The sequence below is a fragment of the Bidens hawaiensis genome, unplaced genomic scaffold (genome assembly GCF_021521415.1).
Source record: "Bidens hawaiensis isolate Kalapana, Puna unplaced genomic scaffold, B.hawaiensis_p1.1 tig00000296_1, whole genome shotgun sequence".
Classification (NCBI taxonomy): Eukaryota; Viridiplantae; Streptophyta; class Magnoliopsida; order Asterales; family Asteraceae; genus Bidens; species Bidens hawaiensis.
This window is the reverse complement of record NW_027491024.1, coordinates 3,246,682-3,307,500: the sequence shown is the minus strand read 5'-3', so window position 1 is coordinate 3,307,500 and position 60,819 is coordinate 3,246,682. Positions and strand designations below refer to the sequence as shown.

At 35.9% G+C, this 60,819-nt stretch overlaps 1 protein-coding gene across 1 annotated transcript; it reads right to left on the bottom strand.

The window, feature by feature from the left end:
- Positions 1-12,999: 12,999 nt before the first annotated feature.
- Positions 13,000-23,696, bottom strand: LOC143620205 (uncharacterized). Its single transcript, XM_077091943.1, has 6 exons — positions 23,692-23,696; positions 23,330-23,427; positions 22,641-22,982; positions 13,447-13,663; positions 13,277-13,358; positions 13,000-13,197 (listed from the first exon to the last, which is right to left on the bottom strand). Exons 1-6 carry the CDS (start codon positions 23,694-23,696, stop codon positions 13,000-13,002), a joined length of 942 nt encoding a protein of 313 aa, XP_076948058.1.
- Between the last annotated feature and the right edge of the window lie 37,123 nt (positions 23,697-60,819).

Below are 60,819 nucleotides of genomic sequence, written 5' to 3'. Positions count from 1 at the left end.
ATCACTCGAGTTATGTCTTTTATCACTAATACTACTATTATTAAAATGTTATAAGTATTAGTTATTATTAATATGGCACATATAATTATAATAATAATAATTATTGTTGTTATTAAAAATTATAAATCTATTAATGATATATTCTACAACAAAAGTAATAATTATTATATTTGTTATTACTATTACTATTATTAGTTTTAACAACAATCCTCGAGTGGTAGTATATCTTTATATATCATCAACATTATCTTATATATATATATATATATATATATATATAACATACTTTAAAATCATTATTATCAATTCTATCTTTAACATTAATAATGTTATTATAAACTTTATTATCAATTCATTTTTATAAAACCGAACTCTTGATTTAAACTCGTCTCGTTTCTACTTAATATTGGTTTAGCCATTTAAAAGCACAATAAAATAATATTATTTTCATATTAATTATCATTTAAGTGTGAGTCCCTAATCGTTAACAAACTAACCGGTAACCCGAGTAACTACAGAACATTCTTATTTAATGCTTTAAATGTAGTTTCAACTAAAGTTCAATTTCATTAATATATTTTATTTATTTGTAATTAGCTTTCAAGTCGGATTCTTTCGTTTCGTTCACAAGCTTTTTATATGTCGATCATTTATTATTTCCCGATCCGTCAATCGAGGTGAGTAACTTCATACCCCGTTTTCTATCTTTTATTTTGGGGGTGACATTTCATCTTATCTAAACAAAATGTTTTATACTTGGGTCTTAAACCACAAACGTTGTTGTATAATTTACTTGAATAATTGCTCGATTTGGTGTTCTATGCTTATTTGTCTATGTGTTTATCGCTTTTGGATGGTGGAACTATAAATCCTAGACCATTTGGCAACCCCTCATGGCAAGGTGTCGTTAACGTAATACAATTAACGATAATTATAAAATCCTAGACTACTTGGCAACCCCTTGTAGCTTGGTGGTGCTAATGTGTTTAGCAATTGTCAATAAATCCTAGACTATTTGGCATCCCCTTATAGCTAGGTGTCGCTAACTTGTTTAGCGATAACTATTTTATTCAAGTTGTTGCTTTTATTTATTGTTTTGCATACAAGTTTTGTGGTTTTTTATTACTATATACTTATATGCTCAAACTTATGAATTGCTCACCAACCTTTGTGTTGACAAACTTTATTTTATGAAATGTTACATGTTTGACTTTTGTTGACTCGAGGACTTGACGAAAACGTTACTAAGACCATTAGGATATTAGTAAAACGAACAACATAATTGTTACTTGTTTTCAACTTGTTTGTGTGGACGAGACGTGTTGTTTATTTGATTTGTTGGAATAAAATGAGTTAAATAAATATTGTCACTTTAAATAGTGTCTTGTGTATTTGTCCAAACACGTTGCACCCCGGCATGTTCCGCCGTCTTTGGTCGGGGTGTGACAGATTGGTATCAGAGCCACAAGACTCTAGGATAGGTGGTTAGACGTAACGACCTAGTATAGTCTTTACTTTAGGGTCCTTATACGTGTTGCCTATACGTGTTTACCCTACTTGATTGTTCAATACACTTGCTTATTTATATAATTTTTTATTTTATCAAGTCATAAATATACACAAACACACACTTTCATTGCACTCCAAGGTATCCTTACCTTAAAACGCAAAAACATTGGTTTTTTTTATTGTGTTTTATGGGTCACGAGCTTAACTTGGATCCCGTTGTTTCAAATCTCCTTAAAGATTGTCTCATATGAGATGACCACTTTAAGTTGTCGAATGCGAGCATTCCAGTCGCCTTCCAAATGTTTGGTGTTGAAAACATAAAAGCCTCGGTGGTACGTGGACTAGTGTTTTGACATCCCGTTGTATCTCGATTTATTGCTTTTGTCATTATCGTTATTTGAGTCGAAAACATGAAAAAGACGCGGTGGTACGTGCACATGTTTAGACTCCATGGTATTTTACTAAAAAGGTTTTTAGTGTCGGAATGTCAAGTCATGGTGGTTCATGCACGACTTTTCCACCTTTAAATCTTAAAACATTATTATTACGTTTCAAGAATTTAAACCATTTTTCCTACATTTTGTTATAAATTCTTATCACGAGTCTTCATTTATAAACGTTATAATTTTTGTCTTATTGTTGATAATTCCTTTATATCTCGATTTTATATGGTAAAATTTTACACCACTTTTCTCATTTTGATTTCACAAAGTTTATTATTGCAATCTCGTTCATTAAAATCTCTTCATTATAAAAAGGAAAATAAATAAATAAATAAATAAATGTATATATTGAGTTTGATCTATTCATAATAATTTTTAATATGCCATTTATTTTCATTAAGACGATATACAAACGAAAATCTTATTACATAAATTTCATCATATTAAGAAGGTTTTATGATAAATTTCACCTTAACTTTTCAAGTAAATCTTCTATTATATAAACTTCAAATTTCTTTAAAGTCCTTGTACAAAAAAAAATTGTATAAAATTTCATTTTTATAACTATTCCGTTTATTTTAAACAATCTTTTCACAATATTAATTATTTAAACTTTTCACGACGTTTTAAATTATATTACATAATATCCATGGTAGAATTCTCATTACCTAAAATCTATTTTACAACAACTTTCATTATGCATTTTTGCTTCATTATAAATTTTCACCAATAAAACATGCATTTTATGATACAACTCGTTTTAAAATTCTTATGATAGTTTTGCCATGATCTTCCAAGAAAGTCACAAACTTATAGCTTGTAATCTTCTTGAAACTCTCATGCAAAACTTCATAGAAATTTCACTTAAAAGACAAAAAAAAAATCGTTTACTTGTGGTTTCTCGATTTACAATGCCGGTCATTTTAACTTACTATAATATTTTCGTCACAAGACATCAGGTAACGAACTTGGTAAAGAGATTTTCATTACGCAACTTTGCATTCCCAAAAACGACATTCATCATTTAATATTGAGACCTCATAACGAATTTTGACATTCAATTTACGTACTTTAAATTTTCCTCATAAGCAAAAAAAAAAAAAATTTATTGTAATCTTTATAAAAAATTTTTTTTGTGTGGTTCACACGCTCGGATCTCAAAAATTCTACTTATATAATATATATATATATATATATATATATATATATATATATATTCATATATATATATTAACTTATAATTTTAATTATCAAAATTTTCATAGACATTTCAAACATTATTTATAAATTATGATATTTTCAATTTAATACCTACTATTAGTCAAAATTTCCCTAAACGCAACCACAAGTTCCCAAACACCCGTATCCCATCTCAAACTACCGCCTCAAATCAAACCATCCTTACACTTCAAAAGTTCTCCCGCGCACTCATATCTTTCCTCAATATGAACGAAACCTAAACATCCAAAAGTATACCCTCACCTACCCAAACCCCATGCAAGTCCAAGATATACAAAAATCAACCCAACAAATGGACCTAACTACCGACACTTCTACGCTACAAAAACCTATCAAACTCACCATCCTAATACTTCAAAGACACCGACAAACACACCCACGAATGCCTTGAACATATACAAACCAAAGCTTACTCAACTATAACTTAAAAATCCTTCGACCCATACTATATCGAGTCACAAACCATATCACCACACCGTTCCCATCCAACCATGGAGTTTGATATCAAAATAGCAATCCAAACACTCCTTACCAAATACATGTATAAACCGAATCTCAACCCAAACTAGACAAGATCAAATTATCCAACTTATCAACTTAACCCGAGCTCAAATAAGCCAAACCTCACCTATTAGCCCAACCATTACTCACGCAAATCATCTAAGCCTAAACCACTCAAACGACCTAAACTCAACAAACCTCATAAATCCAACTCAAAAAAACCCAATTATGCAAGCCAACCGAAACACACTTCACTCCTCACCAAATTTCCAAACCATTCACCGGACGAAGCCTGAAACCCCTCCCTACGTATGCAAGCTTCGTTTTTCCAAAAAAAAAATTAAAAAAAAATTTATTTATATATATACAACTAGTGTACTTATAACAACCTCATGGGTTCAAATAATCAATTTTAAATTATAAACCCTAAATATATATATATATATATGGTATTGTCATGACAACAAAATTTTATTATGAGGATTTGTATTAAGAGATTATTAAACGATTATATGCGTGTTTTCAAGTTTTTAAATATTGTCACCTAAGGTGATAAACCTCTTGATAACTTTATAAATACGAAGTTTCATTTTGAATGCTGAATGTGAGATTTATTTAGTAATAAATTACAACTTTCACCATATTGCATAAATTCAATGACCGTGGCTTTGCAAATCTTTTGGGACACGTTTATAAATATTCTACATTGTTACACAAATTTTTGCTCAATAACGATCTACACAAACTATTACCTCTTATTATCGCAAGCATCATTACTTTATAAAAAATTATTTTCATCACAATAAATTTATGTATACAAACTCTTTTAACAATTTGGGTTACAAGATTTACATTAAATAATGATTTAAATATTTTCCCTAGCAATGCGTTACCGCGATGCTTTGTTATTATGTACATTTCTTAGAAACAATAAAACGGCCTTACTTAAGACCTCATCTTCAGTTTTAGTCTATTATAAGCTACGCGATTTACATATTTCAACATTTAAATTCGATTCTAACAATTATTGCGATTTTATTTTCATTTGATGAGATGTTTAGATGACAATATTATGCACATGAGATTTCGTTTTTGTGTTTTGATTTTCGGGACCGAATGCAAACTATTCAATAACAATTTGTGTAATACTTTTAAAACCTTAATTTCGCCAAAAATCTCGTTTATCTTTAAACGATATTTTCATGACTATGTTATTTATATTTGAGCATTTATGTAAACACGATTCTATACATTATTCTATATCATTTCATCTAATCTATTAACGGCATATGTGTGGCTGTCTGCAAGTTTTGACGCTATTAGAAACCATTATTATAATGACGATTATATAAATGGTTTCACAATAGTGGCCGTATTCACGTTTTATCACATTTCATTGATTGTTTTGGTTGTTAATCAATACTATTTTATTTATATTGATGCACGTATGTGTCACCCCAAAGAAACTCACCTCATTCTCATGATTTCACGCAATCGTAATCCTAATTACTTATAACACCAAGTTTGTACACGTATGACACTCATTGCACGACATTATTGAAATTGTAACGTAGTTTACCCTTACCTCATGTACTCACCTTTTGGGTTTCTCACTTTCAGTTTTTGGATTCTCGTTTCCTTTATTGGATTTCTCAGTTCCTCCTATTAGAATTCTCATTATTAAAATTCAACAGATTTATGCACGTTTCAGATGTTTAAAATTTCAAAAAAATATATAAATATGTCTTTTAAACCACACAATGGGACGAACCATGTGGACCATACGACGATCTAAATAATTATGGGTGCACACTTAATTATCGAAATCCCCGTATAAAAGCCATAGTACGTACACTTGTGTGCGTTAACTCGGACCAGAGAATGATAGCGGAAAGTCGATGGAAATGCGAATCATGATAAAGACATGGTGGATACGCCGCCGGTACATCCTATATATAAGTGCATTTATTATGTTTCTCTTTTGTAGCTTTTTTCGAGTCATGCAAAGATTTGACGTTATTCTTTTGCTAAATTTTTTTTTCATGCAATTGTTTTATCAAGAGCGACATTCGTTAGTAATTACCTTTTCTTTAAGTTTATTTTAATTTCGAGACGAAATTTCCAAAAAGTTGGGGATACTGTGACATTCGTCAAATTTGAGTCTCGAGTTGTATTAGTTTTGTAAACTTTTATTTTGTAAAACCGACTCGACACTTTTGTTTCTTTCTTTAAGTATTATTTTATAATATTAAGATGGACCTCGACCTTAAATAAATCGATGTTTGTCATAATATAGTGTTGTTAAGAAAACTTAGAGGGTTCAAACTGAGTTTTGTAAAGTTATTATAAGCTTCGGAAATCTTTAAACTCGTTTTAAACCATGACAGAAATTTGAGGGGCCTTTTGTTAAAATATGCATACACATATAAACACATAAAACCTAACACTAACATATTAACCCACCCACCCTCATCTTTTTCTCAAATCACAGCTGCCGCCACCGCCGCCTTCGGCGAGCACCATTGCCTCCGGCCACCACCTCCAACACACACACACACACAACACAGCCGTCACCACCCCTACCATCCGTTTTTCCGGCCACCTCCCTTTCCCCCGTGTTTTCCGGCAGTCCGTAGCCCCCTCCCCCTCGCTGCTCGTTTTTCCGGTGACCGGAAAACCGGCCACCGGTGTACCACTGTCTCCCGTCTCTCTCTCTCTCTCTCGCCGGACTCTCTATCTCTCTAACTCTCTCTCGGCTCTCTCCCTCTTTCTCACTCTCGGCTCTCCGTCTCTATCCCTCAACTCTCTCCGTCTCGAACTCTCTATCTCTCCTGTCTCTCTCTCTCTCTATCTCTCTCCCCGTCTCTCTCTCTCTCTCTGATGCGTTTTCCGGCGCGCCTCCGGCGGCCGGAATGGGCTTCGGCAACTCTCTGTGTCTTCATCTCCGGCAGCCTTCAATCTCCAACGACCTCGTAAACACCTAAAAGGTATTTAATATTGGGTTTAATTTACAAATTTTATCTTGGTTCGTTTGGCTTCTACGCTACTTATTAAGCTTGAGGTCATGGGTTTGATTCTCTCCGTGACCAACCTCGGTTTGTTTTCGTTAACGGGTTACTCAAGTTATTATCACTATTTTTATTAACATTACACGTATTATCTAGATTTTATTTATTGTTATTGTTATTATTAATAGTTATTATTATTGTTATCATTATTATGGTTTAACAAAACAATTATTATTATCTTAATTTTCATAACAATAGATTATTATTATCATTATTGTTATGATTATTAAGTAATATTATTAAATTATATTATTGTGAATATTATCCACTCGTTTTATTAAACCGAAACCCATGTCGGGCTTAGTTACCACTTAACGTTATCATCACTCGAGTTATGTCTTTTATCATAATACTACTATTATTAAAATGTTATAAGTATTAGTTATTATTAATATGGCACATATAATAATAATAATAATAATAATAATAATAATTATTATTATTATTATTATTATTATTATTATTATTAAAACTTATAAATCTATTAATGATATATTCAACAACAAAAGTAATAATTATTATATTTGTTATTACTATTACTATTATTAGTTTTAACAACAATCCTCTAGTGGTAGTATATATTTATATATCATCAACATTATCTTATATATATAACATACTTTAAAATCATTATTATCAATTCTATCTTTAACATTAATAATATTATTATAAACTTTATTATAAATTCATTTTTATAAAACCGAACTCTTGATTTAAACCCGTCTCGTTTCTATTTAATATTGGTTTAGTCATTTAAAAGCCCAATAGAATAATATTATTTTCATATTAATTATCATTTAAGTACGAGTCCCTAATCGTTAACAAACTAACCGGTAACCCGAGTAACAACCGAACATTCTTATTTAATGCTTCAAATGTAGTTTCAACTAAAGTTCAAGTTCATTAATATATTTTATTTATTTATTTTCAATTAGCTTTCAAGTCGGATTCGTTCGTTTCGTTCACAAGCTTTTTATATGTCGATCATTTATTATTTCCCGATTCGTCAATCGAGGTGAGTAACTTCATACCCTGTTTTCTATCTTTTATTTTGGGATGACATTTCATCTTATCTAAACAAAATGTTTTATACTTGGGTCTTAAACCACAAACGTTGTTGTATAATTTACTTGAATAATTGCTCGATTTGGTGTTCTATGCTTATTTGTCTATGTGTTTATCGCTTTTGGATGGTGGAACTATAAATCCTAGACCATTTGGCAACCCCTCATGGCAAGGTGTCGTTAACGTAATACAATTAACGATAATTATAAAATCCTAGACTACTTGGCAACCCCTTGTAGCTTGGTGGTGCTAATGTGTTTAGCAATTGTCAATAAATCCTAGACTATTTGGCATCCCCTTATAGCTAGGTGTCGCTAACTTGTTTAGCGATAACTATTTTATCCAAGTTGTTGCTTTTATTTATTGTTTTGCATACAAGTTTTGTGGTTTTTTATTACTATATACTTATATGCTCAAACTTATGAATTGCTCACCAACCTTTGTGTTGACAAACTTTATTTTATGAAATGTTACATGTTTGACTTTTGTTGACTCGAGGACTTGACGAAAACGTTACTAAGACTATTAGGATATTAGTAAAACGAACAACATAATTGTTACTTGTTTTCAACTTGTTTGTGTGGACGAGACATGTTGTTTATTTGATTTGTTGAAATAAAATGAGTTAAATAAATATTGTCACTTTAAATAGTGTCTTGTGTATTTGTCCAATCACATTGCACCCCGGCATGTTCCGCCGCCTTTGGTCCGGGTGTGACAACATCCAGATCATGAATGTTTGGAATCCATATTATGCAAGGAGACATTGCTTTTGCTAATTCGAAATGAAGGGTGATGTAACGTAAAAGATTTATAGACGGGGTGAACCATTTGGATAATATATCCACATCTTGATTGAAAGGAATTCCTAAGAATCCAACAAACAAAGTAAATATAATTAATATAAGTATTGGGAATAACATCGTATTATCCGATTCATAAGGATAAAAAGAAGTCTTGGTATTACCAAAATTCGAAATAGAAAGAAAGGGTTGGATCAGATTTCTTACACTTTCATCCATTTTATATGCTTTATTTTAAAAAAATAAGGACGCCCATTCCCTTCATTTTTAATAATTTTACCAAACGAAAGTTTTTGTTACTTATTTTTGAACCTTCTTTACCCCATAGAGATATTGAATCAAGGGGGTATTACTTTTTCCACTGTAAGTTTGAAAATGAACGTTTAAATGTCCTTCAAAAGTAAGTAAATAGAGCCGACACATATAAAATGCGGTTAATCCCGCCGTGGACCAAGCTATTATTGCAAAAATAGGTGAATACAACCAACTATCATTAAGAATTTCATCTTTGGACCAAAAACAAGCAAGAAGTGGAATACTACAAAGAGAAAGTGTACCTAATAAAAAAGAATTTTTAGTAATTGGTACATGTTTTGTTAAACCTCCCATAAGCACCATATTCTGACCTTTTTTTGGACAATATCCAACAAGAGTTTCATTGAGTGAATAACGGATCCCGATCCTAAAAAAAATAATGCTTTAGAGTAAGCATGAGTAATCAAATGAAATAAAGCACTACGATAAGACCCCATACCTAAAGCTAACATAATATAACCCAATTGAGACATTGTGGAATAGGCTAAACCCCTCTTAATGTCTTTTTGAGCAAGAGTTAAAGTAGCTCCGAAAAAAACTGTTATTATCCCTATCAAAGAGATAAAATTCATTATGCGGGGTATGACTATGAAAAGAGGCATAAGTCGAGCTAAAAGAAAAATTCTCGCAGCTACCATCGTAGCAGCATTTATAAGGACCGATATAGGAGTCGGCCCTTCCATTGCATCAGGTAACCATACATGAAGGGGAAATTGTGCAGATTTAGCAATCGCACCGGCAAATAATAGAACAGCGCACAAAGTAACAAACACAAAATTGACTTCATTATTAGAAATCAAGTTATTGAATATTTGGAATAAATCACGAAATTCGAAACTCCCCGTCATCCAATAAAAACCCAAAATGCCTAATAATAAACCAAAATCACCAACACGATTAGTTACAAATGCTTTTTGACAAGCCTTTGCTGCAACAGGTCGTGTGAACCAAAATCCTATTAATAGATACGGACACACTCCAACCAATTCCCAAAAAATATAAATTTGTATCAAATTTGAACTAGTAACTAATCCCAACATGGAAGTACTAGAAAAACTCATATAAGCAAAAAATCTCAAGTATCCGTGATCATGAGACATATAATTATCACTATAAATAAGAACCATAATTCCAACAGTAGTGATTAATATTGACATAATAGAAGTAAGTGGATCGATCTAGTATCCAAATTCTAAAGAAAAATCATTATTGATAATCCAAGACCATACATATTGATAGACAGAACTACTATTTATCTGCTGAATAGACAGATTGATAGAAAAAATCATGACTATATTTAACAATAAAACACTCTGAAAAACCCACATACGACGAAGACTTTTTGTTGCCGTCGGGAAAAGAAGAATCCTAGCCCTATTAACATAGGAATTGGAAGTGGAAAAAAATGTATTATCCACGCATATTGATATGTCTGTTCCATAAAAAAAATTTATTCTTAATTAATTGTTTCCGATTCACCGGATCTTGCCTATTTCGAAAAAAGTTAATAAAAAATCAAGATATGCACTAACTTACTGAATCATTTTATATTAGTATTTATTCTGAGTCTTTTTAAAATCGTTCAAATATTCAAAAAAAGAAGTTATAATTGGTCAACTGATATGACCAAGTGACATATAAAAACAAATACTTCTATATAGTAAAAAAAATAGAGCAAGGATCAAAATTTCAGCTAAAAATAGTACTTTATCCTTATATGAATTATAGGATTACTAAGGGCATCAGTCTAATGAAATAAAAACTCTTGATTTTAGTTAGTTTATTCAAACTCATTAACTAATTCATTATGGAATTGATTTTTTTTCATTTCAATCAAATCAATTTATTAGTAAAGTTTAGAAGGTTATAGATCTAAAATGAACCTTTTTAGGGGAACTCCTTTTCTTTCTTTTTTAATTACCTTCCTCATAAGATGAAGGAAATAGACAAACATTTTGCCAATCTATTGAATTGTTTGAATTTTGATGTAAAAGATTTATAGACGGGGTTACCATTTGGATAAAGACTTTTAGTAGGAATGTAGAGTTCTTGGTTAGAAATGCATCTCAACGGCTTTTCCTTGCATTATTTTAGGGTTAATGATATACTATTGTAATACTTAAATTCTAAATTATTATTCTATATTTTCTTATTATTTACCGTAATCACTATCCTTATCTACTTATTATTTATGACTATCGTTATTATTATTTTAAATATTACATGGGATTTTTTATATTTATCAAACCTTTTGCTGCTACCTAAAGGTCTAGTGTTGAACTTGTATTTCGTTTTTCAGTTTCATACATATTGTTTTGAAGTTGGGGGTCTCTTCGGAAGCAACCTCTCTATTCTTGGGATAGGGATATGGACACGGTTTGCCTACATCTCACCCTCCACAGACCCTACAAATAGCTTTGCTATTGACGGGATTTTTCATTGGGTATGTTTGTTGTTGTTGTCATATATACAAAATAATTTTTTTCAAAACAATTAAATCCATAGACTTTCAAGGAATACAAGCTCCAATTTTGGTAATAATACAATCACCGTTCATTTGATTTTTTCACCGTAGTAAAACTTAATGTGCATTCTAGTGATTCTACTATCAACACGTTTCTAACGTAGCTCAACTCACGCATTCTAATACCAAATACAACCACTATTTATCCATCTTTATTTTTTATCAACATTTTTGTCACACTACACAAATCTAAAAATTTAACAATGGCGGACGACAAGGAAAGCCCGAAACCATCCAATTCCGAGCTTATGGCCAGTGCCAAGGTGATGGCTGAGGCTGTCACCGGCCAAGAGACCGACAAGGGCAAGATAGCCGGTGCGGCTGCAGACGTCCTTGACGCTGCGGCTGGTTATGGAATCATAGATGAGACACAAGGGTTGGGGAAGCTTGCGGACCAAGCGGGGGATTATCTCCATAAATATGAAACAACACATACAACCACTGTCACCAAAACCGACGCTTCGGGCAACCAGACCACCGAAACCACCACCACAACCAGCACCACTGCTCCACCAGACGAATGATGACAAATAACCTTAAGATCATTTTTTGTAATCTCTTTATTACAAGAAAGGTGTCAGATGTGTATGTCATTATTATAATATATGTTAATTGTTTATAATGTATTGAATTTTATGATCACGCAAGACATTTTTCTTCTTTTTCTTTTCTTTAATTCTTCTAATTTTGTGGTTTAAATTTAAACTTGTAATATGAAATTCGGTTAGCAGGAATTGATCATGATATTGTTGCGGTATCCCGATCATCCGATCAAGCTAAAGTTAACTTTTGAGTTATTTATTATAAGTAGATGTGTTAATTATGTAATTAGTGTTATAAGCTAAACCGATGCTGCATTGTGTCATTTTCATTTTCTAAACCGTGGCATCAGTCTGTCACATACTAAAGCATGCATGATCAATGTTCTTCCGCAACAACTTCACCTTGTATTAGCTTTACATCAGCTTAAGAGAATGCTTTATTAACACTTGATCATCTCAGCCTGCATAAGACATTTTCTCCCCAACATCAACTGTGTCAAAAACCGTTGGAACTCCATTTGACCACCACATTCGAAAACATGCCCCTTCAGGATAGACCGCGCTTGCCATGATGTTAAAAATATAAAAATAATCAAGAAAATGCATTATAATAGTTAAGTTAATGTGAATAATATTTACTAATTTGAATTAAATAACTGAACATTGGTGAATGCATTTTCATGGTTTTTTTATGAAATGTAAAAAGGTGATACGACGCTGACGTGAAAACGGATGTGATGAGCATTATGTATCTCTCATCCCTTAGGAGTATCTACAACTGATATGACATCCAAGATTCAATTTTTATGGCAGCAATATAAACACAAATTAACAAATAATCTTCTTTTTATATCAAGCAAAATAATTAATGAATGACAGCAACTTGAAGAAGTTGTTAATTATTGTATCTATACATATACAAACTTCAGAGATATATATGATGTTCTTGATCATGAGAAGATCTCATGTATCATTTTGGTGGATACTTAATTAAAAGCATAAACATGTTTTCTTTGGAATTTCTCCAGTTAGCCTAATCGTGCCCGCCTTCTTCATAGCTTTAATCACTTCCTTCCTTCGGTTTTCCTCCGTTTGTGATCTTGCTCCTTCCGCAATCTGCTCAATCATCTCTATGTCAGTGTTGTAATTTTGCAGAGCTCGTGCTCGTTTCTTCTCTGACTCATCATCCTGCAACAAGTTTCAATCATTTATTTCTGATTTTCAGTGGCACCTTATAATTACTTCTATGGAAAACCATGATCAAGACCTTATGTCTTGATAACTTCTTATGTGCTTTCGCTTTCTTTTCATTCTCCCACTCGAGTATTTTCGCCATTAACCTCTCGTACCTGATCATGTCCCATAATTAGGATAAAAACAAGTAAATAATATTTTCTGTGTATGGAATAACTAAAAACCAGATCTGTTTAACTATACCGTTCTTTGATTCTTTCCATCTCCATTTTCTCCCAACCCTCCGCCTTAATGTCTTCCGGTCTAAGTTCTGAGCGTCTTTTATTGACTTCGCTGATACCTGTTTGTGTAGTAGTGTTCGTCGGTTTTGTATCATTGCTACTACTTGGCAAGCTGCTTTGTGGTTTGAATCCTGTGTTTGCTGGAGAATTAGCCCTTTGAGGCATCTTTTCTTGTAATTCTGTACTCATCCAACCCAAATTCAATTAATGATACATAGATATCAAAAAACATCCAAACCCATATATATTGGAATGTAATCATAAAGTATTTTAGTTAATTAATTATGTAATTATTGTTATTATAAGAGGGCCACAACTGTAAATATAGATATAGGCCCGTTAATATATTTAGGGCGCGTTCGTTTCGCAGAATTCGTGGGAATTCAAAGGAATTGGAATTAAAATCCCATGACATAGGCGTGCTCTTTTCGCTGGAATTGGAATCTTAATTCTATTTTGGTGTGTTCGGTTGACAAGGAATTGGAATTGGAATTGGAATTGGAATTGGAATTGGAATTGGAATTCAATTCCTTCAAATTCCTTTAAACAAAGGGATTCTAAATCCTTCCATCATGTGAAGGAATTCAAGTAAATTTGATGGAATCTTCAATTGGGCAACTAACATGGTCGCGTTCGGGTCGACATTTCGGGTGTGTTCACATTCAGGTCGACGCTCCGAGTCTTAGCGCTTTCAGCTCAGTGCTCCGGGTCGGGTCGCGTTTGGGTTAACACCCCGGGTCAGCTCGCATTCGGTTCGGCGCCCCGCGTCAGTTTGTGTTCGGTTTAACGCCAGGGTCAGTTCGGCTCAACCCGACCCGGTCCACCGGCGCCCTGGCCATTTCATGGACCAAAACGAAACAAAGAATAGAAACCGCAATGAAATGAAAACGAACTAACCAAAACAAAACAGAAAAAAAACATAAACCGAACAAAAAAACTAACCAAAATAAAAGTCAAACCGTACCGAGTAAACCAACTAAAATGAAACAAAAAAGGGAAACGAACAAAACGAAACAAAAAATTAAACCCGAACGGAAACGAAACAAAAAAAACGACATAAATGAACCAAAAAATCGAAACGAGCCGGAAAAAAACTGAATAAAATAAGCAAAAAAACGAACTTGAACCAAACATAAACAATAAAAACATCATAATCGAACCAAAACAACCAAAACGGGCCGAAACCCAAGAAAATGAACAAAATAAGCAAAAAAACGAACTTGAACCAAACGGAAACCGATAAAAACGAACAAAAAAACCGACATGGGCTGAAACCCAAAAAACTGAACAAAATAAGCAAAAAACGAATTTGAACCAAACAGAAATCGAAAAAACAACATAAACGAATCGAAAAACCGAAACGGCCCGAAACCCAAAAAAATGAACAAAATAAGCAAAAAAACGAACTTGAACCTAACAGAAACCGAAAAATAACGAACCAAAAAAACGAAACGACTGAAACCCAAAAAACTGAACAAAATAAGCAAAAAAAACGAACTTGAACCAAACAGAAACCGAAAAATAACGAACCAAAAAAAACGAAACGGCCGAAACCCAAAAAACTGAACAAAATAAGCAAAAAAACGAACTTGAACCAAACAGAAACCGAAAAAAACAACATAACCAAACCAAAAAAACCGAAACGAGCCGAAACCCAAGAAACTAAACAAGATAAGCAAAAAAAAACGATGGGGAACTTCTTAGGGTATAGAGATTCATTGGGAAATATATTAGAGCCCACCCCGGAATTGGAGGCAATAATGAACGATGTACTGCATGCTATTGTGAATGACTCGGCATATGTTCCACCTCCGAGTCAAACGCTTATCGAACCCCTAAATGAGATTGAGGATTCAAGAGTAGGGGAAGAGATAGAAGAGGAGCATTTGTACTCATGTGATGAAGAAGGTGAGAATCCACCCGGTCATGAAACAGATCCACTTGATGCATCACACCTGTTTTGTGAGAATGATATGATTGAGGATTTAGAAGGAGAACACCAAAAGTCTGAACTGATTAAAGAGGCGAATGTGGTTGTCTTGGATATTGGGGGTTGTCATGAAGAGCTTGTGGAGGGTGCCTCTATGGAAGTAGATGATGTGCAATTTGACCCGGGTGGTGACATTGAAGGAATAGAAAGATTAATTCTCAAAGAGACACCACAGAAGAGGGAACGTGTATACTTGGATCAAACGAACTTGAAGGTGAGGATTAGACATACGAAACAACATAAAAAGTTGACACACAGCAAAGATGACATCCTCCTTCATTACACGACTCGTATAAAGTTTGGTCCGGGTAAGTATAAGTCTTGGTGGTCCGACCCGTTTCAGTTTTTCAAAATCTCTTTAAATTTTTCTGGTGAGTTTTTCTCAACTAATAGTAAACGAATAAAACGAAACGGGTTGAGTGGGAAACGGATAAAGGAGAAGCCACCTTATTGAAATTGAGATTTGGGGTCAGGCTGAAGACCCGTTAAACTAAGCGCTCTCTGGAGGCAGCCCGAGATTTAGAGTTTTGTTTCTTTTATTTTTGTTAATTAAAAATTTAAAAAATTCCAAAATTCAAAAAATCAAAAAAAAAATAAAAAATAAAAAAATCAAAAACACAAAAATATGTTTATTTCTTATGTTTTGTTTTCTATTTTGTACGTCGCTACATGCGAGCGAGTTTGAGTTATTGCAGGTATTATTATGCGCATGGTAGCTCTGATGGCGTTTTGGAACTGGTTCACCCGAGGCTGCGACTGCGAATAAAATGCTATACGGTCGTTCGATTGATACACAGCTGATGAAGATTCTGCATCTAAACCAGGGGAGTAACCCGTTCTCTGTTTTACTTTTTGCTTTAAGTTTTATTTTTTTTTTTCAGTTTTTATTTTATTTTATTTCTTTTCCTTGTTCTCATCGAGGACGATTTCGTTCTAAGTGTGGGGATGAGAATTTATTTTACTTAGTTGTAGAAAAAAAAGTTAAAAAAAAGATTATATAAAAAGTTTTAAGGAAAAAAATGTCCCTTGAAATTTTTTTTATTCTACGTTAAGCAGGAAATGATATTATTACCAATGTGCTAACGAACTCTCGGATACTTTTGAAATAAATATAATATAATAATAATAGGGATGGTTTGCATATCTGATTTGGGATGTGTCGGTAGGCCCAACTAGCTTTGATAGTCCTCTTTAGCATGTTTTTATATATATAATAATTTAAAAACGGTGAAACCGAATTTCGATGCTTATGGAGGATTACCATAATCTAAAAACTTTGAGATGGTAAGAATTAAATGCACTCAAAATCAGCACACATCACATGTCCATCTTTTACGAGCTTAGAAATAGTTATATATTTTAGGGTGATACAAAAGATTGAAAAAAAAGAAAAAAAAAAGAGAAAAAAAAAGTATGTTTTGAAAGTTTGTTATGTATTGTATTATTCAAAGTTGTTCAAGACAAGCAAAATGCTTATGAAGAAAGTTATGTATTGTAAAATGCCAAATGAGCATTGTTTAAAGTTAGAAAAAGAGGCCAATGATGCACATACTAGACGGGACTTAGAGTTTACGTGTTACCTTGGGGATGGTGACTCTGAGGATACACTATTGGGGCTCGAAGGTTCTTAATAAATAAAAATTAGAAGTTTATAGGACAAAGTCCAATAATATTTAGGAATAGCTCGTACGACCTCCACATGACCATTCATCCATCAAAATTTCACCGAGTGCATCTAATTAGTACTATCAACGTGTCCTTGGCTTATGGTGATTTGTCGAACCAGTTTGCTTTGACTCTAGTTTTTCTAGCTCTCTTTGTCTTAGATGGGGTAGGTGTAGCCTTAATTTTTGAACTTAAAACGTTTAATGCAAAAGGGGGCTTGATTGGCTGGTGGATGGGTTTAAGTGGACAACAATATCGGCAATCGCGGTCAATATGTCAGGTTGTTTCTTGTGCTTTGAAAATGATAATAATCTGAGAGTTTGTTGTTTTTCACTTGGGTATGATCCTATGTAGATTACCTTTTCAGGGACGAAAAAGACTTAAGTGTGGGGATGTTTGATGTGTTGTAAAACACACTTACTTTCTTTATCTTTTTATCATGATTTAATTGCTTTTTAGTTTAATTATTAAGAGGTATAGCTTGTTTTTGCTTAATTTTACAAAGATGGATGTTTACTTGTAGGTTATGAGTTTTAATGAAGAAAAGTGGCAAGTTTGAAGACTCTAGGGGCTTATTTGAGCAACTTTGAAGACTACAACTCAATGCCCGACCCAAGCCCACAAGTTAGAAGCCTTACATGCATAATATATTAATTAAACAAAAGAAAAAAGAACCCTAACAGCCCATCAATCCCGAAATCAGCCCCCAACTAGTAAAAAAATAACCCTAAAAGCTCCCATTCAAGTGGAAAAATTCGTTTTTTGCAATTCTTGAGCCAAGGGAAGAAGAAGGAGGCTAAGGACAGTTGTGGACAACAGCTACGGGTCATATACATTCATATTCTCAGCCATATAACCCTAAGTAATCATCCATAAACTTTGCCCTTTGTTCAAGAACCCTAACTTGTTAAGTTTAAGCTTTTTGTTGGATTGTTTTGCAAGTAATTTAAAGTTTGACTTGTGTTTGATTGTTCTTGATCATTGAATGAGTTTTATTATGTTTTGGTTGAGTTATTTGATGTTTATCTTAACTATATGCTGTTGTCCAAAATCAATGTTAGGCTAAACTAGTTAGTTCTACCTAGGTTAGATGATTGTTGTTAGGTTTTAGTAAGTAGTTTGGATTGTTGATGATCATGGCTTAAATTGTTAATGTAAAGTTTGGTTTAACATTGAATTAGGTTGTGTTTAGTGTCTGTGAATTTGTTAATTACACTTATAAACCTCTTGCTTTAATTAATTGAATGAGTTTTGATTGATTGTTGCTTGTTAGGACTCTTTACTTAGTGTTTAGGGTTTGTTTGCGGGTTGATCAACCGTAAGGTTTAAGTGAGTGTTTTAATTGAATATAATCAGTGGGTAGACACCTTCCTTGAGACCGAGAGGTGATAGGAAGTAAACTCGTCTCATAGCTTTTACTTGTTAGGATTAGGATCGCGCGAGAGCGGGTTCGGTTCTTGTCGGGTTTGGTTTTGTGAGCGATTAGTTGACCTAGTTTAAGTTAAACTGAATTGTTCCTCTATCCTTGGTTGCGTAGTATTCGTCTCCATTAGGGTAGTGTGTCGGTGTGACCGAGAGGAGAGTCGGCATTAGAGCACGTTAACAATTCGTCACCCGGTTTGTTCTTAAAATCAACTAAGTGTAGGTTAGGGCTTGTTAGTGAGACCGAGAGGTAATCTAGCTTCCTGAGTGAACCTTAGTTGTGTCATTCTTTAGGAACCGGTGCCATGAGATTCTACAATCTAATAGCTTACTATACCTTCAATATGATTCTTACCTAGGTAGACGTTTTCTCCGATTGCAGTAAAGTTTCCAAGTTTCGTCAAGAGTTTCATTTAATTAAGTTAAGTTTAGTTAATTAATTTAGTTAAAGTAAGTTAGGTTAAGTAGTTAATTTTATTAAAAATCATTTAAATATTATTAGGTGAGTCTTGGTTAGGGTTAAGTATCATATACGTTTTCAAGTGTCATTGTGTTCGATACTCGGACTTCCTTAGGTCTATACTCTTAGTGATCGGTACACTTGCCGGTTGTGTGTGGATTCGTTAGGATTTTCGTTTAATAAATTTAAAGTTTAGTTGTGAGTCATTTAGAAAGAGCATCATTATACACACATCATAAACGAACCAAAAAATCGAAACGAGCCGAAACAAAAAAAAAACTGAATAAAATAAGCAAAAAAAAGAACTTGAACCAAACATAAACAAAAAAACATCATAATCGAACCAAAACAACCAAAACGGGCCGAAACCCAAGAAAATGAACAAAATAAGCAAAAAAACGAACTTGAACCAAACGGAAACCGATAAAAACGAACAAAAAAACCGACATGGGCTGAAACCCAAAAAACTGAACAAAATAAGCAAAAAACGAATTTGAACCAAACAGAAATCGAAAAAACAACATAAACGAATCGAAAAAACCGAAACAGCCCGAAACCCAAAAAAATGAACAAAATAAGCAAAAAAAACGAACTTGAACCTAACAGAAACCGAAAAATAACGAACCAAAAAAATGAAACGGACGAAACCCAAAAAACTGAACAAAATAAGCAAAAAAAACGAACTTGAACCAAACAGAAACCGAAAAATAACGAACCAAAAAAACAAAACGGCCGAAACCCAAAAATCTGAACAAAATAAGCAAAAAAACGAACTTGAACCAAACAGAAACCGAAAAAAACAACATAACCAAACCAAAAAAACCGAAACGAGCCGAAACCCAAGAAACTAAACAAGATAAGCAAAAAAAACGAACTTGAACCAAACACAAAACGAAAAAAACTGAACAAAATAAGCAAAAAAAAAAAGAGCTTGAACCAAACAGAAATAGAAAAAAACGACTTAAACGAACCAAAAAAAACCGAAACGGGCCGAAATCCAAAAAAACTGAACAAGAAAAAGAAAAAAACGAACTCGAAGAAAACAGAAAACGAAAAACTAACCTAAACGCACCAAAAAATTTGAAACCGAGCCGGAACAAAACCCAATAAACTAACCAACTGAAGCAAACAAAAAACGAACCGGAATGAAACTCGAAAAAATAACGAAACAAAAAAAAAACGAAAGCTGGCCGGGTCGGGTCGGGTGGAAGCGGTTCGGATCATCAGCGGGCCGGATCTTCCAAAAACGTTGTGGGTTGTCGGTAGAGTGGGTCAAAGTGATTGCCTCCGACTCATTGGCCAACCAAACACGTTAGATGGAATTGGGATTCCAATTCCAGCAAATTCCATTCCTATGGGAATGTTTAAATTCTAATTTCAATTCCTTTAAATTCCAATTCCTATGCAAATTCCAATTCCAATTCCGTTTCATTCCGTGAAACGAACGCGCCCTATTTATGACGGTTATTGTATAAAACCGTTTAGAATATTAGCGTTGATTGACAGCAATGTTCAGTATAAATAGGGTAAACTCTCATGTAAATATTAATCAATTCTATCAATAAATATCACGTTCATAGTATTCTTGTTGTTCTTCCTACTGCACATATTAAGTGCATATTCCCATATTGTGTTTTTGCTTCTGATTGTCCAACAAGTGGTATCAGAGCCAGTTTAATTCCTGTGTCAATTATAATCATAAGCCAGGAGAAGTGAAAGAATGAATCCCGATCAGAGAGCGGCGATTGAAGTCGAGATCATGAGCGATCTCAGGAAGTTTGGACGAAGGAACGTCCCGGGTGTTAGTCATGAAAGTGTCAATGTTGGCCAGGAGTTTCATGCAGAATTCGCGCCTTAGAAAGATCAAGATGGGATCATGTGTGGCAGCGCTAACACCGCTGCGAAGTTCGGTTCGATAATACCGAAAAGTCACGTTGATGAAATACAAAGGGAATTGGGAGGTCTAAGATTGGACGATGACAGATTAAAGTTTAAAGATGGACGTACATTGACGAAAACCCAAGCAAAGAATTTGCGAAGAAGAATGAAGGCAAAAGCAAAGAAGATGCAAGAACCGAAAAGTAATTCGTCTTGTAACAAGCCATGTACGGTCAGAAAAACGGAAGTACCGGAAGAAGTAAACATGGCAGAAACATCAAAAACACCCGTTGAATGCCATAAATGTAAAGGTACGGGTCACTTTGCATTTGAATGCCCCTTAAAAGATTTCAATTTATTTGAAGAAAAGGAGTTTCTGGTTCATGGAACCCAATTTGAAACTTATGATAAACGTTGGTATTTAAACACTTCATGTCACAACCATATGACAGGAAACATGGCTGTGTTTAATACTTTCGAACCGAGTTACGGAACTGAAACCCGGTTTGAAACAGAATCTTTATTTGTTAAGGGTGCTAGTATAGTATCCCTCATTTTGAATGGAACGGAGATAAGTGTTCCAAATGTGTTTTATGTTCCAAGCCTAGAAAAAAATCTGTTAAGTTTGAAACAGTTAAAGCAATATGGCTTTGATATAATAGTAGATGGTGGTATGTGTTTTGTAAAAGAAATACCAAATGGGACAATATATGTCAATGAAGATTTGGCAAATTATTTTGAAACAAAGGATATCATAGCCGAAAGAGATGAAAAGAAAAAGGAATTCTATCCCCCAATTGTGACATCATTTGATGATTGTATGACATTTGTAGACATGTTGCAGACCCATGTTTTAATTAAAAGATTTGGTTATAAGTTTAGAGAAGCATTTTATGGTTTACTCAGCTGGTTCCACAACGAATATATAGACTCGTATTTCAGCCGACCTATACCAACTTACCCTAACGGGGAGGAAATCGATCTCTTCGATTTATTTATGTTGGTACAACTCTATGGTGGATATGAAGAAACCATTATACAGAATGGATGGAAATCAATAGCAATGAAACTTGGTTTTGAAGAAAACATGCACATTGAAGTAAGGACAGTTTATAAGCTCTATTTAGAAACATTGGAATGGTGCCATGGAACAATGCTTGGAAGAAAGATTGAAGTCAAGGTCAACAAAAAGGAAGCTGGTCCTGAAGCAGTCACGCTTGAAAGAAAGAAAAGACGATTTAAAGCTTGAAGAACACTTTATGATTAAGGGGGAATATTGGAATTTAATCATAAAGTATTTTAGTTAATTAATTATGTAATTATTGTTATTATAAGAGGGCCAGAACTGTAAATATAGATCTAGGCCCGTTAAGATATTTAGGGTTTATGAAGGTTATTGTATAAAACCGTTTAGAATATTAGCGTTGATTGACAGCAATGTTTCAATATAAATAGGGTAAACTCTCATGTAAATATTATTCAATTCTATCAATAAATATCATGTTCATAGTATTCTTGTTGTTCTTCCTACTGCACATATTAAGTGCATATTCCCATATTGTGTTTTTGCTTCTGATTGTCCAACAATATAGTGAGTAACATTTAAAAAAAAAAGTAAATAGATTTGTAGCGCCCACATGGAATATTATTATCTAAGGTTGACTTTGAAACATTACTCTATCTCTGTTTTTTTTGAAAATCTTACCAGCTAATGATTAAAAGTTTGTAAATATTCTTGTACCTGAGAATTTCCTGGAGAGAAAACTAGGAGTTGATATGGGAACTATATCATCTTCCTTATTCTTCATCTTATTGCTTGCACCAGAAGATGAAGGCATCCTTTCTCTTATCCTTCTACTTGCAGTTGCAGAAACCGCGCCATCTTCCTGCTTTGTCTTCGGTTTACTCAAACCGCCATCTCGTCTTCGTCTTGTTCTTCTTCGTTCTTCAACTGAATCAACAGCAAATGCAGCCGCTGCAACCGCAGTCCGGAACTCATCACTCTCCATGTAATCAGAATCATAATCATGTGTCAGTTCACGAGAAGACTGCCCCCTGCGCCAGTTTTGACCCCTTCCGCTGTCTGCAGAATGCCAAAAACAATAAACAAACTCATCCGAAACCGAAAATCCAAAACTTGAAAAACCGAACCGAAATAAAAACCGATTGTTTGGTTTTAGGTTTTATAAATATTTGCAGGTAATAAAAATTGAAATAACAAAACCGAACCGAATTTGTAGATTTCATTTTTTTTTTTATTTTAAGTAATTATAACGATCCAACAAATATGTAACTCAATTTTTTTGGGCCAAAGTTTTCAGGCGCACAAGGAAAAAGCTAGCCGAACCGAACCATGCACACTCTTAATCGAAACCAGAAACCATGTGATTAAAGGTGAAGTTTTCATGTTTTTTTAAATTACTAAATTACCTCCTTTAAATGATCGAGTCTTTTGAGTTGGTGATTTTTGGTCTCTAACATGTGAAGTCTCTCCTTCATGTATCTCTTCCACTCCACCAAATTTCACTCTAACACAAAAACATATATCTTTTATATAGAAACTGACTACAAAAACTATTATTAACGAATGTATATCTTTTTTTCTTTCTTGTCGTGTTTCGTTTGGTCTTTCTTTGTGTCGTTCTTCCTTTTGCTTAAATTTTTATGAGTCGATTTGTATTGATGTATCGTCTTGTCTAGTTGTTTACTAGATAGTTTGTTATAATATAGTTTCCGTTCGATAATCAAATAATAATAAATATAAATATAACAGATAACAGACTTGATCTTACCTCATTTGGTTAATCATATTCTCCGTGATTTATCAAGATGAACTTGAGTTGATTGAATTTGTTCTTGATGAATGCAAGTAACATGAACTTGAGTTTATTTGAAGGATTCAAGAACATAAGAGGATGGGAATGAAGCAAACTTTGGGTTTGGATATTGAAAATGTGTTGGAGAAGAATACTTTTCTTGATGCTATAGTTTTTTATTTGATGAAGGTATCTAGGGGTATATTTATGTTTTAGCAAATGATATGATGACTTATGTTACATATTTGTTAGATTGTTATTGCATTTTATAAATATTTGTTTCATTTGTTTGTTTTATTTTTATTTTTAGTATGAAAATTAAGCCCGAAAATATGTAAAGGATAAAAAAAAGTCAAGTTATTTAAAAAAATGTATAGTGTTTAAGAAGTATAAGAAAAGATTTTGGCCATTAGATATTTAGATGAGGTGTTTCAATGGAAGATGGGAAGTTGATTAATTTCATCATGGTGAGTTTTATTTTAGTTATAAATTATATGAGGTAACAGGAATAAAATTGTCCATATTTTGTTTAAAACATGCAAAGAAGTCAATTCAATTTTGATGTCAGCTCCTAAACCGTAGTCATTATTAATTATAGGAATTTCAACTTCATCTCATAACTCCAAACGAACGAGTTATCTCTAAACATTGTACCCATTCCTGAATAATAAAAAAGAAAAAAGAAAAAAGAAAAAAAAAGCACAGTGGGTTATCTTCATAACAAAAATCGAGGTAACAGATTTAAATCACAACGAAATCCTCATCTCGTTATATAATTAATTAAGGTGCCATTTGCAATTGGTTCTTCATCTTGTTTTACAACCTTTGTTTTGTTAGTAATCGAAGATGAACAAAGTGGATGGAGAAGAAAGCACCCACAAACGGCTTTAGTTTGTTGATGAACAATAGCCCAAACATTTAAATATAACACACCATCATGTTGAAAAAGAAAGTTTAAACCGTAAGAAGCCCAAACATTATTAAAATATAACATAACGGTGTTTAAAAACCGTATGATCTATAACAAAATAGTATGAAAAATAACACATCAATGTGTGTATATATATATAGGGTTGGTATCATTTAAGAACTCTAATAAAGTTAAGAACTCTTAGAAACTCTAAATAACCAAACATTTTTTTAATTTTTTTTATATATTAACATTGTTTAAGAGTAGTCTTATCATATTTTATACAAAAAATTTTAATTACATATATTAATCACAAGTTTACATATGTGTAAAATTTATGTACTAACGAATTTACATCGGTGTAAAACAAAACATGGATATGTATAAAAACTAACTTTCAAAATTGTAATCGTAAAAATAGATATAAAAAAATTATAAAACTACACTCAAGTAACACTAACATACAAAAAAAAATTATAAAAAACGTTAGTTTTCAAGGGTTCCTTCAAGTTTTTAAATAATTTATGAGTTCTGTAATGATATTCATCCTATATATATATAGGGGTACGTTAAAATAAAAAGAGATAGTTTCCTAGTAATACTAAGAATAAATCATAGCCATTGGATCATGTTAATCAATGGTTGAGATTTAAAATCACCAATAACCGACATAGTTTCCTAGAATTGTTCTTTCATCATCATTTGTAATGCTAAATGTCAAAAATTGATTGGTTCTTACCATTCCTAGGAAACTCCTTATTCTTATTTGAACTCTTTTATATATATATATATATATATATAATATATATAATATATATATATATATATATATATATATATATATATATATATATATATAAGGGTTCAAATAAGAATAAGGAGTTTCCTAGGAATGGTAAGAACCAATCAATTTTTGACATTTAGCGTTACAAATGATGATGAAAGAACAATTCTAGGAAACTATGTCGGTTATAATGATTAAAGAGTAATTCTAGGAAACTATGTCGGTTATTGGTGATTTTAAATCTCAACCATTGATTAACATGATCCAATGGCTATGATTTATTCTTAGTCTTCTTAGGAAACTACTTATTTCTAGGATAACCCTCTCTCTCTCTCTCTCTCTCTCTATATATATATATATATAAAGATTCTAAGAGACTCATTTGAAAATTTAGAACTTTGAGAACCATTTATGATCACTAACAAAACCTTTAAAAAAATATTTAAAAAATTATAAAACAAAAAAAACAAAAATTTTAAAAAAGTAAAAAACCAAAATTGTTATATTTCATTCCGGTTTCATAAAAAAAAACTAACTTCGTATTATACACATGTATATAATTTCATTTAATCTCTAGTTACGTAATGTACACATATGTACATTATCATTTACCTTAAATTGTACATATGTGTATAAAAAACATGTATAAAATTAAAAAAATAAGTGTTATACATATGTGTATAATTTCGTTAAACCGGTATTTTTTTAATTTTCTTTATAAAACCGGGATGAAAAATAAAATTTTTTGGTTGTTTTACTTTTTTTATTTTCGATTTATTTTTGTTTTATAATTTTTTTATTAAGAGTGTTTTATATATATATATACACACTAGTTTTTATCCCCCCGTATTACGGGGGTTATTTTATCTTATTTGTTTTTAATATTTATTTATTTTTTGAATTTTTATTTTTTTATTGTATGAAGTTAATAATATACTTATGGTTTGATGATAAATTGTTTCATAAATAAATGAGATGTTATAACCCGATTTAAAAGCTATATGGGTTTAATGAGACCCAATACCCGTTTATTTTTTACTATAAAATTGGGTTTTTAATTATAAATAATATATAATTTTTTTTAAATAAATCAGATATTAATTTTGGGTATATCCCTACTTTATAGGATTTTTAAATTAAATATTTGGTGAGATTAGTTTTTAATTTAATGAGATGTTATAACCCGTTTAAGATATATTTGGGTTTGATAAGACCCATACCCGTGAATTTGGGTCAAATGCATGATAAGCCTCCGTTTAAAAATCAAACAAATCTGGTGACTCCAAAAAAGGGGGAGCGACCACATCACGACACTTAGGATTTTTGGGTTTTTGTTTATACAAATCTGGTGAATGACGCTGACTCTGTTGTAAAATCTTTTCAACACCTTTGTGAAATCAAAAATAATACCTTTGTGACTACTCATTAGACACCTAACTAAATTGGGATCAAATTACCCTAAGTACATGTACAATTAATTATTACACAATATCATTTCTCTGAACAATCCCACAGACTTCCAGAGGCATGTTGATGATATGCATGGCCTCGGGGAAATGCTGAGTCACCATGTATGAATGGATCCAGACACATGTATACTCTTAATCAGAGTTTCCGTTTCTTATTATTGTAACACAAAGTTTTAAGGATTCGTAAATCCTATGCAAACATTCTAACTCTAAAAGAGTTTGTAAAGGTTTAGGGCGTATTCACCTTTTCTGTTTATAATCAGTTTCTGATACTGATTCCTGTTTTCTAATTTTCTGCTTCTTGTTTTGTTACCTCGGACCTATAGTACGAGAATAACTATTGTATAAATAACTAGATCATCGATATAGCTTCAGACCTTTAGTCTGTTCTGTATAGCTTTAACCTTGATAAAATCATTTGTTTATATAAAACATTTGGACCTTTAGTCCCTTTATTCGTTTACCAATTATATGTTCGTTTCTTCTTCAGGAAGAAACATCTATACTGAGTTTCTTCTTCAAGAAGTGTTGGTACATGTATGTCAGTAGTTCATAGTCTAGCATTTGTAATCGAGTCTGTAATGTAATTATGTTTTGTTTATGTTTGTTTTGTAATGCGCGAAGTTGTCAACAAGTTCGCTATGGCGAACTTGTTGACTCAGCGAAGTTATTGACAACTTCGCCTGTGGCGAAGTTGTCGTGTTTATATACTGTTTCAGACGAAACAGTTGAAGGTTGTTCGTTTAGGGTTTTCGTTTCAGTTTTCAGTAACCGAGTTACGTGTCATAGTCTGTAACGGTGACCTCGGGTCACGTGTTTGTTATCAATATAACGTGGTTGGTTTATTGCTTGTGTGTTCGATCTCTATATACTCTACACTCGTATCTACCTACGCAGGGATTCCGCACCTGCGTTGTTAGAGACATCCCGTGTACGATCCGTCCAGGAACCTACAATTGGTATCAGAGCCAATCGGCTCGATTGTGAGGTTCGGGATTTCACGCGGGTGTAGAAAACGTCTCGTTTGACCTATTCGCGGGACGTGTTTTTGTTGGGATTGAGTTTTGGTAGTGCTTGACAGTCATTTTCAAGCCTTTGCATTGATCGGGAGCTGCTGGATTGACGAAAACAGATCTGAACAAACTTCCCTGTTCAACGGGCGAAGTTACCGTTCATCGGGCGAAGTTACCATTCTTCAGGCGAAGTTGCCGTCGCTGGAATTAGGGTTTTTGGCGAAGATATAAGGATTAGCGAAGTTAACTACAACTTCGCTCACTTCATAAGTTCGCCTTAGCGAAGTTATCCGCAACTTCGCTTCAAACCCAAGTTCGCTCAACTCATAAGTTCGCCAGAGCTAAGCGAAGTTATTCTTAACTTCGCCCAAATCAAGCGAATTTAAGATCTCAGCGAAGTTCTCTTTCAGCGAAGTTAACCTTCAAGCGAAGTTATTCTTAACTTCGCCAACTGAGCTGTTTTAATATTTTTTTTGTTTTTTCCAGGTTTTTCAGGTTTTTGCAAGGATGTCGTCGATCAATATCTCCGACTTGGTCAAGATGGAGGTAGAAGCGGGGTCTGCCACTAAGGCCCCGAGGCTGATGAAGGGAACTGACTTCGTGGCATGGAAGGACAGATTCATCCAATACATCAAATACCAGGATGCCAAAATGTGGGTGTGCATCCAGGATGGATATATCCCTCCAACTGCGCAATACGAAGGTCGCGATGTGGTTAAGAAGTACAGCAAAATGGAGGACGAAGAGAAGAAAATGTACGAGGCCGAAAGCAAGGCCCATGCTGCGATAACAATGGCACTTCCTCAAGAGGTTCTCCATACGTTCCGAAAGTACACTTCTGCGAGAGAGCTTTGGGATGCTCTTGAAAATAGATTCGAGGGGAATGTGGGTATACGTGCATCAAAGATCAAACTCTTAAAAACCCAGTTCTCCGTCTTCAAATTTTTGAAGAACGAATCACTGGATGATATTATCACCAGATACTATCATCTAATGACAGAGCTCAGCAATTATTCAATTGCTTACCGAGAAGAAGAGATCGTTGAAAAGCTTCTCGATGCTCTCCCACCGAAGTGGGAAATGTACACCGTCCTTATGAGGGAAGACAGAGACTTTCCAAATTGTGATCTTGAAACGGCAGTAAACAAGCTCAGAACTTATGAGCTTAATATGGTTCGAAAGGAAACACCAACAGATCAGATACAAGACCCTGGTATGTATGGTGCTAAGGTTAACTCAGGCTCAAGTTCAAGGCCTGAATCTGCTGCTTTTTACTCGAAAGGGGAGTCAGGCTCTGACTCGTCTCATGAAGGAAAAGTTTCTGTAAACACTAATGGTGATGTATGTTTCGTTGCTGGAGGATCTAGTACTTCAAAGCCTCAAGCATCCACAAGTAGTTTTTCTGCAAATGCATCTAGCAATAGTTATTCCAAGATGCCTATGAGTGTAAAATCTGCTGAAGAGCAGTTTGCAGTCTATGCATCATTTATTGCTTCCTATGAAAACTACATCCAGGGGAAGATTGTGGACCCTGCTGCTCTTGATGAGGATTACGATCAGATCGATGCTGATGATCTGGAGGAGATGGATTTGCAGTGGCAAATGGCAATGATTGTGAGGCGTGTGAAACGTTTTATGAACAAAACTGGAAGAAAATTTGTTGGTGGTCGGCCCGGGTTCGACAAATCCAAGGTAAGGTGCTATAATTGTCAGCAGTACGGGCACTTTGCCAAGGAATGCAGAAATGAGAGGGTTGAACGAGGACAAGGTCGACCTACACAACATTCTGGAGTTAACAGAGAGATTAACGCCATGTTGACCAGAGAAGCAGGTGAGTACAACTGGAACTCGCATTCATGTGGTTCTGGTGAACAAGCGAACATGGCTGAGGCTGAAGTGAAAGAATGTGAGAAGGTTGAAGGAATTGAGAAAGCTACTGAAGAAGAAACAGCTTTCATGGCAGATGACAAGGATAATCGCTCCGAGGTAAGTCCTAAAACTATTTGTACTAGTTGTGAGAATCTGTCTGAGCAACTTAAAACAATAACTGATCAGTATGTCCATTTAGATGCTGACTTTAAAACTATTAAAGAAGATCACCATTTTACGAAAGCAAGAGAAACGAGTTATAAAATTAAAATAAAAGCATGTGAAAAAGACGTTCAAAGCTTAAAAATTAAACTTGCTGAGAAAATTGAAATAATTGATCTTAGTTATGAAGTTTTGGAGGAAAAAACTAAAGTGATTGCTGATCGAGATAAACAGATTGCTGACCACCAGGTAAAGGTGGTGGAACTGAACCGCAAACTTGAGCAGTTCAGGAATTCCTCGGCCATCCTTGATCACCTCGTGAGTGATCCAGGTACCTCTGCAAAGAGGGGAGGAATCGGATATAATGAAGTTCCACCACCCTTTAACCACAACTATACTTATAATCCGAGTGTTCAGAAATCTGTCGATTTCGAAGTTCCTCAGACAACTCCAATCAAGATTACAAGTGTAAAACCAAGTGTTAGCTGTGGAGAAACAAGTTCGAAAGTTTCTAATGTGAATATTTCTGTTTTGAGTCCAGTCTCATCGGATTCGGATAAGTTGTCCGAATCTGATCAGACAAAAGAGGAGGTAGGGTTACCCACCGATGGAGATACAAATGAAGTTTCTAAAAAGAGTTCTCCACTCAATCCGTACGTCCCACCTTATGTGAGACGAACGGCTGGTAACACTACCTCTACATCCAAACCAACATTTGACAAGAAATTGGAGAGTCGGTGTTGCTTTAGATGTAATAAGTTAGGGCATTTAGTTGCAGATTGCCCTCTGGAGCCGAGATTAAGAGGTATGAAGCCAATTAAAACTGAGTATAAGCGTCATTTTGTTACTGCTAAAAATGAAAACTTTAAAAAATGCCAAAATGTAACGAATTCAAGTTTTCATAAAAACCAACCTCAGTTTTACAACCAAACCTCAAGATATAGCACCTTCAATTCTCAAAGGTTTGGAAGGCATTACACACAATCTGCAGGGAGATTCCCTAACAGGACTTACAGAAATTATCCTGATGCTAACTTAAGAAAGCCAGGGTACGGGACGTATCGATCCAAGACCAATTGGTCTTGGGTCCCAAGATTCTAACTCTTTGTTTTATTGTGCAGGAACAGTTGAACAGGGCTGCAAACAATCTTTGGATTGTAGATAGCGGCTGTTCCAGGCACATGACAGGCAACAAACACTTGTTGCAAGACTTAAAACCTGTTCAGGGAGCTAGAGTTAGTTTTGCTGGTGAAAGCGGAGGAAGGATTACCGGTAGAGGAACTGTGTCGAATGGGAGAATGACACTTGAAAACGTAAATTTTGTGGAGGAATTAAAGCACAATCTGCTGAGTGTGTCGCAGATCTGTGATAAAGAATACACTGTCCATTTCACTAAGAATGAAGCGATTGTATTGAAGCCTGGTTTTCATATACCAGAAGAATGGATAGTAATGAAAGCTCCACGTGAAACGAATACATACGTGATGGATATGAGGTCTACTGAAATGGCCACCGGAGAATCCTGTTTAATGACGAAGGCAAGCGAATCAGAATCAGAATTATGGCACAGGAGAATGGGACATATTCATCTTCGTAAGATGAACTTCATTGTCAAAAATGGGCTTGTGATGGGCGTTCCCTTAAAGAGTTTTAACTTTGAAGATAAATGCATAGCGTGCAAGAAGGGAAAACAACACAAGAAAAGCCATCTCACCAAGACAATCAACTCAATTGCTGGTACTCTAGAACTACTTCATATGGATCTCTTCGGTCCGGTGAATGTACAAAGTCTAGGTGGTACTTCTTACTGCTTGGTGATAACTGATGATTACTCGCGATACTCGTGGGTATATTTTCTGAAAACGAAAGACGAGACGACTCAGATGGTGAAGAATCTGATTACAAAAGTCGAGAACGTCATGAGTAAATCAGTTAAATTCATCAGAAGCGACAATGGGACAGAGTTCAAGAACTTTGAGATGGAAATCTTTTGTCTTCAGAAGGGTATTGAGCATCAATACAGCGCTCCGTATACTCCACAACAGAACGGAGTAGCTGAAAGGAAGAACCGAACGTTGATTGAAGGAGCCAGAACTATGCTGGCAGACTCAAAGCTTCCTGTGATGTTCTGGGCTGAAGCAGTTGCTACAGCCTGCTATGTTCTGAATCGGGTGTTAACCGTTAAGAGACTTGGAAAAACTTGTTACGAGCTTATGCACGGAAGGAAGCCCAACTTGTGCGGTCTTGAACCATTTGGGTCTCCTTGTTCGATTTTGAAGACTAATTCGAAATTTGGTGAAGTAGCTGATGAGGGAATCCTTGTCGGTTATGTTGTTGGGACTCCCAACAGACGGGTCTTCAATACGTCGACTTGCAAGGTGGAGGTGGTTTGTAACACCGACATTACTAGTTACCAACCGCCAAAACCAAGCAATGGACCTGCTGAGCTGTTTGACTATGTTAAACTTTTTAAGTCGTTTAACGTACCTAATTTGGAAATTTCTGAAGAAGACGAAAGAGCTGTGACGAAGATGATACTTGATGAGGAAGAGAATATATTGCAACATCAGATTTTTAAGAAATCTCAACCTTCCACATCAAACACGATCGATACCCCTGCGGCCTCAACTGAAGATGAATTTATTAATCCTTTTCACTCTCAGCCAGAAACAACCATAGATGAGATCTCTTCGAACTTGGAAGACAATTTGCATGTCGGTGCTGTTCCGACCACGAGAATTCACAAAGATCACCCATTGGAGAACGTTATAGGTGATGTGTCCTCGAGTGTACAAACCAGAAGTAGCCTGAATGAGCACACCTGTGTTTATTCAAGTATAAAAGAAACAGGTATAATGAATGAATGTTTGTACTCCTGCTTTATAAGCCAAATTGAACCAAAGAATTATCAAATGGCTTTAAAGGACAGCTCGTGGGTCGAAGCCATGCAAGAAGAGTTGGCTCAGTTCAAGAAAATGGAAGTTTGGACCTTGGTTGAAAAACCAAAGAATGTGCATGCTATAGGCACGAAATGGGTGTTCAAGTGCAAGAGAGATGATAAGGGGATTATCGTGAGAAATAAGGCGAGGCTGGTTGTTAAAGGTTTTAATCAGCAAGAGGGTATTGATTACAATGAGGTGTTCGCTCCTGTTGCCCGGTTAGAAGCGATTAGATTGTTTTTGGCGTTTGCTGCATCTAAAAAAATGAAGGTGTTTCAGTTGGATGTGAAGAGCGCGTTTCTTAACGGGAAAGTTGATGAGGTTGTGTTTGTTGAGCAACCTCCGGGTTTTCCTGACCCAGACTTTCCGGATCACGTATACAGGTTGAGCAAGGCGTTATATGGGTTACATCAGGCACCTCGTGCCTGGTATTCAACGTTATCGGACTACTTGCTGGAAAATGGTTTTGAAAGGGGATTGATTGACAGTACGCTGTTTGTGAAGAGAGAAGGATGTGACTTCTTACTGGTTCAAGTCTACGTGGATGATATCATTTTTGCTGCATCAAGAGTATCCATGTGTCAGGATTTTGAGGCTGTCATGAAAAAACGATTCGAGATGAGTGCTATGGGTGAACTAACCTTCTTTCTAGGATTGCAGGTTGATCAGAAGAAGGATGGGATGTTCATTCATCAAACAAAGTATGTTCATGATGTGCTGAAGAGATTCAAGATGGAGGACAGTTCTCCATATGACACCCCAATCTGCGTCAATCACAAATTGGGCGCTGAATCAGATGGTGACGCAGATGTGGACCCTACTCTGTATCGGGCGATAATAGGTTCATTAATGTATTTAACTGCTTCTAGGCCCGATATAATGTTTTCTGTTTGTCTTTGTGCTCGTTTTCAGGCAAACCCAAAGGAATCTCACATGAAAGGTGTGAAGAGGATTTTGCGGTATCTTAAGGGCAAGCCGAAACTAGGGTTGTGGTACCCAAAGGGGGGAGACGTTGAACTGGTGGCGTATACAGATTCTGATTATGGTGGCTGTAATCAGAGTCGGAAGTCAACAACAGGAGGCTGTCAGTTTCTTGGAGGAAGATTAGTTTCCTGGCAGTGCAAGAAACAGACATCAGTTGCAATTTCAACATGCGAAGCTGAATACATGGCAGCATCCAACTGCTGCTCTCAGGTTTTGTGGATTCAGCAACAATTGCGCGACTATGGTCTGAATTTCTTACTTACTCCTATTTTAATTGATAACACTGCCGCCATCTCAGTAATTAACAATCCCGTGAAGCACAGTAAAACTAAGCATATTGACATTCGTCATCACTTCATACGGGATTGTGCTGAGAAGAAACTGATCAAGATCGAAAAAGTTGATACACTTGAAAATTTTGCTGACCTGTTTACAAAAGCGTTTGATAAATCCAGATTTCAAAACCTAATTGAGCTAAACGGGATGATCAATCCCGAGTAACCATGTCTTTGAGTTAAAAAAAAAAAAAAAAAAAAAAAAAAAAAAAAAAAAAAAAAAAAACATGGGTCATTTTTGCTTAAAATTAGTCGGTTACCTCAGTTTGATGGACATATCCTAGGATATGTTTTGGTCCTCGTTTCAACTTAGAGAATGAGGATAGCCATTAACCGGAAGACTGAAAGTGACCGGTGCAGCTATGACGTGTGTTCTTTCAGTTGCTGAAAATTAGTCGGTCATACTTAGTAAGAAGGACACATACTTGTATGTGGTCGGTCCAGTTGATCCATTGGATCTTCAGGATAGCCGTTTACCTGACGACTTTGACGTGATTGGGGCGATTGAATTTAAAGTTTTTTTTTTAAGGGAAATGAAATTAATTTTCAAGTCTGTTACTTCGTATGAAGTTCTATGCTGTGTTTAACAGAAAATTGATCCAACCTTGGAAAATGATATATATACTGATCGTGTGTGCTTAACTAGTGAAGTTATTAGGCTTAAAAGGCTTTAGAACAGTCATTGTATGTCGTGGTAATTTTTATGGTGCGTAAAAGTGTATGTGATACTAACTTAAACTACTCGAATTTACGTGGAAACTCCTTAAGAGTTTTGTATGTCTTCATACATATCTTTTCAAAGGATAGGCAGAAAAGCAACTACCCAGTCATACACGAGCCCCTGAGTGATCTGATTCCCGTGAAGAAAGCATTTCAAGACACTGCAGTGATCCAGATTCGGGACTTGCAGTAGTTTAATACTCCGAAGTCAATAAGAATGTTTGGTTAAAAAAAAAAAAAAAAAAAAAAAAAAAAAAAAAAAAATGTGTGTATATCTTTAGTACTTATGAGACATAGTAACAATCAAGACTTCTCATGTCTGGAGTAAGAAAAGAACGGGAAGCAGTCAACGAGTATATACAAGTTAATCAGACACTATGGGTCGAAGTCAATTCGGGGTGACTTGGGTATAGCCAAATACGCTTTGAGAATAGATAGAAGACATCATTATCTCTGAGATGTTGCCAACTTAAATCTTTGAGCTTAAATGAACCTTAATCCGTATCACAGAAACGATGAAAACCATTTACGTTATTTACATGCTTGCAACCTGTGTCTCTATGTCATAATACAGCCAAAGACGGATCTAAGTGACAGTCACATCGTTAGTATGATTCCTGTTAGGATCTTTTCTAAAACATAGTGGTCCCTGACTAGACTGAAATTTGATCCCTTATTTCGTTAAAATTTTTCTAAGTTTCTTTTAGTTTTTGTAGTTATATTATTTTATTGTTGGTTACTGGGTCTTGATCATATTTGTTTAACTCTTTTTGGTAATTTCTAAGGTTAAATTCAGGATTATTCAAACTTAAAGGGCTGATTTTGAAAATTACGGGCGAAGTTGTTGAATTCAGCGAAGTTATGCTTAACTTCGCCTTGGCGAAGTTAAGCGTAACTTCGCCTGAACCCACTCTGCCCTATATAAGGGATTGTAAACAGTAAACTGTATTTTTTTCTCGATTTACCAGCGAACTTGTTCGATTAATCAATTCATCCGGATCTTATTCTTCACTTTCGATTTCGATCTTGTGTTCCTTGTTTCTACTATACTAATGGTATGTGTAGTCAATAACATCCTATCTTTCTCGTTATAGTTCTACCCGGTTCGAGACCTCGGGTCGTCGAACCTTAGAAACCAAGTTTTCCGACCTCACGTTACGTGTTCATGGACGACCTTTTCGTCCTAACACCATTGAAATATGTTGGACTTCATTGTTAGATCGTTAAATCGGTCCGAAACATCGGATAAACCTTGTTTGAATCTGAACAGTCGCCGTTTCAGATTCAGGCGAAGTTAAGGTTTACGCGAAGTTATTCTCAACTTCGCCAGTGGCTTAAGTTCGCCTTCAGCGAAGTTATCCACAACTTCGCTTGAAGCTTAATTTCGCCTATGGCGAAGTTATCCATAACTTCGCCTTGAACATAACTTCGCCTATTTCAAATTTTTTATAAGTTTATAGACGAACTTACAGATGAAGCGAAGTTGTTCCCAACTTCGCCTCAACTATAAATTCGCCTGTACATCACAACTTCGCATATGGTACACAGCGAACTTGTGAGATGGTTTTATGGTCTCTAACTTGATTTGTTTTGTGCAGATATGGCTGCTGTTGGAGGTACTGGAGGTGATGATGGTGATGAGCAACGACAATTCTTCCCAGCCCATAACCAATACATCACTTTGGATCCAGACGCACGAGGCGTTGAAGACTATAGGGAGATTATCACATTTCTCCAACGATCACGAGTTTTTCACGCGATCACTAATACACTACCCATATCTCTGCCCAACATTCAAGATTTCTGGCAGACGGTGTATTATGATTGCAGACCTGAGCCTCCAGTGATGCGAGCAACTGTCAATGGTCAAGACATACAGTTTTCCTCGGAAGACATACGGTTGGCTCTGCAGTTCGGTAATGAAACGAGAGTACCACCTGCGGGGTTAATCCACCGGTGGTAGTTGCACGGTTTGTGGAGTCGACAATCACCTCTACTGCAGGGTTACCAAGTGTACCACCTGCGGTCACTTCTGCTGATGTTCCACCAACTCCATTGCCTACTTCAGATACCGAGAGGATTCTTTCGCTAGAGCGGATTGTTGCTGAACAGTCAAAGACTATTGACCGCCTAGTGGAATCCAATCGACTACAAGCTGCCCTCCTGGTAGAACATGGACGAATAATAGATGCCTTCAAGGATTACTTGGCATCTCAGGGGGAGAAGACGTGTAGGGGCGATGAGTTGAGAACGAAAAGACGAGAAGATCATGACGATGATCCCAATGCACCTTCAGGTGCAGGTGATGAGCTGCCAAGAACCTCTCAGGCTCTTGGAGCTTCCACAATTGAGGGGGAGTCTACAAATGCAGATGGTGATGATGTTGTAGTTGTGGATGACGACGCTGATGTTGAAGACGTTATTGATGCGTTGAAGGAGTTGGATGAGGAGGAGGACGATGAGTTGATGGATGATGATGACGTGTTGCCTATGGATGAGATTGAGAGGATTGGAGAACAGATTAATGTGGAAGATGTGTTAGAAGAAGGTGAGATTGTAGATGAGTCAGTGGAACATGAGATTCCAACTGTTGAGAGATCAGAATTGGGGGATGAGAGTGTGATAGAAGATACAGTATGGGAGGAGCAGCCGAACTGGAAAGAAGGATGTGCTCAGTGGTTTGTTAAAACCAAGAAGCCTGCAGTGCCAACGATGTTCAGAAAGACTTATAATATAAAGGGCTATGCAGAGTCAAAGAAAGGAATCATATGCTGGTTGTACGACAAAGAGCTGAAACTATTTGTGATCAAACGGTACGACGGCATTCAGTACTTTAAGAGATTGTTGAGATCTCTGAATTCCTTACCAGAATGTGAGGTGAGAGATTTAGCGAGATTGGGGCTGATCAATAGAAGTAATGATGATATGGCAAGAATCATTGGGAAGATCGTCTGGAAAGAAGCCATTAAAGACAAAAAGTTTGAACTCCTAAAGCCTCAAAAAGGAAAGTTGATAGAAGACAAAGATCGTGGAATGAGGGCTGACGGCAAACCTTGGATGGTAATGAAGTATAAACCAGTCCGTCATTTGAAAGAAGTACCGATGAAAGTTATGCCCAAGAACGTCCTAAAAGATTTAAAATGGTGGTACGTGGATTGTGAGACAGCTGAGGCGGTAATGGAAGATGAGGATGAACAAGAAGTACTTCGGGTGTACGACCCGATGCATCTTGTTAATCTATCGAAGGATGATTTGAAAGTGCTCAACGAGAAGAAGATCTTCTACATTCCTGCTTGGAAGGATCAAGCTAGGAAATATCAAAGGGTAGTGTCGGTATGTGTGAGAGAAGGGGCGCACGCGTAGAGGTAAAGATTACAAGACTCAAGATTTGAAGATCAAGATATGAAGCTACTGCCAAGGGGGAGTCTGTTGGTACATGTATGTCAGTAGTTCATAGTCTAGCATTTGTAATCGAGTCTGTAATGTAATTATGTTTTGTTTATGTTTGTTTTGTAATGCGCGAAGTTGTCAACAAGTTCGCTATGGCGAACTTGTTGACTCAGCGAAGTTATTGACAACTTCGCCTGTGGCGAAGTTGTCGTGTTTATATACTGTTTCAGACGAAACAGTTGAAGGTTGTTCGTTTAGGGTTTTCGTTTCAGTTTTCAGTAACCGAGTTACGTGTCATAGTCTGTAACGGTGACCTCGGGTCACGTGTTTGTTATCAATATAACGTGGTTGGTTTATTGCTTGTGTGTTCGATCTCTATATACTCTACACTCGTATCTACCTACGCAGGGATTCCGCACCTGCGTTGTTAGAGACATCCCGTGTACGATCCGTCCAGGAACCTACAAGAAGAAACATTAATTTCTTAACTATAATATCTTGTATATATATTATATTTCTTAGTCACAAAGAAATACTATTTTAACTATAACATTCGCATAAGAAAAGTTATATTATTCTTAATCTTAATCAAGGTTCGGGCTATACCCCCGACTATGGTCTAAGCCATTTATAATAATAAAATAATAACTTAGACAGAACCCCTACCTCACACGGGTATTCAAAGTTAGATATTTATCACCTATCGCGCAACACTTCTACTCTATATCGTGTATCGGAACTTAAACCGTCAGAACTTCTAAGCTTGGCACGTACTACGAGATTGGCACACAAAACGATATGCGTTAGTCGTCTTGATTTGTTGGCACGTACTTTGAGAAAATGTCGGGTATTGGCACGGATTACGAGGTGATGTTTGCTGGGTCCGTGGCACACAAAACGGTGTAGAGAGAGAAAATATTCCAGAGAGAGTGTGTGGGAGGTGTGTGTGTAAAATGAGCCATGAGCCTCCCATTTATAGCTGAAATCTGGTCCCATCGCAATACGCGATGGAACCTTTCCTATGGTCATCACGTATCGCGATGACTCACGTTACTCAGAGACTGCCACATGGCCTGACACAACTGCCATGTGGCCTGACACGTCTGCCACGTGTCACCTGGATGTGACACATGTTGATGCGTCATCAAGGACCATCGTGTTACGCGATGGCCTTGTTCTTGGACTCATCGCGTATTGTTATGGGTCCCTGGATACCATTTTTCATTTTTGGTCCTTTGTGTCACACCCCGACCAAAGGCGGCGGAAAATGCCGAGGTGTAACGATTGCCCATAAGCGCATGACACTATTTAAAGCGACAATATTTAACAAACTCATTTCATTTCACAACATCGAAAATGTCACATAACCAAATATACATAAGTCAAATACAACAAAATATAGCAAATCAAATATTGTTCATTTTTGCTAATATCCTAACGGTATTTGTGTCATTTTCTTCACCGAACTCCATAATCAACCTAGATGCAAACCTGTAACATTTCATAAAATAAAGTTGTCAACACAAAGGTTTGTGAGCAATTCATAAGTTTGAACAATAGATATATAATATGAAAAGCCACAAAACTAGTATACAAAACCATAAATAATAGCTATAAACTTGGATAAATTGACAATCGCTAATAGAATTACGTTAGCGCCACCTAGCTACAAGGGATTGCCAAGTAGTCTAGGATTTAACTGAATATAGTTAATTGCATTACGTTAACGACACCTTGCTACAAGGGGATGCCAAGTAGTCTAGGATTTATAGATTCCACCAACCGAAAGCGATAAACACATAGGCATATAAGCATAGAACACCAAATCGAGCAATTATTCAAATAAAGTATACAACAACGTTTGTGGTTTAAGACTCAAGTATAAAGCATTTGATTTGAATAAGTATGAAATGTCACCCCAAAACAAAATATAGAAAACGGGGTATGAAGTTACTCACGTTCAAGTATAAAACTTGATCGGTAAAAGATGAATAACCGGATGTTTGAAGTTTAACGAGCAAGGCCTAAATGACAATAAAATCTTGGATTTAGAATGGTTGTCTTGAAGATCTTTAAATAAAATAATTGTTGCAAAAAGTAAACAATTAAAGTTCAAGGTTTAAAATGTAACTATTTAAGAATTTATAATAACAATCCTTTAAAAATGTAAGTTTGCTCGAAACCGGGTTAAAGTATCTAACCTTAATATTTACTTAACCAATGTTAAGTAATAAGGTGGGAAAAATGCTAAAATGCAAGTTCCTTTGGGACAAAGATACTAAAACGGGTTTTTAACAAGTGTTCGGGTTGTCGGTTCGGGTCTTGACAAATGGTCAAACTCAAAGTCAACTTTCCAACATATTAATTGTTATGAGATAACTCATTAAAATATACTAACACTTAACCAAGTATGTAGATCTATTGTTTAGAACTAACAACGCACGTTAAGCGAGTGTTCGGTTTTGTCGGTGCAAACTATATGATGAGATCAAGTTGGATCCAACAATTCCAAGTACTTAAGAAAATAATTAAAATCAGTTTGTAAACTATTTTTAAAGATATATACAAGTCTTGATAGCTAAAAACACACTTGTGTGTCTTAAGCGAGTAAAAGTCGGTATAGTTCGGTTTGGTTCGGTCTCCATCTCACAAATAGTTCATAGATGGTTTCTACATTCCCAAATATCATAGAACTTGTATATTGGTTTATAAATGAAGAAAACTTAAATTTTACGACTAAAAAGTTAACTACAAGTCTTTTAAGCAAAAGTTTCGGTTAAGTTCGGTTTCCATCTCCCAATGAGTTCATAGATGGATTCCATATGCTTAATATCAAAGAACTTGTAAAAATGATTTTTGAAACTCAAATCTAGCAATAAACATGTTTAAACAACTATTTTAACAAAACTAGTAAACAAAAGTTCGGTTTCCGGTTTGGACTAGTTTCGGTTAAACCGAGGTTAGTCTTATACAAACCCACACCATGGAACTTGTAAATAATATGAACAAACTAAAAAGGGTTAGAAGTTAGTCATAAGTGATATGTATAATAAGTTATGTGTGTGTAAATATATATCAAGAACACGAAGTCCTCCATGAAGCCTTGCCTTATGACATTCGAAACTTAACCAACCGGAGTCGGTGAAGTAACAAATAAAGGAAACAAGGGGTGTGAATTATATATATATATGTTGTACCACCATATTCAAGTGTTAGTAATATTATATGAACAAGTTAAAATGAAAGACTATAGTTAGTTGACCTTAAGAAATCAAAATAACAATATGTTGAAGATGAATACTTGGATTTGAGAGAGATTTTGGAGAAGATGAACAACCAAAATGGTGTATGGAGCCTTGCTTTTATAATGGTAAGAGTATGGTTCATACAAATAGGGTAAAGATGCATGTGATGGTTGAAATGGTCAAACAAGTTTTTGGTAAATGGCAATAATAGTCCCCAAAGTTTTGGTTTAAGTCATTTTAAGGAGTTTTAAGGACCAAAAAGAATGTTTTCAAGAACCAACAAGTGTAAAACAATATTGTAACATAAAATCCATTATTTTGATTATATCATAAGCTTTGGTTTACAAAATGGGTCGGTTTACATGATAAACGAATAAAAACGAGACCCGAAATTGACGAATGTCACAGTATCCCCTACTTTAGGAAATTTCGTCCCGAAATTAAGATGATGATGATGATGCAAACAAGTGTGGATACTTCTCCTTCATTGTGTCTTCTCGTTCCCAAGTGAACTCCGTGCCACGCCGTGATTCCCATCGAACTTTGACTAACCGAATACGACTGCGCTTGGTTTTCTTCTCGCTGCGATCCATGATCTCAATGGGTCTTTCAACCATGATCATCGACTCATCGACATGTACTTCGTCGAGAGGTATATGGAGATTACCCTCGGCTAAGCACTTCTTAAGATTTGATACATGAAAAGTCGGGTGAACACCGGCAAGTTCTTCCGGTAGTTCGAGTCGATAAGCCACCTTCCCAACACGTTCAAGGATTTTAAAAGGACCAACGAAACGAGGAGCTATTTTACCCTTCTTTCCAAAACGGACTACCCCCTTCCAAGGAGATACTTTTAAAAGGACAATATCGTCAACATTAAATTCGATAGGTTTTTTTGACGATTTCTAGCGGCTAGGAGATTCTTACAGATTTGATTAATGACATCGGTGGCTTCTTGGACCATCTCGGGTCCCGTGATTTGAGCTTCACCGATTTTGTTCCAACAAATCGGGGAACGACATTTACGACCGTAAAGAGCTTGAAAAGGAGCCACATCAATGCTAGAGTGGTAGCTATTGTTGTAGGAGAACTCGATGAACGGAAGATGAGAATCCCAATTCCCACCGAAATCAAGAACACATGCTCGTAGCATATCCTCGAGTGTTTGGATTGTACGTTCGGATTGACCGTCCTTTTGAGGATGATAAGCGGTGCTAAGATCGAGACGTGTTCCCAAAGCTTCTTGAAGAGATCGCCAAAAATGAGAGGTAAAACGGGCATCGCGATCGGAGATGATAGACAATGGCAAACCGTGTCGACACACGATTTCCCGAACATAGATTTGAGCAAGCTGCTCGACAGAGTATTTCTCGCGAATCGGAATGAAATGAGCAGATTTGGTTAATCGATCGATGATCACCCAAATGCTATTGTTGCCTTTCTGGGTTTTGGGTAATTTGGTGATAAAGTCCATAGCAATGTCTTCCCATTTCCAAACGGGAATCAGTGGTTGCTCGAGTAGACCAAAAGGTCTTTGATGTTCAGCTTTGACTTTAGAGCAAGTAAGACATTTAGATACAAACAACACTACGTCCTTTTTCATACCCGGCCACCAAAAGGTAGCACGAAGATCGAAATACATCTTATCCGCACCGGGATGAACGGAATAATGCGAATTATGAGCTTCGTCTAGAATACAAGTACGAAGGTCATCACGATCGGGAACCCACAAACGATTGAGAAAATACAAAAGACCATCGGGTTTGGTTTCGAGTTGAAGTTCGGCTCCACATGACATTTCGTCGTACATATTACCTTCTTCGACGGAGGTGCGTTGAGCTTGAAAGATATGAATTTGAAGATCGGTTTGAACAATGACGCTTAGAAGTAGAACGGATTTAACATTAACCTTTCGACTTAGGGCGTCGGCGACAACATTCGCTTTACCGGGGTGGTAGCGAATCTCGCAATCGTGATCACTAAGTAATTCGGCCCATTGTCGTTGTCTCATGTTGAGATCTTTTGGTCGAATATGTGTTGAAGGCTTTTATGATCGGTAAAAACCACACATTTTGTACCATAAAGGTAATGTCACCAGATTTTAAGAGCGAAAACGACGGCACCAAGTTCGAGATCGTGAGTCGTATAGTTCTTCTTGTTGACCTTAAGTTGCCTTAATGCGTATGCGATGACTTGACCTCGTTGCATGAGAACACAACCAAGGCCTTGATGGGATGCATCACAAAATGCAACAAAATCGTCGTTTCCATCGGGAAGGGTTAGGAAAGGAGCATTGCAAAGCATGTCCTTGAGAGTACAAAAGGCTTCCTCTTTCTTCGAACCCCAATCGAAGGGTTGTCCCTTATGGGTGAGAGAGGTAAGAGGCAAAGAGATCTTGGAAAAATTCCGATTGAAACGTCGATAATATCCGGCTAAACCGAGGAAGGATCGAATTTCCGTGGGAGTCGTTGGAGTTTTCCAATCCTTAACGGTCTCAATTTTAGCGGGATCAACATGAATACCTTTGTCGTTTACGATATGTCCCAAAAATTGAACTTCCTCGAGCCAAAATTCACATTTGGAGAATTTGGCATAGAGTTGTTCGTTTCTAAGGAGTTCGAGAATGGAACGCAAATGATGTTCATGTTCGGCTTTGGATTTAGAAAAGATAAGGATGTCATCAATAAAGACAATAACGAATTTATCAAGAAATGGTTTGCAAACGCGGTTCATGAGGTCCATAAATACCGCGGGTGCATTTGTTAACCCGAAGGGCATAACCAAAAATTCGAAATGTCCATATCTAGTACGGAAAGCGGTTTTAGGAATGTCTTCTTCGCGAACACGCAATTGATGATAACCCGATCGAAGATCAATTTTGGAGAAACAAGTTACGCCTTGAAGTTGGTCGAATAAGTCGTCGATACGTGGCAATGGATAACGATTTTTAATAGTAAGCTTGTTGAGTTCACGATAATCAATGCACATACGAAACGAACCATCCTTCTTTTTCACGAAGAGAACGGGAGCGCTCCAAGGAGAAGATCTTGGACGAATGAAGCCTTTATCGGAAAGTTCTTCGAGTTGGTTTGATAGTTCTTGCATTTCCGACGGGGCTAGACGATAAGGAGCCTTGGCCACGGGCATCGCGCCGGGCACAAGATCGATTTGGAATTCAATCGGACGAACGGGAGGAAGACCGGTAACATCATCAGGAAAGACATCAAGGAAATCACGAACAATAGGAATATCTTGGATCTTCCTTTCCTTTTTGTCTTTTGTCACCGAGAGATCTAGAAACGGAACGTACTTTTGGCGTAAGTACTTTTGCGATTGAGCACACGACATAAGGTTTAGCCTTCGTGACGTTGTGTTTCCAAAGACCTTAAGAATTTTACCGTTGACGAGCGGGATGCGAATGAATTTATCAAAACAAACGACTTCGGCACGATGCAAAGATAACCAATCCATGCCTACTATGACATCGAAGCTACCCATTTGCATCGGGATGAAATCGATGGAGAATTTATGCTTAGAAAGAATAAGAGAACAACCGCGGACGACGGAATTGATGGTAATAGAATTGCCATTGACGACTTCAACAGAGAACGGTCGGGAAAGCTTAGTTCGAGGCATCGCAAGTTTCGACTCAAATTTCAAAGAAATAAAACTTCTATCAGCACCAGTATCAAATAAAATAGAAGCCAAATGATAGTTCACCAAAAACATACCGTTCACAACATCTTTTGCCAATTGAGCTTGATTTGCATTCATTATAAAAGCTCTCCCTTGATTACCATGGTTGACTTGAGGTGCTTGTTGTGGAGGTGGAGGTGGTGCTTGGATTGCTTGGATGGGTTGGATGAGTGATGCATTGAGTTGGGGAATTTGGGGTTGGTAGGTTTGAACTTGGTAATCTTGGGTTTGGTAGTAAGGTACGGTCACGGTTTGGTTAGCAAAGGTGAGGCGAGGGCAATTGTTGCAGAAATGGTTTGGATCTCCACAATTGTAACAAGCTCGGGGTGGTTGGGGTTGGTTTGGTGGGTAGGGTGCATATCGGTTTTGGGAATTTTGGGGAAAAGTTCTTGGTTGGTTGGGTTGGGTTCGTTGGGTGGATCGACAAGTGGTGTTGAGATGGCCAAGTCGGTTACAAATGGTACATTGGCGACAATGCGAGTTTGTTGGGTGGTGAAATTGGCAAGCGTTACATAGCGGGTAAGGACCGGTATAGGGTCTTCGGTTTTGGGGAGATTGGGTTTGTTGTTGAGGTTGAGTAACGGCAAAGTTTCGGTAGTTATTTTTGGGTTTCTTGTTGTTGTTGTTGTTATTGTTGTGTCGGGAGGAGTTTGAGTAGTTTATGGCTTGTGGTGCGGGTTCAACCTTGGCTTGCGGTGCGGGCTCGGGCTTGTCTTTCTCACTTGCTTTCTTGCGGGTTAGGGTACCCGCCTTCACGTGATTTTCCGATAGCCAACTGGCTAACGTGATGGCTTCCTCAAGGTTTGCGGGTTTGCTACTCATGACCGAGTCCCGTATTTTCATCGGTAAACCCCCAATATATTTGTCAATTTCACGTTCGGGTGGGGTAACCAAGTGAGGTACAAGAACGCTTAGCTCGTGGAAACGGAGCGAGTAAGAGGCGTTATCACCACTTTCTTGTTTTAGGTTCCAAAATTCTTCCTCGAGCTTTTGGAGCTCGTGTTTGGGACAGAATTTCTTCTTCATAAGTGCCTTGAGCTCGGCCCATGGAAGAGCCATGGCCACATCCGTACCTTGGAGGTGTATAACACTACCCCACCATGTTAGGGCGGTTCTCCTAAACATGCTTGAAGCGAAGTTTTTCTTTTTCGCTTCGGGGCATTCGCTGTGTAAAAACACATTCTCCACATATTCGAACCATTGCAACAAGGTAGTCGCACAGTTGGTTCCAAAGAATTCGGACGGGTTGGCACTGGTAAATTGTTTAAGCAGGTAGGATGCAGGTTTGGGTTCAATAGGTGCAACAACGGGTGCAGGTTGGTTTGCTTGTATTTGGGTCATAAGTTCGGGAATCACCGCGGCCATTTGCTTGGCGACGAGAGCGGCCATACGTCGGGTGGATTCATATCGCGGTTGGCGTCTTAGCGGAGGCATGCTAACATTTATAAAGAAAATGGGATAAGTTTTGGATAAAAGGAAATGAATATAAAGGTGTATAAAATAAAATGAGATTTCGATTTTTGATTTGTGAATCCTAGAGTTAGTATGGAGTAGATGTTAGTGTTAGATAAAATATAAAACTTTGTTTATAAATAACAAAACCGTAAACAAAACGTAAATGATTTTTTTTAGATAGTTAAGGCTTGAAAATTTGAGATTTTGAGATTTATAAAGTCGGAAGAATCGCGCATGAAATCACCATGACTTGATATTCCAACACTAAAAGGTTTTATAAAACACCACGTTGGAGTTCAAACATGTGCACGTAACCACTGAGACTTTTTCATGTTTTAGACTCAAATAACAATGATAACACAATAAATCGAGATACAACGTCATGCCAAAACACTAGTCCACGAAATCACCGTAGCCCTATTGTTTTAACACCGAAAAATTAGGATGGCGACCGGAACGCTCGCATTCGACTACTTAAAGAATTAACATTTATAACACGGTTTATGGCCTAGAAAACGAGCATTATAACTCAACCATCCTAGGTAAGTAAATCACCTTCGATCCTTGGAATCTTTTTGTCAAATGGTCATTTTATAATGTCTCGTTTTCTATGATGGCTACAAATCCGATATAAACGCAACCTTTAAGGGATTTGAAACAACGGGATCCAAGTTAATCTTGTAATCCATAAAACACAATAAAAATCTACTTTTTGCGTTTTAAGGTAAGGATACCTTGGAAATACTATGAAAGTGTGTGTATGTGAACATTTAGGATATTGGTGAATTTTAAACAAGTTCATAAATAAACATGCGGTATGAACAATAAAATAGAGTAAACACGTATAAACACACGTATAGGACCCTAAGCATAACAATTCTAGGTCGTTACGTCTAACCACCTATCTTAATTGTCATGGCTCTGATACCAATCTGTCACACCCCGACCAATGGCGGCGGAACATGCCGAGGTGAAACGATTGCCCATAAGCGCATGACACTATTTAAAGCGACAATATTTAACAAACTTATTTCATTTCACAACATCGAAAATGTCACATAACCAAATATTCATTAGTCAAATACAACAAAATATAGCAAATCAAATATTGTTCATTTTTGCTAATATCCTAACGGTATTTGTGTCATTTTCTTCACCGAACTCCATAATCAACCTAGATGCAAACCTGTAACATTTCATAAAATAAAGTTGTCAACACAAAGGTTGGTGAACAATTCATAAGTTTGAACAATAGATATATAATATGAAAAGCCACAAAACTAGTATACAAAACCATAAATAATAGCTATAAACTTGGATAAATTGACAATCGCTAATAGAATTACGTTAGCGCCACCTAGCTACAAGGGATTGCCAAGTAGTCTAGGATTTAACTGAATATAGTTAATTGCATTACGTTAACGACACCTTGCTACAAGGGGATGCCAAGTAGTCTAGGATTTATAGATTCCACCAACCGAAAGCGATAAACACATAGGCATATAAGCATAGAACACCAAATCGAGCAATTATTCAAATAAAGTATACAACAACGTTTGTGGTTTAAGACTCAAGTATAAAGCATTTGATTTGAATAAGTATGAAATGTCACCCCAAAACAAAAGATAGAAAACGGGGTATGAAGTTACTCACGTTCAAGTATAAAACTTGATCGGTAAAAGATGAATAACCGGATGGATGAAGTTTAACGAGCAAGGACTAAATGACAATAAAATCTTGGATTTAGAATGGTTGTCTTGAAGATCTTTAAATAAAATAATTATTGCAAAAAGTAAACAATTAAAGTTCAAGGTTTAAAATGTAACTATTTAAGAATTTATAATAACAATCCTTTAAAAATGTAAGTTTGCTCGAAACCGGGTTAAAGTATCTAACCTTAATATTTACTTATCCAATGTTAAGTAATAAGGTGGGAAAAATGCTAAAATGCAAGTTCCTTTGGGACAAAGATACTAAAACGGGTTTTTAACGAGTGTTCGGGTTGTCGGTTCGGGTCTTGACAAATGGTCAAACCCAAAGTCAACTTTCCAACATATTAATTGTTATGAGATAACTCATTAAAATATACTAACACTTAACCAAGTATGTAGATCTATTGTTTAGAACTAACAACGCATGTTAAGCGAGTGTTCGGTTTTGTCGGTGCAAACTATGTGATGAGATCAAGTTGGATCCAACAATTCCAAGTACTTAAGAAAATAATTAAAATCAGTTTGTAAACTATTTTTAAAGAAATATACAAGTCTTGATAGCTAAAAACACACTTGTGTGTCTTAAGCGAGTAAAAGTCGGTATTGTTCGGTTTGGTTCGGTCTCCATCTCACAAATAGTTCATAGATTGTTTCTACATGCCCAAATATCATAGAACTTGTATAATGGTTTATAAATGAAGAAAACTTAAATTTTACAATTAAAAAGTTAACTACAAGTCTTTTAAGCAAAAGTTTCGGTTTAGTTCGGTTTCCATCTCCCAACGAGTTCATAGATGGATTCCATATGCTTAATATCAAAGAACTTGTAAAAATGATTTTTGAAACTCAAATCTAGCAATAAACATGTTTAAACAACTATTTTAACAAAACTAGTAAACAAAAGTTCGGTTTCCGGTTTGGACTAGTTTCGGTTAAACCGAGGTTAGTCTTATACAAACCCACACCATGGAACTTGTAAATAAGATGAACAAACTAAAAAGGGTTAGAAGTTAGTCATAAGTGATATGTATAATAAGTTATGTGTGTGTAAATATATATCAAGAACACGAAGTCCTCCATGAAGCCTTGCCTTATGACATTCGAAACTTAACCAAACGGAGTCGGTGAAGTAACAAATAAAGGAAACAAGGGGTGTGAATTATATATATGTTGTACCACCATATTCAAGTGTTAGTAATATTAGATGAACAAGTTAAAATGAAAGACTGTAGTTAGTTGACCTTAAGAAATCAAAATAACAAAATGTTGAAGATGAATACTTGGATTTGAGAGAGATTTTGGAGAAGATGAACAACCAAAATGGTGTATGGAGCCTTGCTTTTATAATGGTAAGAGTATGGTTCATACAAATAGGGTAAAGATGCAAGTGATGGTTGAAATGGTCAAACAAGTTTTTGGTAAATGGCAATAATAGTCCCCAAAGTTTGGTTTAAGTCATTTTAAGGAGTTTTAAAGACCAAAAAGAATGCTTTCAAGACCCAACCAGTGTAAAACAATATTATAACATAAAATCCATCATTTTGATTATATCATAAGCTTTGGTTTACAAAATGGGTCGGTTTACATGATAAACGAATACAAACGAGACCCGAAATTGATGAATGTCACACTTTGTCTTTGATAGCTTGTCACGTTTAGGTTTAATTCACGTTATCCAAAAATACTAAGGCAGCTCTCAAGCGGCTCGCGGCGATGCGAGCATGCGAAGTGCGCCATCAAAGCGCCACATTGCGCCCATCGCCCTTCGTTGTCACCCTCGGCCTCGTCCTCGCCCAAGCCCGTGCGCGTCGGGTGCTACGCACCCTCCTTTAGGACCACTAGGTGCATGCTTAGCATAAAAGAATATTTCTATGGAAACTCTACTCCTTATAAAGAGCTTACAATTCTTTACCACTTTCCATGTGGGATAGATTCCATTTCCTTATTTATACCCAAGTAGAATGCTTCCACTTTCTTACATTTTTCCATGTGAGACGGGGTTTCTTCTTTTTTTTTTCTTATTTCCTTCATGTGAGAAAACTTATCTTAGGAAATCTTTTTATTTCTTTATTTTTCTTATACTTCCTTATTTAAAATTTTCCCATTACTTGTCTTTGATATTATTATTGATCCTTTAACTTTATTAATTTGTTAAATTTTGAACCGAAATTTTTGGGATGTTACAAAACTCCAAACATGTATGAACATCTACTACTTTTGTTAACCTTAACAAAATAATCAAAAGTCAGTTATATAAAAGATTTTTTTATATAAGATAGACTATAGCCTATATTATGTTTGAACATGTATTACTATATTACAAAATCTATATAATATAACTGAGGATACTAAACAAATTCTACTCCTAAAAGTTATTGAAAAGTGTTTTACCTTAGATTTCATCATAAGACTTAACATATTCTGGAAAATCATCAAAATCGCTTTCATAGTTAGCACATTCGACTAACCATTTAACCCTCAAATTGACTTCACATTCCAAATCAGCATGTGCAATTTCTTTTCTTGCATTAGACAGCTTCAAAATGTCAAGTTTTCTAAGCAGAATCAAATCTTCAAATTGCAAAAGTAATTTTGGCTTCAAATTCTTATATTGTCCATTTCCGAACCTTATCACAACCTTGTTTTGATTCGGGTAATAAAACCATTCCCTTACATGTACATACAGGACAACATCCTACTTATGATCTTCAAGAAAATCATGTAAAACATTTATCATATTGATTTCCTCTTCACATGGAAACTCTTTCCTAACATCAATCTGATGAACTTGATGTTTAAACAGATTGTTGAACAATATCACCGATTCAATATTATCCTTTTGTATTCTAGCTAAGTCGCTAAACACAAACTCATATTTACCCAAAGCGGTACAAAATTTTCATGTGACAATGGTAGACATTCTGAAAATTATAGATATGTTTAAAGAGATACAAAAACTTTGGATTACAAAAGAAGAAGGAGATTGAAATTCAATATTAATAATAAAAATGAGGTGACGGTTTCAAGTTTCCAATGTATTGAATCATTATATCTATCTAATAGCGTATAATCAATAATTAACCCTATATTTGTGATTTTTATTAGATAGTCTTTTGTATATTTTAATTATTTTACCTTAAAAATTAAATTTTAGAATTGTAAAATATAATAGATATATAGAAAATATATATGGTTATCTGACAATTTTTGGTATATTTAAACATTAAATTGTTATTTTAAAATAATAAGAAATTATAACTTAGGTTAATTAACAAATTTACAAAAATATTTGAAGTACTTAAATAAAAAGTGTAGAATTCAATAAAAAAAAATACTATAACATAAGTGTAGAATAAAACAACTGAAAAAATAAAAAAAAATATTGGTAAAGGATTTTAAAAATTATAACTGAAAACTAAGTTTACATATACATACTTAATATAATATTTATCACACTACGTTTCCAAGATCTCCTTGTAAACAACATTTGTTATTTTATTTGTAAGCTTTGATTCGTTGTCGAGTATCACTAATTTAATACTATCTTGACTCTTCACTCTTGACAAAGTCACATAAAGCTGACCATGAGAAAAGACTGGATCTTTAAGGTACAACACAACTCTTGATAATGATTGACCTTGACTTTTGTTGATTGTCATGGCAAAACAAACTGCAACAGGAAACAGTCTTCTTTTTAACTTGAAAGGAAGTTTCTTATCAGATGGTGTAAGGATGACTCGACTAATTAAAGTGCGATATCCGATATTAGTACCAGAAACAACTTTAGCTTCAATTACACATCTATAGAGACAAACGACTAGGAGGCTAGTACCGTTGCACAACATTTTTTTATGATTAATATTCCTTAATAGCATGATAGGGACACCAACTTTAAGAACTACTCTATGATTAGGCATTCCTGATATGTCTCAAATATTCTTAACATAACCGCAAACTGAATTTAATGTTTTTATTACCAAACTTTAACCATTCATTTGGAATCCTTCTCCACTTTTGGTGTTAAAAGTGTAGCACCCTCGTATGATTCACTGGTGGTCCCCTTCTCTTAAACTTAGTGGCCGACATGCTTGCTTGATCGTCAAATCCAAATACTTCCACAAGTTTTCTCTTAAGTTTATCATCAGAAGACGTTGACGTTCCTTTAATGATATTGGCTATATCCAGAGCATCCACATTTGAACTTGGAGTTTGATTATCTTCGATATCAGAAATATGTTATTAAGAAAGTAGAAAATAAAACATAAACATGTTAGACGACTTTTTGTTACATATAATTATTAAGCTTGAGTTATATTTAACAAATATATATACCTTAATGGAAACAGAACCAGATGATTGGAATTCTGAAACAGATGCTCCCACTATAATCGAATTGGAATATGATTTCTAAAAATAAAAATGGTATCAAAACATTTGTTACTTACCAGAAATAAAAATTAATTATAAAATTATAATAATATTAAATAATTACCATACGACCAATTTGCCTTTTCTCTATTTCAGAGAAGTTAAAGTCGGCAACATCGACTTTGAAAGTGAATTTCTTTTCTAACAGACAATCTAAGTCAGCGGGTAATCCACCTTTTTTCAACTACATTCTGTAATAAAATAAAATTAAACCAAAATTATAATAATAAACGTTGTAAGACAAAGAAAATAATGAAAATCATGTATAAAATATGATAAAATAATTAATTAGTTTAAACATATAGTAATTGAAAACAAACCTCATCTTTAGAATCAATCAATACACCGGCTGTTTTGTTAATGAGCATTTTAGCATCTCTATCAAAGAGGGTCAATGAAACAACTCCAGTTGAATGTAACATCACGGAAAATTTCGAGCCAAAAATGTAAAAATTCCAAAGTTTAAGGACTATTTCTGCCAATTCCTAAACTCCAAGGACTAAAAGGAAAAGTCTGATTCTTTGGCCCATCGCGATACGCGACGGCCTTAGGATCAAGTCATCGCGTATCGCGATGACCTTCCTGACAAGTTGTGACACGTTTGCCACGTGGCAGACGGTGGCACAGTGTGTCGCCACGTGGCAACACATCCGCCACGTGTCGCCACGCGGCACAACACCTGCCATGTGTCGCCACGTGGTAGGTCTACGTGGCGACTGGCCAGGCCTACGTCAGGATACGCGACAGGCTAGCCAGGGAGGCCGTCGCGTATCGCGACGGGCTCTAATTTTTGCCTATAAATAGGAGGCCACGGGTTCAAACCCAAATCACCCCACAATCAGCTCTCTCACATCTCTCTAACCTCTCTCTAAGTTATATAAACCATACCCTCGATCCGCCTCGAAGTTCGTGCCATAATTCCTCGATTTCCACACCCAAATACCGACGTACCTCGATATTCGTGCCATTTCCCAACGACATTCCAAAGAAGAAGGTGTTACTATCTCAAAGTCCCGATAATCCATTTCGTAAGGTGTGTCAACGTGAGAAGGAGAAATGGTGCATCTCGATAAGCGTGCCAAGGTGGAGTGTTGATCAAGAAGGCTTGAAAAAGAGTAAAAGACGTTGAAGTGCTACTCGAGTGTAGGGATTGATAAGTCGATAAAGGTTGGCATAATGCTCGAATAAAATAATAATAAAAATTTTATAAAGGCTTAACACCCTAAGTCGAGATTATACTCAATACCTTGAGAATAAAAGAAATATATAACAAAGAAAAGAAAAGAAAGAAATACAAGTGTATATATATATGTGTGTGAATATAGTTCTTTGTTATAAGTATTATTTAAGTAATAATTAGTATTCTTAAATAATAAGAAAAGAATGCGTTTCTTAAAGAAGAAGAAATGTAGGATTTTATAAATAAACTAAAGGATTATAAATATTACTTTTTAACTAAAGGTTTTAAAGTAAAGAATAAATAATCGAGGTGACGATTATAAAACTAAGACTAAAGGTTTTAAGCCGGATTGTATACTCGTACTATAGGTGCGAGATAGCAAGGGAAAGACCCTCGGACGGTGTTGAAGCCGATCCAAAGCAAAAAGGTGAATACGTCCCAACTTTTACAAAACGTTTTTTCAAAACGAGTCAACTTGTTATGTGTAAAACTTTACATGAGACTAAGTGTCTCTAAAAACATTGTAAATAAGAGTATAAGCCTAGCCCTCAGGACGTGGTATACGTTTGTCTGGATCCTTACATATGTGGTAATAACGCGGTGGGCACATCGCACCACACTTGGTTACAGTCACGCTCGCCTGCGGGGAGTAATGACCATGTGCATACATACGGGTACTCAACTAGTCAAACGCTGCGGTGTTTGCTGGGGTGACCTAGTGTAGAGACTTGAGTTTATAATGATATTGTTTTAACTAAATTATTCCTAAGTCAAGATGGGCCGAGACTTACGTGGTCTCGAGGGGTGATTAATTAAAGAAAAATATTTTTAGCGTCAACATATTCACCAGCATTCGTTGCTGACGTATTTTCTTAACATTTTGAAGGTAATCAAGAATAGGGCTTGAAAGAACGAAGTGCTCATGATTCCGATGGCTCGAATATTTTGTTAATCTAAATATTAATGAATGGTGGTTTTGTAAAGTATAAACAAGTAAAACTTAAATTAGACTTTTGTCTCATCTTTTGTATTGTAAATATTTATAACTTTAAATGCACATGTTTTATAAAGTCTTCCGCATTAAACCGTAACTCTGATTATTTACAAATATGGTACCAACTATTGGTCGCACTCCTAGGCCTAAGATGGGGGTGTGACAGGTTGGTATCAGAGCCATCGATCTTAGCGAATTGGGTATCATAAAACAATACCCAAGCTTCGATACAAGCATAAGAAATTATTATCTGATTGTTTGAATAGGGATAAGATTGGCTGGTAACCCTTTCTTTCCCTCTCCTCATTCTAAACCACCTAAATATCTTTCGAGAAATTAATGAAGTATTATGATAATGAAGCAAGAAGAGCAAGAAAATACTACAAATTCCCAAAAGACAACATGAGCAAAGATTATTATGATGCATTCTTCAATTCTGACGAGGATCACAATCAAACCGAGTCATATCATCATCCCGATACTAATCAAAGTCCAATTTACCATCTAGATAACACCCCAAATCAAGTATACCAAGAACCAAGGCACTCGAGCTACCACCCGTCAAGCTTACCCATGTACCAACCATCTAAAGTACCAACGTATCATCCTTCGAGGTTCCTACTTACCAACCATCTGAAGTCCCGCCATACTACCCATCTGGTGTTCCGACGTATCTACCACAAAATCCTCACCCTTCATGCGCTTTCCTCTCCAACCAACCGATCAAGAAGGAACCAAGATCTCCCTCATCCGACTGGATGCAATGCCACTCAGATCAACGAAGGTGGCATACCGGAACTTATTTTATGGATTCTGCCGACTCCCGCCTCAACAATGAAGGACCATCCCACAAGCCCAAAATGAGGGTGATGATGCCATACGAGAACTTTCGCATTCCCGCAATATCAAAAGAGACTACACAGATAATGGAAGAAGAGGATCCGGAGGAAGAAGATCCAGAAGAAGAGGAGGAGACAGAAGAAGACCCAGAGGAGGAATATCCCGACAATCCGAATGAGGTGACGACACCGATGGAAGAACCATACCCTCATCCAAACCCAAGTTATGGTTCGGTTGATCCCTACATGCAATTTCTACAAGAACTCAAGGGCAAAGCATCATCAAGCTTCCCACCGTACCAAGGCAAGATTCCTTCTATTGAAGATCAAGCGAATGAAACCCGGGAGCAGAACGAGGCTGCCGAAGCTTTCTTCAACTACCAATCCGATGTGACTGCATCACCATATCCGGACCCGGAGAACCATTTCGACGTTGTCATGATGGGGTACCGTGATCCACCACCCCGCTACGGATATCCCAAAGACATCCCTCAGTCACAGGAGGAACATCTTGATCGAGCTTTACATGAGAAGGATGAATTAAGAAAGAAGATAGTTGTTGATGGGAAGAAAAAGAAGAAGATAGGAGAGACGCTTCTTCGTAAGTGCAACAAGTTAACCAAGGTTGTGAAGAAATTCATGAAGGATTAAGAAGATGACGAAGACATGTTTTCTAGAGATGGAGTTATGTGTTAAGATAGTCCACATGTTATGTGTAACATATAATGTAATAAATAAGTGATGTACATAGAAATATACATCTTTTCGGCATCAAATAATCTCTAAAAACTGCAATTTCTATCTAATAACATAGCATAAACGGCTACTTATCATAATAAAACATAATTTCAGGTGAAACCAAACACCAAACGAAGAAACAAGCAAAAAGACGAAAAAAAATAGAAGAAAACACAAGAAAACAAAGAAACACGCCCCCATGCCTCAAGAAACACGCCCCCATGCTTCTGACACAAGAAAAGACAAAATCTGGAAACAAAAGCACGGGGCCGTGCTCATCATGCACGGGGCCGTGGATGGGAATGTAGAAAAGACAAAGAAGAATTGAGCACATGTCACTAAAAACCACGGGGTCGTGCCTACTAACCACGGGGCCGTTGCCACCTTACACAAAAGACAAAACAAATCTGGCACATGTCATAAAAAGCCACAGGGGCGTGCCTCAGGAAGCACGGGGCCGTGCTTACCTTCCATAAACGACAAAAACAAATCTGGCACATGTCATAAAAATGCACGGGGGCGTGCTCACCAAGCACGGGGCCGTGACTCACCATCCATATTGCCTATAAATAGTGGCTCATGTTGCATTCATTGGGTGTGCCTTGAAAAGAATTCTCTCTGGTTTTCACTTATAAAACACCACTAACACTCACTTTGAAGATCTAGTGAAGAGTTTGAAGGTTTGGAGGTCATCACCACTAATCATCATCATCAACCATCATCAACATCATTAAGAAGAAAGATTCATCTACATTTGGTTAGATTGTTCCAAGTTTAATCATGTATTTGTTATTATCAATCATCTTAATGTTTATCATCATGCTCATTATGAGCTAAACTCCTTTTACCATCTAAAATCTATGAAGAAGCTTTGTTTTACTTGATAATTAATCAAGACATGTGATGTAGTCTAGTAAAGTACATGGTTATATTACAATTATCTTTTGATGAGAAATGTTTCACCATCTTAAATCACTAATTCAAAGTTGGTGGTTTTCAATCTCATTGGCAATCGTTCATGATCGATTCATGTTCTTGAAATATAGAAATACTTTGATACATTATCGAAACATGGATCCTTACATTGTACTTAGAAATGATGAGATATAAGTTATGGTATATTTTTCTAAACCTTGGTAATCCGAAAATGGCTTTGCTTAGGATATCAAATTAGTTAAAGAAATCATATGTTAACGGAATGTGTAATTATAACCTACTTAAATCAACCAAGGGGAGGTTGTGTGATGAACTACAACCACCCGAAGTTGTTAGATTTGGTTTTCGAGAAATTGAATTCAATCATAATCTTTCTACTTTACGAAACTACTTGCCAACTTAAATTGACATCATTGAGATGGTATGACATTATGAAAGGGTGGACTTTAAAATGCGCATATCATCTCCTTAGTGCCAAAGATGCTCACTTAAGGTTTAAGGAGCTATCTATCATATATTGCTACGGTAAGTTTATCACATGTCTACATATTAATTATCAATGCTAAATTGGAGTGGATCCTTGATCTTAGATGGTAACCTTCGCATAATTGAACAACTCGTTTAGAATTTCTTATCTTGGTCACCTATATATTATATATAAGTATTTATATTTTATAAAAAGTTCAAAAATTAACCCCAAAATGATTAAAACCTCTGATTAAAGTAAAACAACGATTTATTATTAGAAACATTTGTGTCCACGGATCGATACTTGGTTCTTACCATTACTATTCTACATATACGATAGGTACACTTGCCTATTTTGTATGTGTTTAGTCTTTGTAGAAATCACTTTTATAAATTTAAAACACGATCTTGTGCTAAAGCAACTCATTCCATCCTTTTATATTTTATACCACACGCACGCACCAAGTTTTTGGGGCCGTTGCCGGGGACACGGTACGTTTCTAAGAACGATCCAAGTTTTAATTCAATCATTGTTTATAATTGTACAAATTTTTTAACTTCTAATTTATTTTATCTTTATTTTTTTACTAAATACTAAAATATATAATTTTACGGCTAGCTTAATTTTTACCTTTATTTACCTTGCCTTACTATAATTAATTTAGACCTTAGTGTAGTTTAGTTTAAAGTAGCTTAGCTTAACTTGTAGCTTAATATTAGACTTACCTTTTAGACTAACTTTAGCTAACTTTTACTTTAGTTTACTTTTGATTTAGTCCCATGTATGTCCTCTACTTCTGAGTCTGAGCTTGTTTCTCCAATTTATGAACCGGAACTCGTAAACGGACTACAGAAACCGCCGAAACAATCAAAGACGAATCAGTAGACACCACCACATCAGGTTAAAATCAAACCGAAGAAATGATGGCGGCCCAGAACAATGAGCCGAACATGAGCCAGTATGCCAAGCCAACTCTCGAAGGCTACGGCAATGGATTGGCTCCACCCGAAATCACCGAAAATTTCGAAATCAAATCAAGCACCATTCATGTGGTGGAAAATTCAGTTCAATTTCATGGTCTACTCGACGAAGACCCTCTTTCTCACATATCTCGATTTCTACGAATCTGCGGAACCTTTAAAATCCAAAATTGTTCAGAAGATCAAATCAAGCTTAAACTCTTTCCTTTCTCTCTAAAGGGCCAAGCCCTAGAATGGATAGAATCTCTTTCTTCTGGTTTAATTACCACTTGGGACCAGATGGTTGAACAGTTTCTCCTCAAATATTTTTCGCTCGATAAAACTGCCAAATACCGAGCCAGCATTACCGGATTCCGGACCGATGATGATGAATCGTTACACGCAGCATGGGAGAGATTCAAAAGTCTTCTAAGAAGATGCCCACATCATGGACTGAGCGTATGGTTACAAGTTCAAACTTTCTTTGACGCACAATCCAGTTAAAACAAACAGGCCATCGACCAGATCGTTAGTGGAGACCTAGGATCCAAATAACCTAACGAAGCATTTGAAGTACTGGAGAAGGCCGAAAAGAAGAGTTTTGCTTACAACCCACCAAGATCTACACCTACCCATAAAGAAATACACCACGTTGATTCCAACACTCTTGTCACAGCATAGCTTGAAGCTCTTTCCAAAAAATTCGAGCAACTTCAAGCCGAACTATCAAAAACCAGACTCACCTATGATACTTGTGGAGGACATCATAAGACAAGTGACTGTAAACAAGTCATTATGGCCATGGAAGAAGTCGATTTCATCGCTCGACTAAGCAACGCTTTCAGCAACAACTACAATCCAGTATGGAGAAATCACCCGAATTTCAGCTGGAAAGACGGAGGTAACACTCAACCTTTACCCGGATTCGAAAAAAGACCAATGAATTAACCCATCCAGCTAAAACCTCAATTTCAAGATCAAAGTTCTAGTAGCCATCAAAAACCAAGCTACTCTAAGATCAAAGAAATGCTGATCCAATTAATGACCAAAACAAATGAAGCAGAAAAGAAAGCCGACTCAAGAGCTGTTGATATCAGTGGAGTATTATTAAAACATGAAGCCGATCTCAAAAGTCAACAAGCATCACTTCAGAACCTAGAAACCCAAATCGGACAAATTGCCCGACAATTATCCGAAAGACCACCTGGCACTCTTCCAAGCAACACAATCACAAAACGGAATGCAACAGCTAACGCCGTTACACTCAGGAGCGGTACGACCACTGTTGTCTCACCAACTTCAGAATCAGTTATGGAGAAAAAGTCTGCTGATGAAACACAGGAAAAGCTGACCCCAACAAGCATAGTCCAGCCTAAGGAGCCAGTCCGAACCTATGTTCCACCTATTCCATACCCTGGAATACTGAAGCAGGAACGATTGGAAGCCCAATATGGGAAGTTTCTAGAACTCTTTAAACAACTCCATATCAACATCCCTTTCGTCGAAGCTATTGCTCAGATGCTAAAATATGCCAAGTTTCTCAAAGAGGTGCTGACAAACAAAAGGAAGCTGGAGGAGCTCTCGCATGTCACCCTAAGTGAAGAATGTTCAGTAGTCCTCCAAAGCAAGCTACCGAAAAAGATGACCGATCCAGGGAGCTTTACTATCCCTTGTCTCATAGGAAATTTATCTGTTAGCAATGCCCTGGCTGAGTTAGGAGCTAGTATTAATTTAATACCTTATGCGGTTTTTGCAAAACTAGGGATAGGAGAACCAAAGCCCACCCGCATGAGCATTTAGTTAGCGGACCGGTCCGTTAAATATCCTCGGGGCATTGTTGAAAACATGCTTGTCAAAATTGACAAGTTCTTTTTCCTA

Bases quoted from the DNA above. Each gene is read 5' to 3' on its own strand.
- LOC143620205 (XM_077091943.1), bottom strand. The intron at 13,359-13,446 runs GTATAGTTAAAC...GGACATGATCAG, and splicing joins ATGGAAAGAATCAAAGAACG to GTACGAGAGGTTAATGGCGA. The intron at 13,198-13,276 runs GTCTTGATCATG...AACTTGTTGCAG, and splicing joins AGAAGTTATCAAGACATAAG to GATGATGAGTCAGAGAAGAA.